Source organism: Littorina saxatilis, unplaced genomic scaffold (assembly GCF_037325665.1).
Source record: "Littorina saxatilis isolate snail1 unplaced genomic scaffold, US_GU_Lsax_2.0 scaffold_306, whole genome shotgun sequence".
Lineage (NCBI taxonomy): Eukaryota > Metazoa > Mollusca > Gastropoda > Littorinimorpha > Littorinidae > Littorina > Littorina saxatilis.
In genome coordinates, this window is record NW_027127772.1 from 2,569 (window position 1) to 74,657 (window position 72,089).

At 40.7% G+C, this 72,089-nt stretch overlaps 1 protein-coding gene and 1 pseudogene across 2 annotated transcripts in view; one reads left to right on the forward strand and one right to left on the reverse strand.

The window, feature by feature from the left end:
* Positions 1-34,916: 34,916 nt before the first annotated feature.
* LOC138956145 (uncharacterized) lies at positions 34,917-37,803 on the forward strand (annotated as a pseudogene).
* A 20,310-nt stretch (positions 37,804-58,113) lies between these two features.
* LOC138956146 (scavenger receptor class F member 1-like) overlaps positions 58,114-72,089 on the reverse strand; it is a 16,671-nt gene continuing 2,695 nt past the window's right edge. The window contains exons 2-11 of one of the 2 annotated variants that reach the window (XM_070327589.1): positions 70,892-71,074; positions 70,447-70,575; positions 69,781-69,816; positions 67,832-67,963; positions 67,224-67,355; positions 66,845-66,988; positions 63,467-63,604; positions 59,844-59,943; positions 59,549-59,601; positions 58,114-59,278 (exon numbers count right to left, since the gene is read on the reverse strand). In XM_070327589.1, the coding sequence (XP_070183690.1) occupies positions 59,004-59,278; positions 59,549-59,601; positions 59,844-59,943; positions 63,467-63,604; positions 66,845-66,988; positions 67,224-67,355; positions 67,832-67,963; positions 69,781-69,816; positions 70,447-70,575; positions 70,892-71,074 (1,322 nt within the window). In that variant the 3' untranslated portion in view covers positions 58,114-59,003. The remainder of the gene's footprint in view (positions 59,279-59,548; positions 59,602-59,843; positions 59,944-63,466; positions 63,605-66,844; positions 66,989-67,223; positions 67,356-67,831; positions 67,964-69,780; positions 69,817-70,446; positions 70,576-70,891; positions 71,075-72,089) is intronic. The other variant, XM_070327590.1, reaches the window with a different exon arrangement.

Genomic DNA, 72,089 nt, shown 5'->3' on the forward strand with positions numbered 1-72,089 from the left:
CAGCGCGCTACCAACTGAGCTACCTCCCCGCCGCGCTATCAGTGTCAAGTTACCAAAGGCGGAGGGGAAGTGTTTAACAAACCGTATCAAGCTTGTCGTGCATTCCGAACGCGTGTACTGGAGTGACTGACAGGGGCTTGTCTGGACTTGACTGCGCCTGAACTGATGCGTTGTTTCATCGAACTATTGACAGTTAAAAAGAGAAGTACGCCTTCTTTTGGTTTAAATACATATTTATCCAACAGTCCGAATTACAATAGAAAGGGCAAGATGAAGAAACACAAAAGCACGAGGCTCAAATAAGTGCTACCAAAATTAAACAGAAACGTCTCTGGCGAACGTTTTAAACAGTATATTAAGACAGTATAAGCATTTTACTTCACAGTTATTTTTCAAGTCAGTAATATCAGTATAAATATCACACACTTGAATGTTGTCCAAGAGCTTCAAGGCATAGTCACTGATGTCATTATTTCAGTTATTGTCAAGATTGTGGGTCATGAGAACTTAATTGTAATATTAATGGTTTTATGATAATACTAAAAATAAACAGCAAGAAAAAAATATGAAAAAAGTTATAAGTGTATAGTACTTGTCTTAATTATAATAGTCCTGATTTTGTGATCAAGTGCTCTACACAAGGCTAGATGTTATCAGAGGTCAAGGATGTCAAATATCACGTAAAGTTGAAGCAACCAGAGCATCGGTGGCTAGCAGAGGAACCTCCGATTGGGCCACCAGAAGTAGACATGTAGAGGTGAAAGGAGAGGCTGGTGCAGCGGGGTGCCCGAGCCTCAGAAGGGTAGTTGGCGATGCAGCAAGGCCATTGATATCAGCGTGAACTTGTTATCAGCCGGTGCCGTTATCGGGTTACAGCCGTAGCCCTTTCGCCGTGGCTTCGCCGAGCTAGCACTGTAACTCAGATGCTGACCATCGGTTACGGGTTAGCGGCGCCACAGGACCATGGTTTCAGCGTTCCTTTTCGTGTTGGTATCAAGTTACCGTGCCCTGGCCAAGAACGCTAGCATTGAAGAAGGGAGAGAAAAGTTCTACCTCCCCATCTTCGGTTTATGTAAACGACTAGGGCTCCTTGCATTAGGAAGTATTCGGATTCTAAATGTTTATTATTATTATCACTAGCAATACTCGTGCTCCTCACGGGATGTAACAAATGTTTTATGATTTTCATTAATCACTGATGGTGTGGATATTAAAGTGTCTATGCGAATCCATACCATTATCAATTGCTATTATTGTTGCAATGGTCGACTTATCTTGTCTGAATCATGACTGATTTATTATTGTATTCATAGCTTCAAAGCGATGGTGATTCAGTGGAGTAGATTAGCTCCCCTGATCAGCGAAGCCTTATAACTATCAGTCATATGATTACCACAAATATGATGGTTAAAACCCTTATAACTTTGGAACCAGCCAACCATTTTTTTTAAATGAAATTAAACATGAAGACGCAGCACATTAGTCCCTTCAACTTAAGGGGGAAAAAAAGAAGAAAAAATTCAACTCGATTTTCTGAGAAAAACATTTTTGCTGTGATTATGTAATTTTTAACTGCTATTTTGTAGACCCGTCCTCAGAGTATGTAATGAAAAAAAGTTTCATTGAAATATTCCCAGAACTTTGGGAGACATGGCTGATTATGTATTTTGACCATCGGGCCCCGTAATAACCTTGACCTTTGACCTATCCAATATAAATGTTGCACGCAATAGGCTATCGTGTGTCTACATCTACCTACAAAGTTTGGTTGAAAAATACTTAGCCGTTCAGGATTTATCGCAGTTCCTATATTGTGACATACATACATACTTACGGAATGGAACAATCGCAAACGTCCCCGCTGGATGACGAATTAAATTATAAAAAACGTATCAGTAAAATAAAATAACAATGAACAGCACACATTCCCTGAAAAGTAATGTAGCGTAGGGGAAAGGGAGAAAAAAAAGTGACACCGCGTGGATTCGAACGTGCGTGATTAGAACGTGATGAAGCAAGAGTGTCCTAACCAACTGGCCTACTAATAATTTGCAAAAGTTTCAGGGAGAAATACAGCTATGACATTACAAAAACCATAGGCAATGGATGTTCCGTTTGCCATTCCAATAAGTAACAACAATAATAACTTGATAGGTTTGAGAGTGAACTTGATTTGACATGATACTGTGTTGTCTAAAGTGTTTATTGGATTCTCGGGCAGTTTTATCCCGGACGGCTGCATGTCGAGCTTCAGGGGTGCCTAAGGGCATCCGGCGGTAGGTAAAAATATTTAATGTTCAAATAAACCCACTTAATTAAAAAAAATAAACACATTAGTCCCAGCCAGTCCTGATTGAGGTGGCCTCCACTATGCCCATGCAAAAGGAATAACGTGAAAGTTGCCCAGTACCACAGAAATTAGCAATTTCGTGTGACTGAGGCTACCAGTACCTGTATTAATATATGAATTATGATTGGCAACGGTAAGCGATTTCACACAGATTAGCGCGGGACAAATATTGACAGAATTTTTTTTATCATAACTGCAATGTTCTTCTCCCCCAAAAAACAACCCCTAAGAAGAACAGGTCCGACAAACCCCTGCGTCACCCAGTGAGCTTTTTTTTAAATTAACGACGCCAATGGGATTCGATCTCCTGCCTCAGACACTTTCGTTTTGTCACGTTAGGAGAGCAATTTACCAACTTATCTATTTTGCGTCTTGACAGTTCGCGTGAGTGATATTTTAGTGACTTGTGTGACATATAGACTGACCGGAACAAACGCAAACGTCCACCCTCTGGGGGACAAACAACACATTTGCATTCAAACAAAGTAGTTTGTTGATCATAGTGCAATTATCCCGTTTGACTTGTGTCTGTTCTCAATATGACTAACATATATATGTACTCATTTCTCCCAAATAGGTAAAGCTATTGAAACTCATTTTGGCTATGAGCTCGAGGTCCATGGGAATAAACGCTCATAATTATGTCCTGCGGATCGATGACCCTGGTGTCACTCAAAATTATCCCGTCAGGAAATGCTATTTCGTATACATGTACTCAATTGTCTAACCGGCACGGTTGGCCTAGTGGTAAGGCGTCCGCCCAGTGAGCGGGAGGTCGTGGGTTCGAACCCCGGCCGGGTCATACCTAAGACTTTAAAATTGGCAATCTAGTGGCTGCTCCGCCTGGCGTCTGGCATTATGGGGTTAGTGCTAGGATTGGTTGGTCAGGTGTCAAAATAATGTGACTGGGTGAGACATGAAGCCTGTGCTGCGACTTCTGTCTTGTGTGTGGCGCACGTTCTATGTCAAAGCAGCACCGCCCTGATATGGCCCTTCGTGGTCGGCTGGGCGTTAAGCAAACAAACAAACAAACTCAATTGTCTCCAGTAAGGACACAGTTATTTTCTCCGAAATTAAGGCCCCAGTTTGTGGTGATTGATATTGATTTGCTCTGTAGTTTGATGATCCTAGTGCCAACATTATCCCGTCAGGCATGGTTTAAATGTTTTCGTTTGCACCCACTTTTCTCCAAAACTGATAAAACTGGTGACACCACTATTCGGAAGCATGCTCATCGGAGTCGATGCCGAGAAGCTCTGAACTTTGGTGACCCTAGGTACCATATTATCCGGCCAGGAAGGGTTTTAATATATGCTCACTTTACACCCGTTAGGGTCTATATGTTCTATCAGCCCCAGATACTTTACTTGATATTTGCTTTCGGTCCAGCCGACTCTTTTGAGCCATATCAGGACCAATCAGCCCGAGATGTCTTATCATTTCGATGAAGAAGACTTTAAATAATAAAACAACAACCACAGCACGAGATGATAAACGGAAAGTATTAGGATCCTTATGGTCACTTGTTAATTATTATTTTGTTACCCCTTTATCACATGCCGGCTATTGATACATGCCATATCATTATTTTTGTTATCAAAACGAATACGTTGTGTGTGTGTGTGTATTGTTAGGAAAACTCCAATCTTTTAGATTAGTTAACAATGTATCAAGAAAAATCACATATTTGAGCGAGTTTCTAGGTGACCGTCTTCGTGATTAGGGACCTAATGTACATCCTATATGATCTTCCATGAATGGGTTCGGTTGCTATTTGAATTTTCTGTAAAAGGGGTCGCTCAGATAATCGTCAAAATGTAACTGACAAGTCCAGTGGCTAACGAAGGAAAGCACCGATCACCATCAAGACTAAATCACTACCAGATGTCAGTAGGAATGTTGGTAACTGATCCACTGACCGCTATCATGTTTCACTACTCGCGTACAGAACTGACTGGGCTTGCTAATAAGCAAGCGTTAGTTTGTAACACATTCCCTGGCCCGTCCCAAGAGAACATGAAAGATATATATTTATGCTACACGGAAGCGTTCTGCTTTAAGCAGACTACATGTATAGACCGAAACAGTTCAAAATAATGATACTGGATTCAGACTTCAACATTATTGTTTTCATATTAGGCCTACGAAAAATGACTTACATAACTTATTTTATACTCGTTAAGAGAAATAATACATGCATCGAGGGACATTGCTTTTATTCTAGGCTACATCTCTTATGGAGGCATCTTACACACTCTCTCTCTCTTTCTTCACCCTCCCATCTCTCTCTCCTTCTCTCCCCCTCTATCTTTCTAATATTGACAACACCCCTCATATGATCACTCAACCTCTCCCCATCGCCCTCTGTCTCTCACCTTCTTACACACACTCTCTCTTTTCCCAACTCTCCTCTCTCTCCATCTCTCTCTCTCTTCAATAATGACACCCTCCACTCTCGAATCTCCAAACATTCGGTTAAACGTGATTAACTGGTATCGTACCCCTATGACAGCTAATATTCCATATTCTCTGCATTCTCTGCTTGTTGCATTACGTTAAAGGTTTTAATGCTCTTTTTTTTCAAGCCACATTTCACGTCAACCAACTTTTATCAAGACGTTATTCAAAGCGTCATTGTAGAAATGACATTCGGAAATATTAGGGGAATCTCTGTCATAACATTTTTTTCTATTTGTTTCCTATCAGGCATTTTTTGTTTTAATCACAAGTAATATGATACAGACACACAAAGAGAGACACCTATAGTGACAGCCGCTCTATCATGCTAGGACTGGTGTCAGTATACTGTGACTATATGAGGATGTCAATCAATCAATCAATATGAGGCTTATATCGCGCGTATTCCGTGGGTACAGTTCTAAGCGCAGGGATTTATTTATTTTATTTTAATTTTATGCAATTTATATCGCGCACATATTCAAGGCGCAGGGATTTATTTATGCCGTGTGAGATGGAATTTTTATTACACAATACATCACGCATTCACATCGGCCAGCAGATCGCAGCCATTTCGGCGCATATCCTACTTTTCACGGCCTATTATTCCAAGTCACACGGGTATTTTGGTGGACATTTTTATCTATGCCTATACAATTTTGCCAGGAAAGACCCTTTTGTCAATCGTGGGATCTTTAACGTGCACACCCCAATGTAGTGTACACGAAGGGACCTCGGTTTTTCGTCTCATCCGAAAGACTAGCACTTGAACCCACCACCTAGGTTAGGAAAGGGTGGAGAAAATTGCTAACGCCCTGACCCAGGGTCGAACTCGCAACCTCTCGCTTCCGAGCGCAACTGCGTTACCACTCGGCCACCCAGTCCGATGTAACCCTCTGCGACTTCAATCTCAGTGTGGCAGTACATTAATCTGCTGACCATAAACAAGGAATGCGTCCAGCTGTCTCTCTAGCTCTCCAGTAGGTTTCTCAGCGGGTTACCTGCTTGACGACGTGCTAATTGATGGCACGCGAACCGTGTAATGTATAGCCACTGCGCGAGTCGAACCGCTCTACGACTAGCTGCTCCTCTCCACGCCCCCCCCCCCCCCCCCCCCAACCCCCACCGCCAGCCCCACGCATCCCTCTCTCTCGCCCTGCCTCTCTTCCGCCGTTCCTCTCCCCCCCCCTCCCTCTCTCCCCCTCCTTCTTTCTCCCCCCCCTCTCTCTTTACCCTTAATTGTCAATCCGTTTTTCATTGCTAAATTCATACGAATAAATAAAAGCTTGATGTTTAGCAAGAATCACCTCTGATTTGTTATTTGCATTGTCACTGAAGACTAAACCGTCAGTGAAACTTAACAGTTCGCCACCTGTTTACCTCTTTTTATATTTTAATCCAGACAGCATTATCCACCACCACCCATTATATAAACATTCTATTTTGTGTAGTCCCGATATCAATGTTGCACACCTTTTGATGCAGCTTTTAATAATATAAGAGATTTGATTTATACGTATTCCCTGTTTCACTCAATGAATATATATATATTCCCTAAAATATCCAGGTAATATACATATTTCCTGGAATTTGGAGGCCATTTTTAGACGTATTCCCTGACTTATATTTAGCATTCAAAAGGAGATACTTTGATGGAGTGAAAAATCTCTCTCTCTCTCTCTCTCTCTCTCTCTCTCTCTCTCTCTCTCTCTCTCTCTCTCTCTCTCTCTCTCTCTCTCTCTCTCTCTCTTATGCTTACAAATATAACAACAATCGCATAACAATAGAATTTACAACACAATATTACACTGTTTGCACCAATGAAGTGAGAAAAAATGACTTTTGTATTGGCAAAATCAACAAGCCGTAATAACTCTAGTTGGCGAGATATATTTTGTTTGTTTGTTTGTTTGTTTGCTTAACGCCCAGCCGACCACGAAGGGCCATATCAGGGCGGTGCTGCTTTGACATTTAACGTGCGCCACACACAAGACAGAAGTCGCAGCACAGGCTTCATGTCTCACCCAGTCACATTATTCTGACACCGGACCAACCAGTCCTAGCACTAACCCCATAATGCCAGACGCCAGGCGGAGCAGCCACTAGATTGCCAATTTTAAAGTCTTAGGTATGACCCGGCCGGGGTTCGAACCCACGACCTCCCGCTCACTGGGCGGACGCCTTACCACTAGGCCACCGTGTTGCGGTTTGGCGGGATATAGTGATCCTTACATTCGTTCGAAAAAAAGACCAATAAAGCTACCCTTTCAAACCATGTTCTGAGTTTTTTTGCTTATTTGCTATTGTGTTTGGTTGTAATATGTTATATAGAATTGTGCATGTGAAGTGATATTATATTTTTTAAATATGGAAAAAGTGAAAGCTGATTGAAAATTTATGGACAGATTAATAGATGAAAATGGCTCTCAATAACGACGCAAAAAGGAATTTTACAGGAGCAAGTGAGATTTTACAATAACGTGTTTGATAAAAATGGGAATTTTGTTGAGGAGGATGCTGAAAGTAAAGTTCTTAATTTAAATATTCCTCAGTTAAATGACGAACGAAAATATGGTTTGGAAACTGATTTTACCGTGTTAGAAATCGGCAGGGCGCTGTCTTTATTAAAAAATGGTTCGTCACCAGGTTTAGACGGATTGACTACAAGTTTCATGAAAAAATGTTGGCCTAAAGTAAAAATGATGGTGGTTAATTCCCTTCAAAGTGCATTTAGAGTCGGTGAATTGTCAGATACTCAGAAAAGAGCAGTTATCACGTTGATCCATAAGGATAAAGATTTGCCGAGAGATAGCCTTAAGAATTGGAAACCCTATATCTGTAACCAATACAGATTATAAAATGCTGGCAACATGTTTATCGCAGCGCGTTTCTGGTGTTATTTCTGACCTCGTGTCAGAAGATCAGACAGGATGTATTAAGGGAAGAAAGGCAAGTAACTTGATTAGATTAATTGATGATGTCATTAATTACGCTAATGAAAGAAATCAAGCAGGTATATTACTTGCCCTTGACTACGCCCGAGCCTACGATTCCATCTCAAAAGACTATGTGGTCTGGTCCTTTAAAAAAATTGGTTTTGGCGAAACATTTGTTAAATGGATTAAAGTTTTAAGAGAAGTTAAAAGGGCAATAACCAACCTGGCTCTTCCACGGTCTCAAATAGCATTACATATTGGTTTAATGACAAACACCACGAGCTGCATAAATTATATGGGTTGGATTTCGGAAGAAATAAGTGTAGAATTATTAGCAATACAAATCCGAAGTCACCCCAATATTAAAGGATTTGCCTTACCAGATGTAGGTTTTGCAGAACAAACATCGCGTATCTTGAAACTGGCTATGTACGCCGATGACATAACTGTTTTACTTCAAGATAAAAACGACATGGAAACGGTTTTGAAAATTATTGATGATTTTTCCAATATATCTCGCTTAAAATTAAATAAAAGTGAAACGGAAGCAATGTGGTAGGGATCGCGTAAAAACTGTCAAGAGAAATATTGCGATATTAAATGGAATACCCAGGTTAAAATCATGGGAATTAGTCAGTTTTAAAAATGACATCCCGGCCTCTGAAATTATGGAAAATTGGTCCAAAAAGACTTGAAAAAGTTGAACAAATCATTTGCAGATGGTCAAGAAGAAATTTAAGTATAAGCGGCAAATTATGTATTATTAAGTCCTTCTTAGTTTCACAATTTGTTTACGTTATGCAGGCGCTTCTTGCCCCTGTTAAAGTTCTCGATAAGTTGAATACTATTTTGTTCAGGTTTCTCTGGAAAAGGAAGTATTCAAATACAAAAGCCTTTGAAAAAGTTAAACGAAATGTATTGTGTAATGTGGTGGAAGAAGGTGGTATTAACATGATAAACGTCCACGATATGCAGACTTCTTTTTTACTGACATGGGCAGCAAAACTTCAACAACAAAAACATGAACCGTGGACAACGATTCCGTTAAGTCTTTATCAGGTATTGGGAAGAAATTTACTTTGTTTTAAAGCCACAACACTACTAAAACCAAGGTATTGAATGCATTCGATCAAACTTTTTGACAGAAGTTCTCTTAAAATGAATCCATAATAAAGCATTGATTTATGAGAGAGAAGATCGCTTTGGCGATCAATGTTTGTGGGACAATATAAAAGTGGTTTATAAAAATAAAAGCTTATATTTAAACAAATGGATAGAAGCGCATTTAGATATGGTGAAAGATATTTGGGTTAACGGAGATATGATTCCTTTTAACCAACTGTGCACAAAGAAAGGATACAGTCCCTCTAGATTTTTTGAGTACCGCGCAGTGAAGACTGCTGTGCGAGCGCTTGCACTTCGCAAAAACACAGCCAGCCCGCGAGCAGGCGAACACAATAATGACCTTGACACACGGAACCCTGTGATCATTAACCCCTCCGCGAGAAAGATTCGCATGCTGATAGTCCAGTCTAAACCGAGCGAGCCTTGCGCTGCTACATTTTGGTTACATAAATATCAGGTTAAACTAGATCACAGTCATTGGCTGTTAGCAAGCAAATGTACAAAAGAAGAAAGATTGCGATTGTTACAATGAAAAATATTACATAATATTTATCCCACGAATATATTATTAAATAAAATGAAAATTAGAGAAACAAAATTATGTACATTTTGTAAACACATTGATTATGTTGAACACTTTTTTTGTCAATGTGAGAAGTTGACGAGCTTTTGGGAAAATGTTGTCCATTATATTTTTAGAAATACAGGATCAAATGTGCACCTCTCAGAACACGATGTCTTGTTTGGTTATCAACCTAGTAATATATGCCAAAATAATAAGGTACTTAATCACATTATTTTGATTGCAAAAATGTGTATTAGTAAATATTAGTATGGTGATAGATACGATTTGAATAGTATCATTATTGGAAAATAAAATGTACATTAGAAGATTGTGAGTAATGTATAAGTCGAGATGAGGTGAAGTGATATATGACGTTTGTGAATATTATGAGGGGGGTGGGAGGGAGCGGATGGACGAGAATAAGAAAAACAAAAAAAGAAAAAAAAGGAGAAAAAAAAGTAACCATCTATGGCTCCTCAATTGCTTTTTGTATAAACAACCATGCAAACCACACAAAAAAAACCAACAAAAAAAGAAACCGGTTTTCTCCAATTAAAAAAAAAACCCAAAAAACAAGTCGCGTAAGGCGAAATTACTACATTTTAGTCAAGCTGTGGAACTCACAGAATGAAACTGAACGCACTGCATTTTTTCACAGTGACCGTAGTCCGCCGCTCGCGCAAAACCAAGTGAAACTGACGAGACTGTTTAGCGCGGTGATGGTTTCGCTGTGCTGCATAGCACGCTTTTCTGTACCTCTCTTCGTTTTAACTTTCTGAGCGTGTTTTTAATCCAAACATATCATATCTATATGTTTTTGGAATCAGGAACCGACAAGGAATAAGATGAAATTGTTTTTTAATCGATTTCGGAAATTTGATTTTGATCAGAATTTTTTATATTTTTAATTTTGAGAGCTTGTTTTTAATCCGAATATAACATATTTATATGTTTTTGGAATCAGAAAATAATGAAGAATAAGATGAACGTAAATTTGGATCGTTTTATAAAAAAACAATTATTTACAATTTTCAGATTTGTAATGACCAAAGTCATTAATACATTTTTAAGCCACCAAGCTTAAATACAAAACCGAAGTCCGACCTTTGTCGAAGATTGCTTGGCCAAAATTTCAATCAATTTGATTCAAAAATGAGGGTGTGACAGTGCCGCTTCAACTTTTACAAAAAGCCGGTTATGACGTCATCAAAGACATTTATCGAAAAAAAGAAAAAAAAATCCGGGGATATCATACCCAGGAACTCTCATGTCAAATTTCATAAAGATCGGTCCAGTAGTTTACTCTGAATCGCTCTACACACGCGCACGCACACCGGCACAAACAAAACTTGACTAAATGTAAAAAAAGAGAGAGAGAGAGAGAGAGAGAGAGAGAGAGAGAGAGAGAGAGAGAGAGAGAGAGAGAGAGAGAGATATGATAATGATGATGATGGAACTTTATTTTTCAAGGATAGAGGTTTAAGGTGACGCCTTTTCTTACAACCGGTCCTTACTTCTAATAAAAATGTCTAATAAATGATAAACAAGTAAAGCAACATGACAAATAAACAAAGTAAACGAACGAACCAGCAAACAATCGACAAGTAAGCAAACAAGCAAATAAACATAAACAACAAAATGACAAAGTAAGGAACATACAAATCAAAAGCAAAACATGCAACATATTAATTGAGGTTATACATGTAAAGGGATCGACGGTTAAAGTTCCATCCTCACCTATTCACACTTTACTGACACTATACACAACCATCAGTGTGTATAGGAAACAGGTACTTAACGCCTTCGTCCGTACGGGTTACACACTGTGTATAGCCAAACGGTACCTAATGTGGATTTCGTACGTACAGAAGTCACACAGATCCGTCTGCGTATGACCGGTACCTAAGGTGCTCCTCGTCCGTATGTGTGTGTGTGTGTGTGTGTGTGTGTGTGTGTGTGTGTTCTTGAACCGCAAAACGAGGCGGCGAGTCTCCATGAGCCGTACGCCGGCTTCGCCGGGTCCGAACAATGGACCCGCCAAGCTTAGGTCCCTCCCAGATTCGTGGAATGGGAACAGCACGAAAATGATTCAGTGGCCATAATGCCATTCCTGACCATATCGAGTCCCATCCTTGTCGACGAATGTAACCGTGTTAATCACCTTTGGAGGCGAACTCCACTCAAACAGGACTGAGCAAGTTATGGCTTCTCAAAGGAAGGCCAGTACATAAAATTACACAAAAGCCGCCAGACCACATCACAAACAGAACTGAACAATGCACAGGTGTTGCTTACATAGAGACACACACACTCACACACACACACACACAAAAACACAGAGAAGCCGTATCTATAGAGAGATAGATGACAGTGTATTTTTCGCGTGGCTATAAATTGATTCGACCTTTGCACTTTTACAGTGAGGATAATTTACGGGTCCAATTTACGTTCTGTACACTGCGTTGACCTTCTAAAAATAGTAACAGTAACAGAACGCCGGGAATATCTGAAGACGATCAGCGCAGTGGACAGCGCAGTGTAGTAACTTACAACTGAACGGGAAAGCCACACGAAGGAAGGGAGATAAACGCCAAACACTGGAGAAGATAAGGAAGAGTTACTTATAATGGTGAAATGAACACAAAAACGAAAATGAGTTCAGCGCTGCGCGCTGAGAGCACGTGTTGAAATATCTCATCGATGATATTGTGTCCGGGGTGTAGCTGAATACGGTGTCCAAATTTGAAAAAGATCCACCGAGAACTTTGGCGTTGTGATGTGGTGTAGCGGCTATGGTGTGTCGGTATGGGGGCCCGGGTAAGCTGAGGTGGAACCAAAATAGCTGAGGTGGAACCAAAATCGGTTCCGCGCTGCGCGCTGAGAGCACGTGTTGAAATATCGACCAGGTTGTGTCGTGTCCCGGGTCTACCTGAATATGCCCACCAAATTTGAAGCAGATCCATCGAGAACTTTGGCCGTGCATGGCGAATACACAAATACACAAACACACAGATACACAAACACACAGACACACAGACACAAGTCGTATATATATATAGATATATATATATATATATATATATATATATATATATATATATATATATATATATATATATATATATACGACTTCTCTCTGTGTGTGTGTGTGTGTGTGTTTGTGTGTGTGTGTGGAAAACATCTGTGGATTCTAGAGTTCTGTTTGTGATGTGGTCTGGCTGCTTTTGCTGTGTCGGTATGTTCTGACCTTCATCTGAGAAGCCATAACAGATCTAAAAGGGCTTAGAGATAAGTTCTAAATATCTCAAACCTGTTTGAGTGGACTTCGCCTCCAAAGGTGATTGTGGAGTTTCAGGTTACATTCGTCGTCGACAATGATGGAACACGACATGATATGATCAGGAATGGCAATATGGCCTCTGAATCCTGCTGTTCCCATTCCACGAATCTGGGTAGGACCTAAGCTTGGCGGGTTCATGGTTCGGACCCGGCGAAGCCGGCGTACGGTGCGCGCCACTCAAGCCGGGTATTCGGCTCTACTTCTTCCCGGCGAAGCCGGCTACCCGGCGAAGCGGGTATTCATCTAGTTTTGTTTATATGTGTAAGAAACTCGACTGCTGCTGTCTCACTTCGGCTACGCCGTCGTGAGACATCTACAGTCTCGTGTGCAAGAAAACTCTATGTCACACGCATTCCTTCTTTGCCACTACCAAAGCAAACGTGTGCAAGATTGTATGTTACACGCTTTGATGCCGAAATCAATTATTTTGATTATGTATTTATTTCTGAAAATGTTTACCTTTACATACATTCAGTCACTACCTTAAACACTTATGTTTTCAGTATTCATTTCAAGTGATCACGAACGTAGAAAAATGAGTATCAAAGCGTTGTTACATTTTGTTGTGCATTCTGAATAGTGTGCCAACAGGCCTTGGTCAGTCAATCACGTTTTATCTGTGTACTAAGTGTTTGACGGTAAAAGAATAACACCAACCCCGTTCTCCTGTATATAACTGAAAGCCACATTTTCTTCTTCATTCAATTTCTGTTTTCAAAAGCTTCGTCAACTTTCCACTTACACGACACGGTCCCTTTACCAAGCTTCAATGAAGAACCCTGAATACGAAAGGTCAAAACAAAACAATAGGTACTACTTTCACTATCGTCGTCTGCAACGAAAACCGAAAATGGTGAAACGCTTTGCTACGTACACAGAGGACGAAATTGCAAAGAAAAGATCGAACCTTACACCTGTGACTAGGAAAAGTTGCATAGACAGTTCCGTGCGGATCTTACCACGTATCAACGTACATCCGATGCTCAGAACCTACAGATGGGTGACGCTTTGGCGATTGAGGCTTCGTCTTCAGCTCTAACACGCACGCAGACAGTCAGGCAGGTCTAATCTGCACCAGCGGTGATGGAAGGTTTGGATTTAGAAACACTCGAATGTTACTTCGACGAGATAAACGGACCAAAAGACGAAAGTGTGCCCCAAATGCCGAAAATAGTCTTTCAAAACGGCACTGTAATTGTAAACAACATCAACATCTCTGTGAGAAAATAAACAATCCAAACACAACCAGTTCCCCTGTGGAACATTTCGGGTTGACTTTCCCACAACCTGACTTACACATATTCTCCGTGTTCGTCACGTTCGCGCTTTGCATTCAATCTGTGTTAGTGCGCGCGTGTGTTTGTGTGTTTAGCTTTCGTTGGTTTGTGCTGTTTGGTTCAAAAAAAGTTTATTTTTTTCATTGAAAGATTCAGAAACGTTGGTTGATACTTTGTTAAATGCATTCAACCAGAAAAAGACACGAAACGAATTGGATCTATCTTCTGCGCGCATGCGTGTGTACGGTATGTGTGAAAAGGCAATTGTGTTGTCAGTCTGGTTTTGTGCCTGTTATTTCGTCCCCAAAAACTCATTTATATCTTTCTATGCCTATGCTGTGAGACATAATCGCCATTACGAGCTAGTCGTGTGACAGAGAGTTTTCTTGCACACTCGACTGCTGCTGTTTCACTCCGGCTAAAGCCGTCGTGAAACATCTACGGTCTCGTGTGCAAGAAAACTCTCTGTCACACGACTAGCTCGTAATAGCGGGAACTGTCACACGACTAACTCGTAATAGCGGTTACTGCAAGACGGATACATTTAGAAATGGCGAGACGAGAAGTCTTGAACTGTTTGTTTGTATGTGTGTGTTTGTTATGGTATGTATCCCTTTTTCTTTAAAAAGTACATTAATCAGTAGGTTTGTATTTCTCCTCAGACTAAACCTTAACCGAATTAGGCATCTTAAGGAAACAAATCAGAGCTATATCAATCAATTGTGTATGTCAGATAATAAATGATTATTAAGCAAAATAAAACCACATTGATCACTCACCTTGTCCCCACACGACAGGCAGCGTACAGCACAACCCCAGCACTAACACAACCAGGTAACGCCCCTCCATGAACAGGCACGTACTAACACACGTTCAGTGTCTGTCTAAGGTTAGTGCTGACTACTTCACACGAGACAATTTATCATTAAGTGCCAATGACATAAGCCTAAGGTGTAGCCAGATTACACCCGTCATGTGAAAGATAAATTGCCGTGTGTCAAGGGCTAAAAATCATCGAGAAAAAACATGTTCCCATCTTCACAGATCTTGACTCATAACTCTAATAGTACAGAGTTCTAGACGCACGAATTGTAGCCAAGATGTGTACCGGTACGTGTTGCTATGACTGCTGTGTTTTGTGCATGCGCAACACGTATGTATCAAGCTGCCTTAGAATTACTACTATTTGGACAGTTGCCCTACCGGGTATTCTCTATTGACCTCGAGGTGTGCGGGAATGCTTTTTTTCTCGGTGAGATTAATTCCACCGACATTCGACTTTCATTTCCCGGAGACAGCACATACAATTCCGATATTGCTTACCCTACCCTACGTTATATATAGGCACATTCATTGTGCACATGTACATGGTATAAAGACAGGTAGACAAGACAGAGCAAAATCACAACATGGCGACAAGCCGATAGACATAACATTCATCTACAAATACACGCATGTACATAAGTACAGTACTGAACAAGAACAGAAATATTGAGGAGATAGTGAAGCAAAGATAGGAGTTAGGAGAGAGAGAGAGGGAGAGAGAGAGGGAGAGAGAGAGCGAGAAAGAGAGAGAGAGAGAGAGAGAGACAGAGAGAGACAGACAGAGAGAGAGAGAGAGAGACGCAGATAATTTATTCAATAGGCCATAGCCCCTTATGAAGGAGTGTGAACAAACGGTTAACGTTGCAAATAATTTAACTCATCAGGTGCAAAAAAGGTACAACATAATAATCGCACAACACTACTGATTAAAACATACATTACACGGTATTTAACTAAGAGGTTACAACATCTCTTAATTTAAAGGCTTTATACAAATACAGGGATACATTTCTAACAACAGTTTCTTGAGGTGAAGCCAGGAGCAAGCTGAGTCTAAAAGTGCTTCGGTTTTTATGATATTTAAATGGGATAAATTTTTCTCTTAATCTGTTTAAGTATGGACAACACAAAACAAAATGGACTTCATCTTCTTGCTTTTCTTTACAAAGGGGACACATCAACTGAACGGCATTATGGTTTTTACTGGTCATAATAAACTTTAGATGTCTATCCACATTCAACAAAAGATAGGGTTTAATGTCATGTACAGTACAAAATGTCCGATAAACAGCAAATCTATCACTATTTTGTATATGATAATCCCACTCTTGCCATCTGCAATCGACCAACCTTTCCCTAAAAACACGCAAACACTATTTTTCATTAGCAATGTCCTGATTCAACCACACAAAACCAAAACCGTACTCATACAATTTACAACGGACACTTGAGGCCCAGTACTTTTTACCACTCTCATCCATTTTATACAACATTTCATGTGATTTACGAGGAAGTCTGTGCGCCTCCATCTTTAACAATTTCATCCAGTAGCTAACACATCTTAAAATAGAATTCAAATATATCGGATATCTGTTGGTCTCACCATTAACCAGGTCATTAGGTGTTCGCATTCGAACTCCTAAGAACTTCTTCAATGTAAATAAATTGACCTTTTCACACCGAAGAGCAGCCTTATCCAGTCCCCATATTTCAGCACCATACTGTACTATTGGTTGTACTTGGGAATCAAACAACTTCAAAAGACCATTCAAACTATTATTATTAAGCACAGATATTTTTTTTTTATAATACACATCAGAGCATTTTTGGCCCGGCTTGAGAGATCGCTACAGGCAGCAGTGAAATTGAGTCGAGTTGAAAACAATATTCCTAAATACTTATACACGTTTACAACAGGTAAGATATCACCCCCACCTAAAGAGTTTCCCTTTTATACCATTTTTTTAACAGAATTGGCCAGAGCAAAGCTCTGTTGATGGAATCAAACGCCTTCTCAAAATCTATAAAGGCAACATACAGCTTACGATTCAAAGAAAATTGTTTCTGTACAAAGGCCAACAGTGTAAATATATGATCAATAGTGGAATAATTCTTTTTAAAACCAGCTTGATATTCACCCGTACTGTTATTACATTCAATCCATTCTTGTAACCTGTAATTAATCACAGTACTATAGACCTTGCTACTAACATTACACAGCGAGATTCCACGATAATTATTTGGATCATTCACATCGCCTTACTTAAACAAAGGGATAACAATGGACTCTGTCCAACTTTCTGGAAATACACCCTTGGAAAACAAAATTAAACAAGTGTTCCAAAAAGTCAATCCCTGGAGAAAAAACATTTTTCAAAAGTTCTCCTATTATAATTATTCCATCAGGCCCAGCAGATTTTTGAGGTTTTAACTTTCTCATTGCAATCAACACTTCTTCTTTTGAAATAGGACGATTCAAAATACCTTCATCGTCTTCATATTCAATTTCTTTAGCCTCAATTGCATCTTTTTCCAATAATACTTTGAAATGCTGAACAAGTATCAACTGGATGCCACGAACATGGACGTTCTTTCCAGGTCCTCCAGTGCTCCCCACATTTTGGTCCTCAGATCTGTTGGGCCAGGCCATGTCTGGATCCGCAGTTGGTTAAAAGAGTAATCATTTTGTATGAATATCTCTTGGCTTTTGCCAAAGTCGATGTGCACATATCAAGTCAAACATTTCAATTGGTATCTAAAAGAGTAGTTATTTTGTGTGAATATCTCCAGTTTGTTTTTGCCAAAGTCGATGTGCACATAATTATCAAGTCAAACATTTCAATTGGTATCTTTGTGTTTGTTTGTTCGTTCATGGGCTGAAACTCCCACGGCTTTTACGTGTATGACCGTTTTTACCCCGCCATTTAGGCAGCCATACGCCGCTTTCGGAGGAAGCATGCTGGGTATTTTCGTGTTTCTATAACCCACCGAACTCTGACATGGATTACAGGATCTTTTTCGTGCGCACTTGGTCTTGTGCTTGCGTGTACACACGGGGGTGTTCGGACACCGAGGAGAGTCTGCACACAAAGTTGACCCTGAGAAATAAATCTCTCGCCGAACGTGGGGACGAACTCACGCTGACAGCGGCCAACTGGATACAAATCCAGCGCGCTACCGACTGAGCTACATCCCCGCCCCATTGGTATCTAAAAGAGTAGTTAATGTTTATGAATATCTCATAGGTTTTGCCAAAGTCGATGTGCAAGCTTGAAAACCAGTGGCTGTGTTTGTATCGTAAACATTGTCAGATTTTTACTGGCCTTGATCGTTACAACATAGACCAGTGTTTGTGTTGATTTAAGCTTCTGAACCTTTACAGGGCGCTCAAACAAGTGAGCTTTTCTTTCTTGTCCAATTTGATTTGATTGTTGTGGTGGTGTTTGATTTATAATCATACATATTTACGAGTTCTTCTAAATGCAAAGTCATAACTTGTGCTTCAACGACTGACAAGAACCTTAGTTTTGCCGCAATTATTCTGATTGTCTTCATGTTTAATAGCGTTGTGGATACCGCTTTATCTTCTTATCTCGTGCCATCATTAGTGTTTATGCAATGGAAAGATGCAATATACTTATCTTTAAACAAATGTATAATTCTGTTCATTAAGAAAAGTATTCTTTCTCATACAAATTGCCATACAAGGCATCTTTCCAGACAAGACATGACATATCTCTCAAATAATTAATCACAACGGAATCTGTGCACTATGTGTGTGTGTATGTGTGTGTGTGTGTGTGTGTGTGTGTGTGTGTGTGTGTGTGTGTGTGTGTGTGTGTGTGTGTGTGTGTGTGTGTGTGTGTGTGTGTGTGAGAGTTTTCGTGTCATGCTGACCTAGCTCGCTTCTTGTTATACTAAGCTCAGAATCTTCTACCAAGGTACATTCACACAATACTAGCTGTTTGCTGTTCTCGCTAATTGTTTACATTGGATCCAGCTCTCTTGCTTAACATCAAACATTTACTCGTAATAGAAATGCGTAGGTGCCTGTTGTGTTCTTGAAGTTTCTCTAAAGTAGATGGCCTTTTAGTCTCCTCTTTTTTTTGAAAAACTTCAAAGTGATTTGATCTTTAAGACCGAAGCAATTAGTGAATAGTGTTCTTGAGTGCTAATTGCCCAAATCAGAACCCCTCAGTCCAACACAGTAAAATATCTTATTGACGTGTTTGTGTGTGCGTGTGTGTATGTGTGTGTGTGTGTATGTGTGTGTGTGTGTGTGTGTGTGTGTGTGTGTGTGTGTGTGTGTGTTTGCATGCTTGTTTGCTTGTCTGTGCTAATAGCAAACATTCTGGGTTTGTAAATCATTGGTTTTTTTATAAGAAAGAATATATAGTGTCCGAATGACCACATAAGCTGCTGTCCCTTTATGGGTTTATCCGTCCAATTGTGTAATTTTGTTTCTTCTTCGTGTTTTTCCAGTGATCATTTTATGTAAATAGTTATGCTGTCCTGAACGATGACATGATAGAACCAGTTGATTGTACAAGGAGTGTGGTGATTTTTTGAGTCAATAAAGTCGCTAGCGTTTAATTGTGTTATTGATATTTTGCCAGTTATTCACACGTAATTGTTATAAGTGTGCCGTATTAAACAGCCGTCGCCGGAAATTGGCAAAATCGAAAGGCACTATAGTTGTGGGGAGATAATCGTTACAATACAATACAATACAATAACTTTATTAATCTCTAAAAGAGAAATTGCATTGCTGAGCGTTTGTGTCCGTAATAATAACATACATAAAACATTCAAAATAAACATTTGTTCTTTGTCCTGAGAAAATACAATTGGTTATCACATAAGAAAGTATATTAAAAATAAATTAACATGCATTCACCATCAACAATGCACAAACGAAAGTCAGCACCTTGCCGGTTATCACATATTGTCTCTTGAATAAAAAAAAAATAAAAAAAAATAAAAAAATAAAAAAAAACTGGTATGTTGTTCTTTATTTGTTTTCGTTTTGAGGATAATTTATGCATTATATTCCAAAATTCTTGTTGATCATTAACAGATTCAATAAGTTTGTGTAATGCCAAATCATTACACAATCTTTTCTTTCTTTCTAACATGCTTTTATATTCCCGTCTGGCTAAACAATAAACATTGCGAGCGTGAATGTCTTCAGGCTGATTACATCTGCTTAACAACTTCCACACATTTTTTCGAGTTATTCTACAGTCTTGATCGAACCAATCATCCGATTGATTTTTTGACATCAAATAAATTATATTCTTCATGCAGTCAGCACTTTCTTTAACACAAGTGTTAAATAATTCCAAAGCTCCATTCATATCACATTCAATCATATTTTGGACAGACTCTAACCTTGCACACATATCATCTACACACATCAAATTCACATACGTTCCTGCCTTCCTGCTATCCCACACATACTTTTCAATAAAGCAGTCTGCATAGAGATAGAGAGAGAGAGAGAGAGAGAGAGAGAAAGAGAGAGAGAGAGAGAGAGAGAGAGAGAGAGAGAGAGAGAGAGAGAGAGAGAGAGTGGGTGGGTGGGTGTGTGTATGTGCGTGTGCGTAAGTGTATCTGTGTGTGTTTATGTGTGTTTGTTTGTAAAAGTGTGTATGTCCGCCTGTCTATATGTGCGTATGGGGGGGTGTTTTGTGTGTGTGTTCGTGTGTGCGTGTTTGAGAGAAAGAGAGAGAGAGAGAGAGAGAGATAGAGAGAAAGAGAGAGAGAAAGAGAGAGAGATAGATAGAGAGAGAGAGAGAGAGAAAGAGAAAGAGAGTAACAGAGAGAGAGAAAGAGAAAGAGAGTAACAGAGAGAGAGAAAGAGAAAGAGAGTAACAGAGAGGTTTGTCGCTGGGGTATGCAGTATCTTGGCATTGCACTTCTACTTTATTGTTATTTTTTTATCATTTCAGCCAATCAGTGAAAAAGACCTTAGATCCATTATTCTGAAGTCCAAACCAACAACTTGTCCACTCGATGCCATACCCGCACCACTGCTTTTTGATAATCTTGATGTGTTGTTGCCAACTCTTACTCAAATTGTCAATGATAGCCTGTTATCTGATGTTTTTTCATCATTGTTCAAAACTGCACTTGTCAAACCACTGTTCAAAAAACCTAGCCTCGATGTCAATATTTTGAAGAATTATCGTCTTGTATCTAATTTATTATTCTTGTCCAAAGTTTTTGAAAAGGTAGTTTTGAAGCAGCTGTTGTCATAATATTTGAACACCCATGATTTGATCTCGCATTCTCAGTCCGCTTATCGCCCTTCTCACTGTACTGAAACAGCCCTACTTAAGTAATCAGTGACATTCTGTCTCCTCTGGATGGTGGTGATGTGTCAGTGCTTACCTTACTTGACCTTTCTGCAGCGTTCGACACGATTGACCATGACACGCTTCTCCATAGACTTCAGACTCTGAACGGCATCTCCGGTCCACCGCTAGCATGGCTTGAGTCCTATCTCATTGGCAGGACTCAGGCTGTGCTGTAATAATAATTATAATAATAATTGTCAGTAAGCACTGGGGTCACATGACCAATGTGAAGAAACCGATTGGCCAATGGTGTTACGCATTATAGTAACATTGGATTTTATTTCCATGGGTGACACCCTTAAGTCATTTCCTTGCGAGACGGAACGCCGTAAAGAGAAATGACGTCAAAAGCGTGACGTCAAAAAGGAAGAATGACACAGAGGAAAACACGAGGTTGGAAATGGTTATGATAGATCTCTACGCCTACACCGTATGAAAGATTATTAGATTTGCAAATTCATACGATGATTCTATCAATAAAGACTTGAGATATTTGTCTTTTGTACTTCGCGTTAAAAGATGTATGGAAGAGTTGTTTTATTGAATTGTTTTGAGACACGTGCGAAGGCCTATATTCGTAGCGTAGAGTTTTACTTTGAGTCCATTCACCAAGATCAGTTGATTCTCGTTCCATTTTGGAGAACAATTCAAGCTTTTTTTTCTCGGGAGTTATATTTCATCACAAACCTGAATTATGCAGGTAAGAAACTGCTAAAGTAGGAAAAAGGGAAGTAATAATATCGTTCTTCATTTCAGAAGTAGAGCGGCACATTTTCATCCCTACGTTCATCTGTTTTGTGTGTTTCAAAGGCGAAGCAGTTGGACGAAATCCAAAATTCCATTGGTTGTAAGTAACGGTCAGAATGATTAGATAGATGTTAGGCTCATAAAGCTGATGATAACATGTTGTTTTCACTTTGATCGACAGGTTTAGATGCTGTTTAGATGCTGGTTAGACGCTCGTGTAGATGCAAGCTGGAGATGAATCGGACGCCAACTGAGAGAGAGATGGAACCGTGTTAAAGAACTGATATCACCGTTCACCCCATCGCCGAGATATCCAGGGCATCATCATCGTCATTCACCTCATCGTCGAAGACATCAAGGGCATCCTCAACATCGTTCGTCACATCATCAAGGACATCATCATCATCGTTGAACTCATCGTCAAGACATTAAACTTTAAAGACATCATCTTCATCACCGACGCCGTGTATAAACACTCCGAGAGCTTACAGTCGCTCATTCGGCAAGATCAAACCTCTCACACCTGATCCTTGACCTGTAGTGCCGAGTACGTCGATGCATGAAGATGAGTAACCAAAATTAAAGCCGTTTTTCACTCATTGTAGTGGTGTTCGTCCAGTTGCTTCCAGTGTTTATTCTTTCTGTCGATACTTTTGAGTCTGTCTATCGTTCAATTAAGTTAAAAGGAACCACGCATATCACTAACTATAAAAGCGAACAGCCGCCAAATAATCATACCCTAGACAACATTAACAAAATTCGAGATTCAATCTTGAAAGAGCCGGACACGTGAAAATCCTCCCATCGGATTGTGACATATTGGTTGCCTCGTCCGGGATAGGCTATTTCGTTTAGATACATGTGAAGAAATTGTCTTGTGTGGTTTGTGTGTATTCATTGATCATTCATTAGTTAAGTAATTAGTATATGGTTTATTTGTGTATTTATTTAAAGGAAAACTATAGTGTAGTATGGGTAAAAACTCACTGTAGATCACATCCTTAATGAAGGTAAACTAAATAACACAACCTTACTGAAGGTAAAAACAAAATGTAACTCTCGAGGAAAAAAACAAAACTGGGAAGTGAAAGTTAGATCACTTTCATCTATCTGTAGATCTAGTTCTAGCAGGTAGGATTAGTTGGCAACATTCTGTTGGGGAACGGCTCAAATTCCTTTCTAAGTAGAACCAACGAAACAAAAAGGAAGTCGAAATGGAGATATTTCGCAAAAACATTTTGAACTAGTTTATTTACGTTCACGCACATGGGAAAAGTCATTTGACTATTTGTGGTGACAGATTCAATGGACAGAGTCTGAGTATCTAGCTAATAAACTATTCATAATATTGAAGATCACGGATACTTTCTTAGTGTTGAAATTAGCTACTTCAATTAGTTCTAAGAAATTTTCTAGATAGAAACCGTGGGATCTTTATATACGTTGGATTACGTATGGTGATAGACTAGAGTGATAATACTGGGAGTCGAGCCGCAGTTGTATTGACCACTCTAGGTCACAGAACGAATGTTTACGAGTTGACAGTAACATTGTTCAGTTACAGTTTGTAATAACTGATTTTTTCCATAAATGCGAAGTAGGTTCGAGATAGTCTGTGATGAGATAAATTCCAAGCACAGTACCCGATATAGAAACTTCGCACGTCCTTAAATTTGGAGTGAAGGCGTGTGGTGAGACTGACGTAGAAAGCCAGACAGGTAAGATGGCTACTTCAGTGGATGCAGCCCTGGAAGCGACGAGGATTTTGATGGATAAAGGGAAGTTACTTGGTTTGGAGGGATCTGAGTTGCGTGATTTTGTTCTGGAATGTGAGCGTGAGAATGGTGAGCGTGCGGAACGTGCACGTGAACGTGCTGAACGTGCGGAAATTGCTGAACGTGAACGTGCCGACGCTGAACGTGAACGTGAACGTGCTGAACGTGCGGAAATTGCTGAACGTGAACGTGCCGACGCTGAACGTGAACGTGAACGTGCCGACCGTGTTGAACGTGAAAGAGAAGAACGCGAGCAACAAACTCGACTCGAGGAGTTGAGGATTCAGGTCGAATTAGCTCGCGCAACAAACTCACGCGATCGCGGAGGCGATGAAGAAGAAGGAAATCAGAACAATAACAATCACAGAAATCATAGACCTCGCGATACCGATAACTACCAACCGAAGTTACCATTCCTCGAAGACAAAGACGATGTAGAAGCGTTCCTTCTGCAATTTGAACGTCATGCTGAAGCATCACACTGGGACCCTAACACTTGGTCTGTACGTTTGTCCGCACTGCTAAAAGGTAAAGCACGCACTGCTTACACCAAGATGAAAGTCGCTGATGCACGCGACTACGCCTTGCTCAGGAAGACTTTGCTGGAAAGATTTCAGATTACTGCGGAAACATACAGACAAAGATTCAGAAACACACGGAAAGAAAACGCTGACTCGTACAAAGAGTTCATTACTCAGATTTCCTTGTTCCTCGATCGCTGGGTTGAAATGTCCAATATCGGAGAAAGTTTCGATGATTTCAAAGACCTCATACTGACGGAACAAGTGTATGAAAGCATGCCTACTGAACTCGTCACGTACGTGAAGGATAGAAAACCAAACAGCATTGATGACGTGATCGACACCGTAACTCTCTACGAAGAAAACCGACCCAAAGAAAACCGTAGACATGGGAAGAAACCTGAAGAGAGAGGACACAAGGCAGCACACGGGACGAATTCCACAAACAAGGACAAGGACGAAGGAAATAAAAGCAGAACCAGCGTCAAATGTTTCAGATGTGGAAAATTGGGCCATTTCAAGAAGGATTGTCGCCAGCATCCGAAAGATGAATCAGCCAGTGCCGCATTTCAAGACGAGAATGACGTCGAGGGGAATGCGACACATGATCAACTGTGCGACAAATGTGTTCACAAGAAATTCACCAAACTGTCCCAAATCGTGGTTGAAGGCCAGGTAGTCACTGCTTTCCGCGACACCGGAAGCACCTCTACGATTGTTGATTCCAAACTAGTACCAGCTAGCAAGATTACTACGCGCACAAAAGAAACGTCTTTGGCGAAGAAATCAGTGAAAGAGAAACTATCGGTCGCACACGTTTACATGGACACGCCGTACTTCGTGGGAGAAACCGAAGTTAGCGTCATGGAGAATCCTGTCCATCCTGTGTTGATTGGAAACTCGATGGGTGTAGGATCGGAGAAAATCGAGACACCTTTTTTTTTTTTTTTTTTTTTTTTTTTTTTTTTTTTTTTTCTTTTCTTTTCTTTTTTTTGTTGACCTCAGTTGCATGCAGGATGCTTCAACCCATATTTTTTGCCCGATTTTTGTAATTTTTTTTTTTTTTTTTTTTTTTTTCAAGGCGGGGAGCATCCTTCTTCCTTGGTCTCTTTCTGTATAACATAATCAACTTTATATTATACAAAACATAAATTTCTGTCTAATGTTTAACTCTAATTCCAATAAAATACGTAAGTCTAACTTCTTCCCATACTTAAATTTTCCTATGGTCATTTTTGTTATCAAAATACAATAATTTATAAAGTAAATTTGATCGTTTTTTAAATTTTCATTCCAAAAACCAAATAATATATCTGTTTCATTCAAAGTTATATTATAATAAATTTGCTTAAAAATAAAGTCTTTACATAGTTTCCAAACGTTCCTCACCTCTTGACAATGAAAAAAGAAGTGCTCAAGTGTATCCAGTTCATTACAAACTTCACAATTATTAGTTTGACATAAACCCATCTTGTTTAGTAAAATATTCGTTGGGTAAATTCTGTGTAAAATTTTCCAATGAAGCAGACGCAGTCGTTCTTCTTTTGTACAATTAACAGCTAACAGCCAGTGTCTTGATTCCAGAACAATATTATGCTTTCTTTGCCAAAAAGAACAGGCGCTCGGAGTTTGTACCTCGAAATTAACCAAAACAGTTCTTATTTCCCTTGGTGTAATATTACCAATACGAGTCAAACCCTGCAACAGGACATATCGGTATGGCAATGCGTTAATCAGTTTTGTTTTAAGTGCTGTACATAACGCATTATACTCAAATTGTCTGGCTGGTTTATAAGCAACCTTTTGACATAATTCTTCAAATGAAATCATGTCACCGATTTCATTCATGACATCCTTTACATGATAAATATGACATTTAATAAAATCTTTGAAAAAGAGGCATTTATGTTTATATTGTATATTCATGTTGTTCCATATACATTGATTCATCAATGGAACAGGTGTGGCATCATACTTTTCATACAAAATGTGTTTGTTGTCTAGCCAGGTTAACAATACTTGTCTCCAAAAGACCGATCTGCAGTTAACAATGCCAACCAGCTTCTTGGAGGATGCATTAGAGTCAAAACAGGACAAACCATTACCCAAACTTGAAAAAACATATCTAGGAGTGACAGACCAGTAATTGTCTGTAGAGTTCTGCAGACCAATAGCCCACGACATCATAAATGAGTTGTGCATATCCACAACATTTATCATATTTAATCCACCATCATCTTTTAATTTACACATAATTGTTCGTTTTACTTTTTCAAACGCCCGTGTATTTGAATATTTTTTCTTCCAAATAAACCTGAACAAAATGGAATTAATTTGATGTAAAACATGATAAGGAACTGCTAGAGACTGGAAGATATAAACGAACTGAGATATAAGAAAGGTTTTAACAATGCAAATTTTACCTTGTATACTTAAGTTTCTTTTGGACCAATTAAAAATTATTTGTTGCATACGTTGAATTTTCTTAGACCAGTTGTCTTCAATTGATGACGCAGGTATATTGTTTGAAAAAACAATTCCAACGATTTTTACTTTCCGTTTCCATTTAAGACCAAAATATTGGTCATTACAGTATTTGTTTGACCCAATCCACATGGCTTCAGTTTTATTTACATTCACTTCTAAATTGGAAACAGCTTTAAACATGTTTAAAATATGTAAAGCTCTTTCCAGATCTCTTTGATCATGTAAAAAAAGGGTGACATCATCGGCATATAAGAGCAGTTTTAGGACCCTCATTGGTGATACCTCAAAAGGTGACATGGGTAGCCGGATACCCTCAACATCTTCATCTGAACGAATCTTAATTGCTAACAATTCAAGGGCTATAATAAATGCCATCGGCGAGAATGGGCATCCTTGACGGATGCCTGATTCCACAGGGAAATGCTCAGATATCCACCCTGTATAATTGATACAACTTTGACTGTTATTCATGATAACCGAAGCCCATTTCTTAAAATTGTCTCCAAAACCAAACTTATCAAAAGCAAACAAAATAAAGTCTTTGGATATGCTATCAAAAGCGCGTCGAAAATCAACTGCCAATAAAACTCCAGGTTTATCCATTGTATTCATAATATCTATGGTGTCATCAATAAGTCTAATCATTGTGCTAATTTTCCTACCTTTCATAAAACCAACCTGATTTTCATGAATAATATCACCAATTACAGTTGAAAGTCTCCTTGCCAGACATTTTGCGAGGATCTTGTAATCTGTGTTAGTCAGAGATATGGGTCTCCAATTCCCGAGATCATCTCTGGGCAATTCTTTCCCTTTATGGATTAATGTCAAGACAGCTTGTTTTTGAGTGGTCGATAACTCGCCATTAGCAAAGGATGATATAAAGGAGGCATGAACTACATCCCTAATCTTCAGCCAAAATACTTTATAAAAACAGGTAGTGAGGCCATCTAGACCTGGGGCTGAATCGTTATTTAATAGTTTTAGAGCAACTGTTAATTCCTCTTTGGTAATATCAGAATCTAGATTGCCTTTTTGGTCATTGGAGAGAAACGGTATATTCAAATCTTGTACAAATTCCTGTGCGCTCACTTCGTTAAATTCAGATTGTTTTTCATATGCATCTTTAAAGAAACGTACCTGCTCTTTCATAATTTCTTGCTGTGTATTTACTACCCTTCCATCTTTTGTTTGCAACCGGTCCATAATTTTCATATTGGCTTTACTTTTTTCCAAGTTCAAAAAATATTTGGTGTTCTTCTCCCCTTCTTCAATAAACTGGACACGGGAACGAACTTGGGCACTTTTGGCTTTTTCCAGTGACAGTACCTCAAGCTCTGATTTAATATTTTCTCTCTTTATCAAAAGTGTCTCATCCTGTGGTTTATTGGCTAATAGTGTATCAGATTCATCTAATTCCCTCTGAAGAGAAACACAATAATTAGTTTGTTTTCGTTTCCTTCCTGCTGCATAGGCTGTACACAAATCACGCATTCGTACTTTCAATAATTCCCATTTTAAGTGAGCATTCGTATCCATATTTTCTAATAAAAAGGCATCAATCAAATCATTCATCAGATCAACAAAAAATTTATCACTCAGTAATTGGTTATTGAATTTCCAATAAGAGGGACCACGTTTGATATTTACAAACTGAATTTTGAGTTCAAGCAAACGATGATCTGTGTGTGGTACTGACAAAATATTACAAAAAAGGGTTTCATCAAATAAATTATCAGAAACGAAAATATAATCGAGACGACGGGCTATAAAGGGGTTCTTCCTACTCCAGGAAAACTCCCTTTCATCTGTGTGAAACAGGCGCCATACATCATTTAAGACATTATTATTTAAGAATTGCTGGAAATTTACCACATCAACCGTTTTATGCTTTTCTCCACTTACAATATCTAAATCGTTATTCAAAACACAATTAAAATCACCACAAATTATTTTCTCACCATCTAAATTTTCTAAATACTCATTTACTTGTTTCCACAATTGACTTTTTTCCAAAGAATTATTAGGAAAATAAACGTTCACCACGTAAAAACAATTGTTATCCGAAATAATTTTCACACATAATATTCTTTCTGTTTTAAACATTATTTCCACATCACAACTGTAACTCTTTTTCATTAGGATCATTTGTCCCATTCTTTGACATGTAAGTGATGAGTGATACACTTTTCCACCCCATTCTCTCTCCCACTGGTCTTTTACATCGTCAGTAATGTACGATTCTTGCAAACATATTAAATCATACTTTCTTTTTTTAAATAAATCAAATAATGATCTTCTTTTTCTTTTGTTGCGCAATCCTCTCACATTAAGAGAACATATTGAAACGCCATTCATTACACACGTCTATCATAATGTCGCAAAAACCATCTCGTTGTCCTTTAACATAGCCAAGTCGCGAGGCACGTGAAAGCACACGTAAACACGGGGGCGCGGTCACGGATTACGGGTCAGCATAGGGAACTGTCCGCATCCTGTGAGTTGCTGAGTTCGTTTTCAGGCCTGATGCACGTGTCATTGTTTGTATCGCTTGTGTTGTCGGATGTGCGTGACACTGATAGCCTCGCTTGTTTCGTGTTCTGCGTTGTCGGGCTCATGTTTTGTTGCGGAGATCCGGAGCGTGATCGTTGTCGCTTCGCTGAGCTGCCGTCTCTTTTACTAAATCCGTGCAGGGTGCGCTGCCCAGAGATATGTTTAGGCTTCGTCGTCCTAGAGCGACCTCTGTCTCTGCTGGGAGAGGTACTGGGACTTCGTTGTCTCTGTCTCTCTGGCGCCTTGGGCTGTGTGCTAGTGTTGGACGGGGGAGGGGGAGGAGGATGGGGAGGGGGCATGTTGTTGACAGGGGTCATGTCACAGTCAGGGTCACCTGCTTTGTGGTTGTCTTTTAGACACTGCTTGCATTTAACGGGGTTGGGGCACTGTGCTGTGGAGTGAGACTGTTCAAAGCAGCGCCCACATTCTGCGTGCAGTTGCCGGACTCTCTTTGCCTGTTCTCTATGGTAGAGGGTAGCTTTAAAGGGGCCTATGCTAACTGTACGGGGGAGGGGTTCGGGGGGAGTGGTAATGTAGAGAAACCGCCTGCCTGTTTTCCATCTGGTGAGTTTGCCGTTGCTGTCTCTATCCCTTTCTAGAATGATCTTGGAGCGAAGTTCAACTCCCAGAGAATGCACAGCTTTGGAGATTTCCAGATCAGAAAAAGAAAGTGGAATGTTACTCACAGTGACTTTAGTCGAAGGGCTCTCATCCTGCCTACCATCCGCTGCTAGCACAATGAAGGGATTTTTGTCAGTGACAGAGACTTGTACCCCCCGCACAACAAAACCACCGATAAGTAAGGTGTGTCTACCTTCTTTGGTAGCAGGGTACACACGCCTGTATATCCAGTCCGTGAGACCGTAATCCCTGAAACCACTGCAACAGCCGTTACCCGAGGACAAGAAAAACGTGAAGAGGAGGGGAATGCGTCAATTCCCAGTTTTCCTATGGAAGGAAAGATCTTCACCGTTGCTGATCTAAAGAGAGAACAACAAGACGACAAAAGCCTTGAGAAATTACATGTGTTGGCACGAACGAATGTAACTCGAGGGCGAGTTCAGTTCATCTATGACAAGGACGTGTTATATCGCCAATACAGTGACAAGCAAGGAAAGGACCACCGACAAGTAGTAGTACCTCACAAGATGCGAGCGAAGGTATTGTCCACCGGACACGATACGGCGATGTCGGGCCATCTCGGACAGAAGAAATCAAGAGAACGGATTTGGCAAGATTTTTTTTGGCCGGGGATCGTGGGTGACATCAAACGCTACTGCAGTTCTTGTGACGTATGCCAACGTACTATGCCAAAAGGACGGACGAGGAAGGTACCTCTGGGAAAGATGCCTCTGATTGAAACTCCGTTCAAGCGTGTAGCCGTTGACATAGTAGGACCAATCAAACCCATGTCTGAGACAAAGAAGCAGTATATCCTAGTGATGGTGGATTTCGCGACCAGATATCCTGAAGCTGTTGCTCTCAAAGACATAAAGGCAGAAACCGTGGCTGACGCGCTATGGACATTCTGGACAAGATTGGGACTTCCAGAAGAAGTATTGACCGACAACGGAACGCAGTTCACCAGCGAGTTGATGACTCAAGTCAACCAACTGCTCGCAATCAAGGGATTGACAACTTCACCTTGGCATCCTCAATGCAATGGTGTTGTAGAACGTTTCAATGGAACTTTGAAAGCGATGCTCAAGAAGATGACTTTTGAACAACCGACCAAGTGGGACCAGTACTTGCCAGCACTACTGTTCGCATACCGAGAAGTTCCCCAAGATTCACTTGGATTTTCTCCTTTCGAACTTCTGTATGGGCGGACAGTGCGTGGACCAATGCAAGTATTGCGTCAACTGTGGACGGAAGAAGAAAGCAACGACGAGATACGCACGACGGCTGAACATGTTATTGATCTGCGAAATCGCATTGAAGAAACGTGCAAGATCGCCCGCGACCATCTCGCCAAGTCAGCAATACGACAAGCTCACTTCTACGACAAGAAGACGAAGAAGAGAGAACTCATTGTCGGCACCAGAGTTTTGCTTCTACTGCCAACGAAACACAACAAGCTAGAACTTGCATGGAAGGGACCATACGTGATCGAGGAGCAGATCAACTCATTTGATTACAAGATCAAAGTGGGTCGCCAAACTCGTGTCTATCACATCAACCTTTTGCGAGAGTACCATGAACGAGAAATGATCGCTGAACCAGAGAAACTTACAGAAGAAGTGGTGGAACAGAGCGCGATAGTCGTCGAAGATCTGGAAGAACAAGATGACGAAATATTCGCCAACATGGGACCTGATCCCAGCATACTCATTCCGTCTACAAAACGTACCGAGAATGAGAAAGATGTACATGTAGCTGACACATTGACGGCAAGACAACAACGTGAAGTCAGAGACGCATGTACAGAATTCAGCGCATCGTTGACTGATGTACCAAAAGCTACGACTCTAGAAATCTGCAACATCAAGATGACTGATGATCGACCTGTGTACGTGAAACCACGACCCATACCTCATGCGTTAGTGGACGTGGTGGAACGTGAAGTGAAGGAGATGTTGGATTTGAAGGTTATCGAACCAGCCACTTCACCCTACAACGCTCCGATAGTGATCGTGAAGAAAGCACAGGGTAAAGCAGTGCGTTTCTGCAATGATTTCAGAGAAGCAAATAAAGTCATCGAGAACGACGCTGAACCAATCACAGATGTGGAACATCTATTCTCTGAACTCGCCGATGCACGATACTTCAGCAAGTTGGACTTGACCAAAGGATATTGGGCGATTCCCATCAAAGAGGAAGACCGAGACAAGACAGCGTTTACGACCTCATTAGGGCAAATGAGGTGGATCAACATGCCATTTGGATTGAAGACCGCGGGCAGCGTTTTCAACCGGATGATGCGGAAGCTCCTGGGTCCTCTCAATCGCAAAGATGTCTACCATTTCATGGATGACATCCTGATCGCGACTGCAACATGGGAACAACACATTGAAGCGATCAAGGCCGTCCTGAAAGCCCTGAAAGACGCCAACCTTGCAGCGAAACCCTCCAAGTGCTACTTCGGTTATGAACAACTGCAGTATCTGGGACATGAGATCGGAAGAGGGAAGAGATGGCCTGTCGACGACAAGGTCGACAAGATACAAAAGGCTCAACCTCCTACCACCAAGAAGGAACTGAGAGCTTTTTTAGGTCTGACCGGTTTTTATAGGATTTACGTCCCGGCGTATTCCTCGATCGCAGCACCACTGACAGACAAGACCAAAAAGCAAGAACCGGAAAAGGTCAAGTGGACTCCTGCCTGTCAGGTGGCGTTCGACACGCTGAAAGCCAAGCTAGCTGAACAACCGATCATCCAGATGCCAGACCATACACTCCCATACATCCTCAGAACTGATGCTTCAGACAAAGGAATGGGAGCTGTTCTACTTCAAGACAAGGGAGAAGGTCTGCAGCCGATCGCGTATGCCAGCAAGAAGCTGTCAGAGACAGAACAGAAATATGCCACCGTAGAGAAAGAATGCTTAGCGACCGTCTGGGGAATCCAGAAATTTGAGCGTTATCTCTACGGAAGACATTTCATACTGGAGACGGACCATCAACCTCTTCAGTATCTACAGCGGATGAAACCAACCAATGCCAGACTGATGCGCTGGGCACTGCAACTTCAACCGTACGTCTTCACCGTGAAGATCATTCCCGGCAAAGACAACATTGGAGCAGACTACCTCAGCCGTGCTACCATGAACTGAGGGAGACCATGGCAATGGTCGTCACAACTCAGAGATACTACCTGATTGTGAAGGGAATTCTGATCATAGATCCACGGAAACAATTAGTAGAATGTTATACACATATAGTATTAATGTAACTATTATGCATGTTCATAGATTATATAAAATCTTCCTTTCCAAGGGCGTGTGTTACGCATTATAGTAACATTGGATTTTATTTCCATGGGTGACACCCTTAAGTCATTTCCTTGCGAGACGGAACGCCGTAAAGAGAAATGAAGTCAAAAGCGTGACGTCAAAAAGGAAGAATGACACAGAGGAAAACACGAGGTTGGAAATGGTTATGATAGATCTCTACGCCTACACCGTATGAAAGATTATTAGATTTGCAAATTCATACGATGATTCTATCAATAAAGACTTGAGATATTTGTCTTTTGTACTTCGCGTTAAAAGATGTATGGAAGAGTTGTTTTATTGAATTGTTTTGAGACACGTGCGAAGGCCTATATTCGTAGCGTAGAGTTTTACTTTGAGTCCATTCACCAAGATCAGTTGATTCTCGTTCCATTTTGGAGAACAATTCAAGCTTTTTTTTCTCGGGAGTTATATTTCATCACAAACCTGAATTATGCAGGTAAGAAACTGCTAAAGTAGGAAAAAGGGAAGTAATAATATCGTTCTTCATTTCAGAAGTAGAGCGGCACATTTTCATCCCTACGTTCATCTGTTTTGTGTGTTTCAAAGGCGAAGCAGTTGGACGAAATCCAAAATTCCATTGGTTGTAAGTAACGGTCAGAATGATTAGATAGATGTTAGGCTCATAAAGCTGATGATAACATGTTGTTTTCACTTTGATCGACAGGTTTAGATGCTGTTTAGATGCTGGTTAGACGCTCGTGTAGATGCAAGCTGGAGATGAATCGGACGCCAACTGAGAGAGAGATGGAACCGTGTTAAAGAACTGATATCACCGTTCACCCCATCGCCGAGATATCCAGGGCATCATCATCGTCATTCACCTCATCGTCGAAGACATCAAGGGCATCCTCAACATCGTTCGTCACATCATCAAGGACATCATCATCATCGTTGAACTCATCGTCAAGACATTAAACTTTAAAGACATCATCTTCATCACCGACGCCGTGTATAAACACTCCGAGAGCTTACAGTCGCTCATTCGGCAAGATCAAACCTCTCACACCTGATCCTTGACCTGTAGTGCCGAGTACGTCGATGCATGAAGATGAGTAACCAAAATTAAAGCCGTTTTTCACTCATTGTAGTGGTGTTCGTCCAGTTGCTTCCAGTGTTTATTCTTTCTGTCGATACTTTTGAGTCTGTCTATCGTTCAATTAAGTTAAAAGGAACCACGCATATCACTAACTATAAAAGCGAACAGCCGCCAAATAATCATACCCTAGACAACATTAACAAAATTCGAGATTCAATCTTGAAAGAGCCGGACACGTGAAAATCCTCCCATCGGATTGTGACAAATGGCGATGCGCTAAAACTGTTAGCGTAACTAATACAGACAACGTAATCAGTTTTGCGCCTGTGGTTTGAGTACCAAAACACCCCAAATAATTCAAGTAAATCTGTCTGATTACTTGGAGAATCATAAAGTGCACACTTTTAAAAACATTATTAAATCACCACTGCAACAGTGAAGTTGCAACTAAATCAGTCAAATGAAAAAAATGCAGAAACAATGTTTAGTTACAGCGGGAGTAAAATGTAACAGCCAAAAAACAAGGTAAAGGGAAAGCACTGCGCTTACTGAAGCAGACGTCAGTGGACAGTTGTTTTCCAACCATCAGAACAATCATCCAAAAGAGATGGCCAAGAGATTTGCACACCTGACTGACGCTGAAGTTGATGAAAAGAGACTGAAGCTGACAGCAGAGAATACAAAGGTAAGTGTCGAGTCAAGAGTATCAATCCATTTGACTGAAATCCTAACAACATTCATGCAGTTCCTTGAAACTAGTACTAAAAACTGCATGCATCCAGTATATACATCAAATTTATAAGGAAACATTCCTTATTGCTGACAGAAATCACGCAACGTAATACTAAAGAAAAGAATTGATAAGAGTACACCCCTACAAATCATTGATGCAAAGACTTTTAGTGCATGTCCGTGTGTGAAGGTGTTTCCTGCAAGCTTAAATAGATGTTTGCCCCTGGGTGCCACTCTCTGTGTATACATAATTTATAAATGTAAGTTTATAAGTATAATGCATGCTTTTTGATATAATCACAAAAATGTGTAATGCTTGTTATGTGATACATAATTTAAGTTTTTGAGACATCACAGTGCACTTAGAAGACTAACACAGAAAGGGAAATTTATAGAGCAAATCAAGAAAATTCATTATTGAACGAAGCGCTGAGCGCTGAGTTCAATAATTATTTTTCGAGAATTGCTCTATAAATCTTTTAGCGTAATGTCAGAAAATTCATTATTGAACGAAGCGCTTAGTTCAATATTGTTAACTTTTTTTAATTTTTTTTTTAGAGAATTGCTACTTAAAAGCAATAACAAATTCAATAGACATAAAACAAGACATAATTTCAATAAATCTAAGAGACAAAAGGCCATAATCTCAATAATCATTATCAAATAATAAGGAAACACTCAATTTGTATGTTACAGAGATCGAATTTGACTGCGGCAAATGCATTCAGAGACTATCTGAGAGAAAAAGATCTGAACACAACTTTCGAGGATTTTGCACCCGACGTCCTGGACAAAAACCTTGGACAATTCTACATGGAAGCCAGACGAGCAAACGGACAACTGTACCAAGGGAGCTCCCTGCATTGATTTCGCTATGCTATTAATCAATCAATCAATCAATATGAGGCTTATATCGCGCGTATTCCGTGGGTACAGTTCTAAGCGCAGGGATTTATTTTATTTTTTCAGTTTTTTTTATTCAAGGCGCAGGGATTTATTTATGCCGTGGGAGATGGAATTTTTTTTTTACACAGTACTTCACGCATTCACATCGGCCAGCAGATCGCAGCCATTTTGGCGCATATCCTACTTTTCACGGCCTATTATTCCAAGTCACACGGGTATTTTGGTGGACATTTTTATCTATGCCAATACATTTTTGCCAGGAAAGACCCTTTTGTCAATCGTGGGATCTTTAACGTGCACACCCCAATGTAGTGTACACGAAGGGACCTCGGTTTTTTGTCTCATCCGAAAGACTAGCAGGTATATGAAGGCCCCGCCCCACAAAAAGATGTACGACATTGTCAGGGATCCCGCCTTCACCCTTTCCAATGACATGTTCAAAGTTGCAATGAAAGAATTAAAAGCCGAAGGAAAGGGGGAGGTCCATCACCACCCGCCAATACCAGAGTCTGACCGCAAAAAGCTGTACTCATCCATGCACTTCAATCCCCACACTCCCTGTGGGTTGGCAAACAAAGTCCAATTTGATGTGAGACTATATTTTTTCCGACGCGGCATGGAGAATTTGGAATCCATGACAAAAGACACATTTACAGTCAAAGAAGAGCCAAACACAGGAAGGAAGTACGTGACATAACAAAAAGATGAACTCACCAAGAACCACCGTGCAGATGACAAAGAGGGCCTCACAGCTGTCATGATGGCGACAGGCACCGAATACTGTCCGGTGAGCAGCTTCGAATCGTATATCAGCAAGCTAAATCCCAAATGCCAGAGGTTGTGGCAGTACCCTAGTGCCGCCTTTGCCCCGGATGAATCTTGTTGGTTTGACAACAAACCGCTGGGTGCAAATGCTCTCCGGAAGTTTATGCCCAAAATGAGCAAGCTCTGCCATCTGTCCCAGATCTACACGAACCACAGCATCCGAGCGACTGGTGCGACCATACTTGCTGGGGCCAACTTTTCGCCCGTGGACATCATGGCTGTTACAGACCACAAGAGCGTGAATTCACTGGCAACATATCAGAAGACATCGACCGACAGGAAACTTGAGATGGCAGCAACGATCTCTCAGGGGATGGAACCACACACTGGCCAGCTGATTCGGTGCGCAACCGGAGCGAAGCAACAACATGGACGCCCAACTCAAAGTTCGTCGACTGTTTCTTCCCGCACAGCCACAGTCACTGCACACGTTGCGACAGAGGAGCTAAATTTGACGACTGAAGACATTGAACGGTTCTTTTCTTTGGAGAATGAACCGGAGGATGCCACACGGCGAGAAGGCCCTATCTTTTCGAATTGTTCCATCGGCACAGTGAACATCTTTTTCAAGAAATGACCGCCAGGATCACGTGACATGACTGGCTCTTCCGTCAATTGTTTTCGAACTTTTCCGAACTTTTTGTTTTGTTTTGTTCGATGTGCTTCTGATATTGTTTATTTTAAGAACTGGTTGACAATTTTAATTTCAAATGTTTCTCGACTGATTAAATGTTAAAGCATAAAACACAAGTGCGTTTTTATTTTCAAGTGTGGTGGAAATGAAGCGAGAAAGAGAAGTAACTCTGGCGACCGCTTCACTCAGCAGAATACAGGAGTGCCCTCCCGCAGTGCCAAAAAGTACCAGACGGAGTATCATTTGCAGGCTGGTTTAACTGACAATATCGTTATTGAAACAATCCCAGTGCGCTAAGGGATTTATAGAGCAAATCTCGAAAATAATTATTGAACTCAGCGCTATGCGCTTCGTTCAATAATGAGTTTTCTCGATTTGCTCTATAAATCCCTTAGCGCACTGGGATGTCTCAATAACTTAAATAATAATAATAATAATAATAATAATAATAATAATAATAATAATAATAATAATAATATACTGTTCAAAAAAAGAAACGCATAGTTCCTACTTGCCAAATTTGTTTTATTTTTCGAAAAAATTAACAGAAAATCCAATATTTAGATTATTTGTTTGAAATTTGGTATGGACACAGTTGAATGCACACACAGTTCATTTGCATCTTCAAATCAATCAGTCAATTAATACGATTGGGTGCCGAGGCTGTCAAGTCAGTAGGGGGTGTGACTGCCTTGAGCAGCAACAACTGCCCGGCACCTTCTGGGCATGGACTGGATCAGATGCCGGATATCTTGCTGTGGGATGGTGTCCCACTCCTCCTGAAGTGCCTGCAATAGATCGCGGTGATTTGCCGGCGCTTCTTCTCGCCTGCGCACACGTCTGTCTAATTCATCCCAGAGGTGTTCTATCGGGTTCATGTCTGGCGACATGGATGGCCAGGGAAGCACCTGGACATGGTGGTCGGTGAGGAACTGGGTGGTGAGTCGTGCTGTGTGCGGGCGAGCGTTGTCCTGCTGGAATATGGCATCCTGGTCAGCCAGAAGAGGAAGGGCGTGTGGGCGCAGAATATCCTCCACGTATCGCTGGGCAGTTATGCGCCCTTGGACGTGCACCAGGGTGCTCCTTCCAGCGGTATTGATCGCCCCCCACACCATGACGCCTCCACCACCATGAACGGGTGCCTCATCCACACAGTTGGGCGCGTAACGTTCGTTTACTCTCCGGTAGACCCTCCTCCGACCATCATGTCGCTGGAGCAGGAAGTAGGACTCGTCGCTGAACCACACGTGTCTCCAGTGATTCCGGACGGTCCAGCGAAGGTGCTGGTTGCCCCACTGCACTCTGTTCTGGCGATGGCGGCGGGTGAGGACAGCTCCTCTGTGAGGTCTGCGAGCTCTCAAACCAACTTCATGCAGGCGGTTCCGCACGGTCTGGTCCGATAATCGGTGTGGCCCGGGGAGAGCCTGGACAGAAGATGAGGCCGACAGGAAACGATTCCGGAGGTGGCGGAGCCGTATGAAGCGGTCGTGAGCAGCAGTTGTCGCCCTTGGTCTTCCCGCTCGTGGCAAGTCAGCAACGGAGCCAGTGGCTTGAAACCTGACCCACAGTCTACTGATGGTGCTCTGGGACACGTGGAAGTGCCTGGCGATTGCACTTTGACTTTGGCCTGCTTGTAAACGACCCAATGCAATTTGGCGGTCTTCTCTGCTCAATCGGGCCATCTTTCGTCGCTGAATTGTCGTCTGATTTCTTTGTGGCGAACAATCCGCTTTTATGGGTTTTGGAAGACATGGTGAGAGCTCAATATTCCCCGAGTTTCACGAGATTACACTGAAGCATGACGAGTGGTCATGCCAAATGAGCAATTTTGACATTGTAGCCACTGATAACGCATGCGTCACGTGCAGAGCTCACTTGTGGCAATGGACGAAAGGTCGACGACCAAATAAACATTTTCTGCAGTTTGGTGGATATCCTTGTAGCCATATAACTAAATTAACCAAATATTACAAGCTATGCGTTTCTTTTTTTGAACAGTATAGATAATAATAATAATAATAATAATTGTCAGTAAGTACTGGTGTCACATGACTGATGTGAACCAGTTGATTGGCTAATGGCGATGCGCTAAAACTGTTAGCGCACACTTGGAGTGCGCTAACTTTTTCACAGAGCGTATTCTTACCCCCTTTGCCTAAGCAAGACTGTGCTCTCATCCTCAGAATTAATTACTGACATGTAGCTTATATTCTCCACAACACCAAATGACCATAAATTCCCTGCTTCTCAATTAAAGCAGAAGTGGGGTTTTTTCTGACAGATTGCATGTGCCTGTGCCACAGTGCGGCTGCCACTGATCTAAAAATAGAAGCCGCTGTGTTTCATCTAATTTTCGCCGACTTGCATAGATTCTTCTCATATGCCGTGTTAGTGGCATGTAGCTTATCATCCACATTACCAAATGATGAGTTAGTATAAAATTCCCACCCGCTAGCAGAAAACACAAGTGTTATTCCGATAACGTACCAGCTAGACCAGTTTGGAAGACTGACTCGATCGACTCTGTCATACGTAGCACTGACTACACTGAAATACGACTGCATCAGTTCAGTAAATGAATGGTTTCCGAATTATTATTTCAAGGCAAGAACAATCGTAATCGAAAACGTGTAGGGTTCAGAACGTTCTTACCATATATAAGACTTATTACCAGCCTGCCTCGTGCGTGCAGACTCAGTGCAGACTGCATGCAGTGGTTTGATTGCCCTAGCAGACGACATAAACCCCGCTCAGCAAATTAACATGTTGGGCAAATGTGAACGAAAAAACGATGGGGATATAATACGTGTAGGGTTCAGAGCATTCTTACCGTTCATATGTAGTACCAGACTCCCCGATGAGTGAAGATACCACACGAGAAACATGCCACATTTATTTTGGAAATGTGCTTTCCGTCGACCGTGGCAAGGGGCAAAACTCTGCACAGTCAATCTGTCGAAGCTCGATGAAGGTTTCGAAACCAAGAGCACAGTCCTTTCTCCGAGTTTAAATGAGGTCTCTATGAAAGATCATCACTTTTTAGCTTAACGCTACACTGGAATTTACCAACACAAATTAAAACAAGAGTTTGCGTGTGACGAAAGCACGACACACTTGAGACAGCCCACACAAAAGTAGATCCAGTGACACAAACCTTACCACACAGTTACGCCTCAGTTGCATGCAGTCCGCTTCAAGCTGAAAAATAAATGAAAATAATAAAACCCTAAGTTTTTTTTGTTTTTTTGTTTTTTGTTTTTTGTTTTTCCTCTTCCTTTTCTCTTCTTTCTTTCTTTCTCTCTACAGCTGAGCGTCCTTCTTCATTGGCGTTTTATAAATTTATCAATTGTATGTGGTTTTCTACAATGGACAAAATCTTGCATCTTTAATGTTGGTTATTGTCTTACATATGTCTGTGTTTGGGTTGACTTAAGTGTTGTTTGTGGCGGTGTCATGATGGAGTTAACATAGTAACAATCACAATAAGTAAGAGGAAAAGCAAATTGTAAGCGTGCTAAAGTTTTCTTAGTAACAGTTCTCTTTTCATACAAGTGGTGTTAAGTGTAACAATGTAAGTTCCGCCTTTACCCCGGTACCGTTCTCCTTTTAGCGAAACGAAAGAAAGAGGGGGCGGTGAGGGAAGCCAGAAAAGAAGTATATATGATACACTATTCTACGTTTCGTATTTGTTTCTCTTTGTCAAACATTATTATAATATCAGTGGGAGTTCCGTATCTATATTTGCTTATGCACATCTTTCCTATCAAAATCAAGTGATTTATATATTTGCATTTTATTGAGTCAGCACCATTAATATAACCACACAAAATATGTTCTATTCCAAAGACTATTCTTATTTTATATTTCTCATAAATAATTTGTTCAACGTATCTCCATAGCACTTTTATTTTCTTACAATTAACAAAAAAATGTTCAACGTAATCTATTTCGGTTGGACAGAAGGGGCATCTCTCACTATCTCGTATTCCAATTTTATACAGAAGAACATTTGTTGGATAAATCGTGTGTAATATTTTCCAGTGCAGCTCTCTTAATCTGGATTCTTGGGTTACATTTTTGGCCAGGTTCCAATGTGACTGGTCGACATTAATGCCAAACATATCACGCCAGAAGTTGATAGATCTCGGGGTAGTGTACTTTTCTTCAACAATATATTCACGGAATTGCCTGGCACTTTTAATACTCGTTTTATTGAAAAGAAGATTGTTTTGTCTATTCAATACAGGTTGGTTAGGATCATAATTGCTTTTCTTAATATATTCAGATACTGCTGATCGAACTACAATATATTCCATGTAGAGGCCAGGTGAAGCGTCAACACTTGCTTGGATAGCGGGATAGGACTTGATACCGTGATTATCTAACATGTCTCCAACATACGTAATGCCTGACCGGGCCCAGTTCTCATAATACAGAACGTTATTTTGATAACTTATACTTGGATTGTTCCATAAGCAGTTGTCTTGCACGCAATCGTTCTGAGAAATTGTATTATGTTCTAACCATGTTCGAGCAACAGCTGTCCAAAATATCGATTTTATTCTTCCAATTCCCTTAAACTTAGACGGTCGAATAGCTGTAGTAAAGCAGGCAAAGCCACAACCGAACCCTTCAAAATATTTGTTTGGGATCCATGTCCATTTGCATGAAAGGTTGCCAGATGAGAGTTTGCTTAACCATTGACATAAGAAGGAGTTTTGCATCGTTTTGACGTCTATCATATCAATACCACCCTTTTCGGTACTGCTATTTAAAACAACTCTTTTTACTTTTTCAAATGCTTTTTTATTACAATCTTTTTTCCTCCACAAAAAACGATATAATATTGTGTTTATTTCCTGCAGCACTTTGTCAGGGATACAAATAGATTGCATTAAATAAACTAACTGCGAGAGCAGAAAAGTTTTGATAATGCAAATTTTTCCAGGAATGCCCAGATTCCTTTTTTCCCAAGTGAAGATGCTTTGCTTAATTTTATCAATTTTACTTGACCAGTTTAGTTCAATTTCGGATGCGCTTTTCTCGCTGTTAAAGTTTACTCCTAATATTTTAATCTGCCGAACACATTTTACCTCGAAATTGAAATTGATATTTTTACTTGATCCAATTCCCATTGCTTCAGACTTTAGCTTATTCAAGCACAAGCCTGACACCTCAGAAAATACGTCTATAATCTGTAGAACCATTGTAACGTCATCCGCGTCTCTCAAAAACAAAGTGATATCATCGGCGTATAATAGAATTTTAAAAATATTTCTACAAGTTACATTAAGGCCTTTTACTTCGTTGCTCTGCCTAAATCGTATAGCCAGAAATTCCAGACCAATAATAAATGCCATCGGTGAGAACGGACATCCTTGTCTAATGCCACATTTTACATCAAAGTTTTCCGACAGCCACCCATTGTACACAATACAACTTCTGGTTTCATTAAACAACACATTTACCCACTGTATAAAATCTTTTCCAAAGCCAAATTTACGAAATGCACAAATCATATATTTTTTGGATATACTGTCGAATGCCTTTTGAAAATCCAAGGCTAATAAAATCCCAGGTTTCCTATTGGTATTTTGTTGTGAGACACAGCCGTCAAGCCTTTAAATACCATATTTCTTAAAGTTCACCTACCCAGTGTAGTATTGTAATAAATGTTTTGGTTTTAAAATTATTAAGGATTTGTGATTTTAGTTATTGTCGTCATAACTGATGTCTGATACATATATAATTCTTACTGATACTTCTATACTGTTTATTTTACGCATGTTTACAATTGATGGTTAAATACGTTTTGTTAAGGAGGAGCATGCTTGTGCGTGTGTGCTGTTGTGGGTTTTGTGTGGGGATGTATGCGGGCGTGCGTGAGCGTGTGTGTGACTGAGATTGCAAGCGATGTTTGGAAGGGTGTGTATGGATTGATTGCTTGTACTCATGGCCAAAACATGTCCCTTGTATTCTGCACATGGTTGAAATAAAGTCTTATGTCTTATGTCTTATGTCTTATAAAAACCAAAACAAAAGAGTAGTCTCCCTTGCATCGTACCAGACGACTGTTTGTGAGAGTCGCGTTTGGCTTCGCTTCGTTATCAAACATCGGCTGTTTCAGGTATTTTGCGAGCAAGTCTACTCTTTTGCCTGGCTCTACAGTAAGTCCACATTGACGATGAAGGTATCCAAGAACTTAACATGTGTGTATTTTTCCGTAATCCAGTCATATTCCTTCAAAATGCAATCAATCGGCGGTGACAGACTTGGTGTCAGCAATTCGCGACTTCACCAACTTGGTCCCGTTTTCCTCATACCCATACCAGTTTTAGGTTCATCCATGCAAACACACTCGCAAAACAGTTTATCACGTAGATACATTTCAAATAATAGGGAGCAAATGGTTAAATCTAAACCTACATATTTGTTCCCTAAAATTTTCTTCTATGTCAATAAGCCTAATTGTATAATAATACGTTCCAGAAAAACAACGTGGAATCGATTCTGAATCGAGTAAACCAAATGGGTGCCAAACCGGTTTCGCCCGTTCTGCCGACCTGAAACGCAAAACAAAAGAATTGTGCGCTTCAACTAAATTGATTTCTGTGCGACTTCATTACTTTCTTGCAACTTATGAACCTTTACTTAAAGCTTTTAAATGGTCTGAAAGTAGTGTTACCGCGTACTTATCGATGCACTCATTCGTTTTATTTTTTCAGCGACGGTCACTTAGTTTAAGGTGGCAAAAGGGCCAAGTCTCGCTGGCACCACTGTTTTAACACTCCACAAATTGCAACAGTGACGCTAGTAGTCTACACTTTGTGTTTGATGGTAGAATGGGATATACAGATTACAACACTACTCGTGGTTTTTTATATGGCTTGTATTTCAGTCAAGACGGTGTTGGCGTACGGGAGACACGAGCCTCTGGCGAGTGGATCTCGATTGATATTCCCGCTGGGTCTTGACTGAAATACAAGCCATATAAAGAACCACTCGTGTTGTAACCTATACATATATACTACTCACAAAAAGTTTGGGAACACCCTTCATTTTCATGTGTTTTTGCAAATCGATGCTATTGTAAGAACGTTCTGAACCCTACAAGTTTTAGCGCATCGCCATTAGCCAATCAACTGGTTCACATCAGTCATGTGACACTAGTACTTACTGACAATTATTATTATTATTATTATTATTATTATTTAAGTTATTGAGACATCCCAGTGCACTAAGGGATTTATAGAGCAAATCGAGAAAATTCATTATTGAACGAAGCGCATAGCGCTGAGTTCAATAATTATTTTCGAGATTTGCTCTATAAATCCCTTAGTGCACTGGGATTGTTTCAATAACGATATTGTCAGTACCGCCAGAGAAAAAAGAAGATTCAAAACGCACATTTTGCAACGCGCATTTGGATAGGCGTAACCAGGACATAAACGTTAAGTAAAAGCTCAATTTTTACTAAGAACAGCAGTTAGAGGACTTAAGGAGCCAGGACACGCACTGCACTTGGATAAAAACTGTCTCTGAAACGCGTGGTGCGTGTCCTGATCGAGCGAAAACGCCTGCCCGAGGGTAGGGGCCGGAACAACTTGTAAGCAGGGTGCGAGTTGTCTGCCAGAATCTTTTTGACCTTCTGAGCGCTTCGGGATGTGTATATGGAGGCAATGGAGGGAAGCTCGCAACCCTTAATCTTGGAAGCTGTTCGTACAACTCTGCTTAGGTTGATCTGCTCTGCCTCAGTAGCCCTACTGAACCAGACAGTGATGTAAAAAGACAAGATGCTTTCAATCGTAGCCCTACAGAACTGGATTAAGATTTCTTGCTTCAAGCCGAATTTTTTTTACTGGCGTAGAAAGTAAATGCGCTGCTGGGCTTTTTTGATTATTTGTTTTGAGTTTAGCTCCCACGTGAGGGTATTAGAAAGAGTGGTGCCCAGAAATTTGAAGTGTTCGACAGTGTCGACATTTTGATTTTTGATTGATAGAGGAGTCAGAGGGGTCTTTTTTCTGAAATCTACAATCATTTCTTTAGTCTTTTGAACATTAAGTTGTAGGTTGTGAGCATCGCACCAGTCGACCATAGCCCTAATCTCTTCTCTATAAGCAGACTCGTCAGAGTTGCGAATTAGTCCCTCAATAGTTGTGTCATCAGAAAACTTTAAAAATACGACAGAATCATGGTTTGAAACGCAGTCATTAGTAAAAAGGGTGAACAAAAGAGGTGGCAGTGTTTCGTACTGTATGTAACAAAGTATGTTCTTTTAAACCGGTCTGGACACGGAGAAAACGTTCCAAACAGTATTGAGGGAGCACATTTTCTTTCTGTTGTGTTGCATATTCTTTTTTGGATTATTCCTATGGTAGCGATGCTTGTGGACACACGGATAGCAAACAGAGAGAATGAATAGGTTCGATCGTTCGCTAGCATCTGTGTATCTTGTAAGTTGAATGTTCGTTTTTTTCGACCTGCATTGCTTTCATAATGAAAGAAACGTTTGTTTATTGCATCCCATACATCAGATCAGTTCCGAGATTCATTTTTGCGTGCAACTGATATGGTTTTCTGAGCCGTGCGATACGATTTTGGAACTTCATACAAATGTGTCACATTGTTCGGCGCGAGGTCAAAGGTCGGGAGGAAAGTAGTTATTTGCCCAAATCGGAATCTGCACTATCATATATTTTTTGGAGTCCATGATGTATTTATTGAGCTATAAAAATACAACATATATACCCATACTTAAGTAACAGAGACAAAGAAGGGAGGTCATGGGACTCCAAACAATACATGATAGTGCAGATTCCGATTTGGGCAAAGAACTACTTTCCTCCCGACCTTTGACCTCGCGCCGAACAATGTGACACATTTGTATGAAGTTCCAAAATCGTATTGCACGGCTCAGAAAACCATATCAGTTGCACGCAAAAATGAATCTCAGAACTGATCTGATGTATGAGATGCAATAAGCAAACGTTTCTTTCATTATGAAAGCAATGCAGGTCGAAAAAAACGAACATTCAACTTACAAGATAACCAGATGCTAGCGAACCAAAACAAAAACACGAGTACCCTCCCTTGCATCGTTAGCAGACGACTTTTGAGAATCTGTCGGTAGTGTGTTTTGGTGTGCGTCTTCAGTTTCTCTGGCAGTGTCGGTGTGGGAACTGACAGAAGCTAGGGAGCACAGATAATAGAAGCCCTGTCACATAGACTAATCACACAATCAATACACATTTGGCTCATGTTTTAAATGACAGTTTCGAGTTTGTTAGTCAAACTCAAAGCAACAACACTGTCAGTGTCACTGGTGACATGCGCAGCGAGACCGAGAAGCGTCTTTTACCTGGCACGGTTGGGCTTCGCTATCACACATCGGCTGTTTCACGTGTTTTGCGAGCAAGTCTACTCTTTTGCCTGGCTCTGCAGTAAGTCCACATTGGCGATGAAGGTATCCAAGAACTTAACATGTGTGTATTTTTCCGTAATCCAGTCATATTCCTTCAAAATGCAATCAATCGGCGGTGACAGACGTGTCGGTCGCGTTTTCCTCACACCCATACCAGTTTAAGTTCATCCATGCAAACACACTCGCAAAACAGTTTATCACGTAGATACATTTCAAATAGGGAGCAAATGGTTAAATCTAAACCTACATATTTGTTCCCTAAAATTTGCTTCTCTGTCAATAAGTCTAATTACACACGTTCGAGAAAAACAACGTGGCATCGATTCTGAATCGAGTAAGCCAAATGGGTCCCAAACCCGTTTCGCCCGTTCTGCCGACCCGAAACGCAAAACAAAAGAATTGTGCGCTTCAACTAAATTAATTTCTATACGACTTCATTACTTTCTTGCAACTTATGAACCTTTACTCAAAGCTTTTAAATGGTCTGAAAGTAGTTTTACAGCGTACTTATCGATGCACTCATTCGTTTTATTTTTTCAGCGACGGTCACTTAGTTTAAGGTTGCAAAAGGGCTAAGTCTCGCTGGCAACACTGTTTTACCCTGCACAGATCGCAACAGTGCCGCTAGTAGTCTACACTTTGTGTTTGATGGTAGAATGGGATATACAGATTACAACACTCGTGGTTTTTTATATGGCTTGTATTTCAGTCAAGAACCAGCGGGAATATCAATATATATATATATATATATATATATATATATATGTGTGTGTGTGTGTGTGTTTGTTGTTTGCGTGCGTGCGTGTGTGTGTGTATATATGTGTGTGTGTGTGTGTGTGTGTGTGTGTGTGTGTGTGTGTGTGTGTGTATGTGTGTGTGTGTGTGTGTGTGTGTGTGTGTGTTTGTGTTGTGTATTTAGCGGGTAGGGCAGGGGAAGCGACAAGGTGAATTGAAGTGGCAGAGTTGGTAAAAACAATCTAACTTATTATCTAATCCAATTTGATCAAATCCCCTATCTGGTTTCCAGACACATTCAGAGGGGCCCATTCAAAGTGTCGGCCAGAAATCATTAAAATATCGTTCCATCGCCCAAAAAGGAAGTTAAATACAGGACTACAAGGTACATTTGCAATAACTTCAAGGTGAGAAGACTGTTTAAGAAATGACATGTGTATTAATGCGTTGAAAGCAACTACTGTTTGTGAAGTGTCAAAGGCAAAGTCTAACGCCGTCAATTTTCCTTTTGGGCATTCATACCAACACACGGCCCTTACAAGTTTTTTTCTCGTACATCCACTCTTCCAACAAAACCAAGCAGGAGAAATGCCAGATGAACTGAAACGTACATTGTGTTTAATGTTAACAACATACCTAACTCTAAACCGTGTTTACATTTTGGTACCTTCTGTTTACATAAGTGTCACATATATTTCTAATGCGCAAAACATAGGCTCTGACCTTGGCATAGTGTGGTGGAGGGGAGAGTGGCAGTAGAGTTTGCGGTAGGGGTGGGGGTGTTGGGGAATTGTGGTTGTTTAGGGTTGTTGTAGTTAAATCTATACGTAATGATTCGAAATAGAGGGGGTTGGGGTCTTTGGAGAAACAAAACAAAACACAACAAATTCATCTGCCTACTTTGTGTTTCTTTGAATAAAACAAATTATAATCATGCAGTCAGGGTGCCAGCTGTGTATCTGTATGCACTTAACCTTGTTTGGTATGTGTATGAGTCCAGACAATATACCCTGTGGACAGGTTTTGACCCAAAGTGGGTGTAGAACATTTACTAGGTACAATACCCTGTGCACAGGTTTTGACCCACAGTAGGGGGTAGGCGTTAACTCAATACTGGGCATATACAATATATTAAAGTGTTTAACACCACGATCCACAAAGATGTTCTGTACCTAGTAGCTTACAAAATACGTCTGTTATCACCAATATATACCGAGCAACAAAAGAAACGCGAAAAAAATCGTCATTGTTTGATTGACAAAATCTTCAACAATTATAGAGTTAGAATTATTAAACCACAAAAGTTTGATGAAGGCATGTTTGACCTTGCTTTTGTGTGATTATTTTGATGCTGTGACTGTTTTAACACACGGGACAAGCAAGTTTAACGTTAAACCCATAATGCGCGCTCGCAGCACGTGCACGTGGAGCAGGAGAAATCTGATGTGTGAGATGTGTTCACTAATGCATTAGCAACCAAAAGCAACCTGCTGCCAGTCTCACTTTTGAAACAGCCAGGATGCCAAGATTGGCACCACCAAAATGCCAGGTCGATATAAAGCTGGGGATGATCCAGAAGCGCTGGCATGTGCTTTAAACGTGCATATGTCAACAGTCTAATCACCTTCAGCAATGTTCTGTTGACATTGGAATCACTGCGGTTTTGCAACGCGGTGGATTTTTCGCATTACCCCAATAAGACAAGATCGCAATTTCCTGCCACAACGTCTTCGATATCGGTTCAATACAGCCACTGACACTACCAGAAACATCATTGGAAGCCGCCAGTGTCCGATCAGTGGCCAGGGAGCGCGATAAAGACTGACGGAGCGAGACCTCCAAAACTTCGTAAACGTTAAACCTGCTTGTCCCGTGTGTTAAAACAGTCGCAGCATCAAAATAATTACACAACAGCTGGGTCAAACATGCCTTCATCAAACTTTTGTGGTTTGATAATTCTAATTGTTTGAGATTTTGTCAATCAAACATTGCCGTATTGTTTCGCGTTTCTTTTGTTGCTCAGTATACATTCAGGCCCACAGAAATAAGCAATCACAATAAGTTCTAATAGCAAACACAAATCATTACCCGTTCTAGATTTGTCAGGTAGTATGTGGTAGGTACTCAACAGCGCTTGTAATCATGGCAAGCATAGAGACAAAGGGGCCCGGGTAGCTCAGGTGGCAGAGCACTGGACTTGTGATCCTAGGGTCGCGGCTTGGAATCGGGGCCGGGACGGACACGGGTAAACTTTATGTGCAGACCCAGAGACGGTTTTCATGTCACATCCCCGTGTCACCACAGTGGCACGTACACAATTTCAAACATTTAGCCACTTGTGTAAATGGGTGATACCACCTTAACACGCAAACACTTGTGTATCTCATCTAAAATCGGGGTCAAACCCGGGAACATGCCACTAATGGCCTTACCATGAGGGCGTACAACTTGAATTTCTCTCAAAAAAGGAGTCGGCTGCTCACGAGAACAACATTAATTTTTATTTGAATGAACAAGCTGTTTACATGAGTTAACTTGCTGCTTCACATTATTCACAGGACTGGGTGGCCGAGTGGTAACGCACTTGCGCTCGGAAGCGAGAGGTTGCGAGTTCGACCCTGGGTCAGGGCGTTAGCAATTTTCTCCCCCCTGTCCTAACCTAGGTGGTGGGTTCAAGTGCTAGTCTTTCGGATGAGACGAAAAACCGAGGTCCCTTCGTGTACACTACATTGGGGGGGTGTGCACGTTAAAGATCCCACGATTGTCAAAAGGGTCTTTCCTGGCAAAATTGTATAGGCATAGATAAAAATGTCCACCAAAATACCCGTGTGACTTGGAATAATAGGCCGTGAAAAGTAGGATATGCGCCGAAATGGCTGCGATCTGCTGGCCGATGTGAATGCGTGACGTATTGTGTAAACAATTCCACCTCACACGGCATAAATAAATCCCTGCGCCTTGAATCCGTATGTTGAAATATGCGCGCGATAACAAGCACGTTGTTTCCCTTTTTGTGTCAAAGTTGTACCCCAAATAAAAAGAAGAAAGTGTATGAAACATGCTTAAAATGCTACAAACCATAATGGAATAAAAGGCAACTGGGTACTTACAATAACAACTTTACAATTGACATTATACTAAAACATACGACTGACCTACAAATGTGCAGGGTTTACGTGTGTGTGTGTGTGTGGGTGTGTGTGTGGGTGTGTGTGTGTGTGTGTGTGTGTGTGTGTTTGTGTATATATATATATATATATATATACATTTATTCCCCCCTCTGCTTCTTTACCTCTGTAAACTTGTAGGGGTAGTTATTTTTCGATAATGACCCAGCAACCAAACAAATAACGACCCAGCAACAGCCTGAATCCTCGATAGTGCAATGGGTTGAGAAGCTGTTCTGTTTCGGTACTACTTTTTGCGACTGAAAAGTTCCGAACGCTCTAATGTACGAAGTATACATCTCTGGAGCAAACAATACAAACATACCGCATTTGAATTAACAACTACAGGCCTGAACACATGAATCTCCATATAAAATCCATGAGTTCGGTTGTTTTCTGAATCTAGATCAGACGTTCATCACAAGCAATTTCCCAAGGCAAGTAACTCATACTTTGTCTAGCGACAAGAGTAGTTCCCCTTCTTTTCACTCAGTTTCTTCGACAACAGACTGCAATCCGACGGTCAGTTTTCAACAATATTTCATTTAATAAACAGATCACACGCAACCAAATGCACACATCTCATCAATTTAAACAACATAAAGCGGTTTCATACACTATTTTCCCCAGAAAACTTAACTTCATACAGTTTTTAACGTTGGAACACGGGTGCAAAAGTTCGTCTGCTAGTCCCATTTGACGAAAGAACATTTTCCTAACCGATACCAAAACATATACAGAACACACAATATCTGCCTTTGCCGCCACAGCAGAATAACAGCATATCTGTGTACTTGATTTTAGTCCAAAATAGGAAAACTGACAAGAAGTGTTAACAGAATGGAATGATTTGCACGGAACTATACAACCGCGCATTAATCGATCGCCTGCGCAGGTTGACTGGTTGAGTGAATAGGATTCGATCAAACTTTCGCAAAAAACCTCCTCTTTTCTTTGAATAACTGAAGAAAGGAGGAATAAAGAGGTTACACACCTCGTCTCAGTGATTATCAAAAATAATGGTCTCAGTTCGCGGTCATGAAAAAGCTCGCTAAAGCTCGCATTTTTCATGATCCGCTAACTTCGACCATTATTTTTGATAATCACTGAGACTCGGCATGTAACCTCTACTTGTTAACCGTGTGTGTGTGTGTGTGTGTGTGTGTATGTGTGTGTGTGTGTGTGTGTGTGTGTGTGTGTGTGTGTGTGTGTGCGTGTGTGTGTTTTGTGTTGTTGTGTATTTAGCGTGTAGGGCAGGGGAAGCGACAAGGTAAGTTGTTAAAAAAAATCTAACTTATCTAATCCAACTTGACCAAATCCCCCATCTGGTTTCCAGACACATTCAGAGGGGCCCATTGAAAGTTTCGGTGAGAAATCATTAAAAAATCGTTCCACCGCCCAAAAAGGAAGTTAAATACAGGACTACTAGGGACATTTGCAATAACTTCAAGGTGAGAAGACTGTTTAAGAAATGGCATGTATATTAATGCGTTGAAAGCAACTACTGTTTGTGAAGTGTCAAAGGCAAAGTCTGACGCCGTCAATTTTTCTTTTGGGCATTCATACCAACACACGGCCCTTACAATTCTTTTTCTCGTACATCCACTCTTCCAACAAAACCAAGCAGGAGAAATGCCAGATGAACTGAAATGTACATTGTGTTTAGTGTTAAGAACATACCCAACTCTTTAAACCGTGTTTACATTTTGGTACCTTCTGTTTACATAAGTGTCACATATATTTCTAATGCGCAAAACATAGGCTCTGACCTTGGCATAGTGTGGTGGAGGGGAGAGTGGCAGTAGAGTTTGCGGTAGGGGTGGGGGTGTTGGGGAATTGTGGTTGTTTAGGGTTGTTGTAGTTAAACCTATACGTAATGATTCGAAATAGAGGGGGTATTGGGGTCTTTGGAGAAACAAAACAAAACACAACACATTCATCTGCCTACTTTGTGTTTCTTTGAATATCACAAATTATAATCATGCAGTCAGGGTGCCAGCTGTGTATCTGTATGCACTTAACCTTGTTTGGTATGTGTATGAGTCCAGACAATATACCCTGTGGACAGGTTTTGACCCAAAGTGGGTGTAGAACATTTACTAGGTACAATACCCTGTGCACAGGTTTTGACCCACAGTAGGGGGTAGGCGTTAACTCAATACTGAGCATATACAATATACTAAAGTGTTTAACACCACGATCCACAAAGATGTTCTGTACCTAGTAGCTTACAAAATACGTCTGTTATCACCAATGTATACCGAGCAACAAAAGAAACGCGAAAAAATTCGTCATTGTTTGATTGACAAAATCTCCAACAATTATAGAGTTAGAATTATTAAACCACAAAAGTTTGATGAAGGAATGCATCACCTGGCTTTTGTGTGATTATGTTGATGCTGTGACTGTTTTAACACACGGGACAAGCAGATTTAACGTTAAACACATAATGCGCGCTCGCAGCACGTGCAAGTGGAGCAGGAGAAATCTGATGTGTGAGATGTGTTCACTAATGCATTAGCAACCAAAAGCAACCTGCTGCCAGTCTCACTTTTGAAACAGCCAGGATGCCAAGATTGGCACCACCAAAATGCCAGGTCGATTTCAAGCTGGGAATGATCCAGAAGCGCTGGCATGTGCTTTAAACGTGCATATGTCAACAGTCTAATCACCTTCAGCAATGTTCTGTTGACATTGGAATCACTGCGGTTTTGCAACGCGGTGGATTTTTCGCATTACCCCAATAAGACAAGATCGCAATTTCCTGCCACAACGTCTTCAATATCGGTTCAATACAGCCACTGACACTACCAGAAACATCATTGGAAGCCGCCAGTGTTCGATCAGTGGCCAGGGAGTGCGATGAAGACTGACTGAGCTAGACCTCCAAAACTTCGTAAACGTTAAACCTGCTTGTCCCGTGTGTTGAAACAGTCGCAGCATCAAAATAATCACACAACAGCTAGGTCAAACATGCCTTCATCAAACTTTTGTGGTTTGATAATTCTAACTATAATTGTTCGAGATTTTGTCAATCAAACATTGCATAATTTTATTCGCGTTTCTTTTTTTGATCGGTATACATTCAGGCCCACAGAAATAAGCAATCACAATAAGTTCTAATAGCAAACACAAATCATTACCCGTTCTAGATTTGTCAGGTAGTATGTGGTAGGTACTCAACAGCGCTTGTAATCATGGCAAGCATAGAGACAAAGGGGCCCGGGTAGCTCAGGTGGCAGAGCACTGGACTTGTGATCCTAGGGTCGCGGCTTGGAATCGGGGCCGGGACGGACACGGGTCAACTTTATGTGGAGACCCAGAGACGGTTTTCATGTCACATCCTCGTGTCACCACAGTGGCACGTACACAATTTCAAACATTTAGCCACTTGTGTAAATGGGTGATACCACCTTAACACGCAAACACTTGTGTATCTCATCTAAAAATCGGGGTCAAACCCGGGAACATGCCACTAATGGCCTTACCATGAGGGCGTACAACTTTAATTTCTCTCCAAAAAGGAGTCGGCTGCTCACGAGAACAACAGTAATTTTTATTTGAATGAACAAGCTGTTTGCATGAGTTAACTTGCTGCTTCACATTATTCACAGGACTGGGTGGCCGAGTGGTAACGCACTTGCGCTCGGAAGCGAGAGGTTGCAAACATTGTATGAAACCGCTTTATTTTCTTTAAATTGATGGGATGTGTGCATTAGTTTGTGTGTGATATGTTTATATAATTACATACTGTTGAAAAGTGACCGTCTTTTGGTCGAAGCAGGTCATGCTCAGTACATAGAAATGTGAAAGGATTAGTGAGTCCATTGATATCATAAATATATGGCTTCTTTACGGTTCTGTTATTGTCCAACATTTGTGCTCTTACAGCAACCTGATGCTTTAGCTGTCGTTGTTGTTGTTGTTGTGTTGGTGGTGGTGGTGGTGGTTTAGGTGGTGGTGGTGGTGCTGTTGCTGCTGCCGCTGGTGTTGGTGTTTGTGATGTTTCTGAAAGCACATTTATATTTTGAAGTGTAGGTGCATTATGCTCTTTTCTTACGGGCAGACCACTGTTTTGCACACCTTTGTTTCACATTCCTTAATAATTTACTCCCTTCACAACATGTGTTCAGAATGCAAAGAAGATTAATGATGCCCTTCAAATTGTTTACACATATCGTGGGGTAAGAGTTTAGGCCTACAACTTTAAGGGCATAGAAATCTCCACCCATGACTGACTGTGTTAAAGATAAGTTGCATGCACTTGCATTGAACAGCGAACTTCCTTTTTAACAGAATGCGTTATAAAGAAACTGTTTATCCTGGATCTGCACACACGATCTTGTCACAGATCTGTCACGGTGTTTGCACGGAATAATAGCATCCTTCAATTGGGACATCCACCACAATCATACACTCTGAACAGAAGTGTTCCAATGCAAATATCGTTTATAATGGGTGCTAGATTTGAATGTTGTGTTTTGGGTTTCAATTCGTGGATTAAAATAATAGTTATACGTTTCCGAATATTGTGTACCGCTTTTTTTGTATTATTTGCATGTAAATAATGTGTATATATCTCCCTTTTTACATTTAGTCAAGATATGACTCAATGTTTTAACGTTGACTGGGAATCGAGATGAGAGTGTGGCATATGTGTGTATGTGTGTGTGTGTGTGTGTGTGTGTGTGTGTGTGTGTGTGTGTATGTGTGTGTGTGTTTGTGTGTGTCTTGTTTATTGTGATAATTGTGTGTGTAGGTCAGTTCCGATAAAACTTCTGGAACGATCTTCATCAAACTTCACATGAGAGTTCCTGGGTATGATATCCCCACACACATTTTTCTTTTTCCCGATAAATGTCTTCGATGACGTCATATCCGGCATTTAGTGAAATTTGAGGCGGCACTGTCACGCCCTCATTTGTGAACCAAATTGGTTGAAATTTTGGTCAAGTAAAACCCGGACTTTGGTTTTGTATTTCAGCGTGGAGGCTTGAAAATAATTAATGAGTTTGCTCATTAAAGTTGTCATTACAATTAAATTGTCGCAAACAGATTCAAAATTAATTGCATCGTATTCTTCATCAAATTCTGAATCTAAAAATGTATACATATGTTATGTTTACTCTTAAAATGGGATCATAATTAACGAAAGTAGGTTAATTAGTGCTACGATTAAAATGTAAGAAATCGATCCAAAAATGGTTTCATCTTATTCTTTATCATTTCCTGATTCCAAAAACATAGAGATATAATATGTTTTATTCAAATAAAGTTCAGAAAGTTAAACATAATACAGAAAAGCGCGATTTCCTGCTTACCGCAGTACGCTATTGCGCTATTCTGCCTCGTCAATTTCATTTCGTGTTGCACGGGAAAACTGCCGCGGGGATTGAGTTTCATTCTGTGGTTTCGACACCAACAGCTTGACTACATGTAGTAATGTCGCCTTACGCGACTTGTTGATGAAAAATGGCTTGCCGAGTCCCATAAGGTTGATGGTAATGTGAGCTTCAAAGAATAACTTCCTGGCTTTCAAATTCAGAAAGTGCTTGAATGGAGAGAGAGAGAGAGAGAGAGAGAGAGAGAGAGAGAGAGAGAGAGAGAGAGAGAGAGAGAGAGAGAGAGAGAGAGAGAGAGAAAGAGAGAGACAGACAGACACACAGAGACAAAGAAGGGGGGGGGGGAGATACAAAGACAAAGACAGAGACAATGAAACGGATGGGAGGGGAACAGAGTATTTGAGCATTTCAAAAACTAAATTTCGCAAGCAAGGGACGCAAAGATGGCAGATAACAACGATGATGAATATATCCATTCTTTCTTTCTTTATTTGGTGTTCAACGTCGTTTTCAACCACGAAGGTTATATCGCGACGGGGAAAGGGGGGAGATGGGATAGAGCCACTTGTTAATTGTTTCCTGTTCACAAAAGCACTAATCAAAAAATTGCTCCAGGGGCTTGCAACGCAGTACAATATACTACCTTACTGGGAGAATGCAAGTTTCCAGCACAAAGGACCCAACATCCCCTACACACTGCTTGACTAAACTCTTTTCAAACATTGACTATATCCTATACAAGAAACACTTAACAAGGGTAAAAGGAGAAACAGAATCCGTTAGTCGCCTCTTACGACATGCTGGGGAGCATCGGGTAAATTCTTCCCCCCTAACCCGCGGGGGGTTAATATATATACATTGTACATACATTGCTCACTGCGTTTAGAAATCAACAAACACATCACATATCACATATCACATATCACATAAGCCTATTAAGACTGAACAGAATCCACAAAACCTAACGACCACCTCCTGTAGGAAACAAAACTACGCTGTGATCACACAACTCATGACAGAAACGCTACTACTACGATAATACACACTACACATATAGCAGTACACGTATGTAATGCTAGAAACAGAACAAGCCAAGACGTATGTACCATTTAATCTCAACGTAGGGCCTACTATACAAATAGTATAGGTCCAATCATCCTATGGCTCGGATCTTTGTATTAAAGAAGGTGTACACGCTGCGCATTTCCTTGCAACAATTATATGAATCCAGCCACTAACGCGATTCTTTTCGTCTTTGTAACATTCATCAATTAGAAATACATGTGTTTCTGTCATTCAAACTAGAGATAGAGAGCTAGCTATGTCAATGCATCTGTTACACAGAGTAAGTCAAACACAAATCAAGGGGAAAAAACTCTCGTTGTTAAAGCTCCTTTGGTAAGCTCACGGACATGCGTTCAGCACATTTCAAGTCGACCCAAGACAATCGCGTTTGTTCAAGTCCTGATGGCAAGAGAGACGACTGCTCTTGAACACCCTACGATGGTGGGGAAATATCACAGCTAATCCGGAAGTGTATAACCAATAGTTACTTGCGGTCCATGTGTGTGCTATCATGACGATTCTCGACTTTATCTGCGTAAGGATTTTACGCACGCATATTGTTAGGTTGACCATACGCATTATTCAATTTCAAGTAACACATTTAAAAATATCGACTTCAAGACTTGTTAGATGAGTTCAATGTTTTGTAATCTGCAACAATTACAGTTAACGATGTATCTAAGAGATATAAGACGGGATGAAAGATAAACATCACAGACTGCGTATATTAGCATACAGTCTTCTAGAAAGAGATATTCAGGAACATGTTTAGCAACCAATTGTTTGAAAACACAGAGGTATGTTCAAGTCATCTCGACAAGTCAAGCAGACACATGAAATGAGAAAATATATGTATTTCTTATTTACATAAGCTTATGTCACGAAGATACTATTTACAAAACGAGAGACGACAAAAAAAGCTCTTCTGTTACTGTACTAATGTTATTAACGGAGAGAAAGAATTATGATTTATATTAAAACAGGTTGTTTATAGATATCAATTGTTCATCAAAATATGTCCCCTTTCTCTAGAAAACCACCACCACCACAACAACAACAACAACAACAACAACAGCAACAACAACAACAAATACGTACGAATCATCTGTCTTTGCAAATGGGAAATACGTACCCACTTACTTCGAATCTTAAAATCATGTTATGTTACATATGACTCGATGTTACAAAATTCAACAAACAAATTGGAAAATGCCTTTGCAAAAACGTGTTATGGATGTTTTATAAGAATGGAGCTGTACAAATGTCACTTCACGTAGCAAGTGAATAGAATATGCATGGCCACACATCGAGGACACTTTGTGTAAGATGTTTGTTTGTTTGTTTGTTTGTTTGTTTGCTTAACGCCCAGCCGACCACGAAGGGCCATATCAGGGCGGTGCTGCTTTGACATATAACGTGCGCCACACACAAGACAGAAGTCGCAGCACAGGCTTCATGTCTCACCCAGTCACATTATTCTGACACCGGACCAACCAGTCCTAGCACTAACCCCATAATGCCAGACGCCAGGCGGAGCAGGCACTAGATTGCCAATTTTAAAGTCTTAGGTATGACCCGGCCGGGGTTCGAACCCACGACCTCCCGATCACGGGGCGGACGCCTTACCACTAGGCCAACCGTGCCGGTTTTGTAAGATGTCAAAATCATGAAAATACTATCAGTGTCTATTATGTAAGTTGTCTAACTTAACTGCTTACCCCAACACGTTTTGTTAAAGTTATTTACTTATTATTAGTTAACTTATTTTATTCATTATGTATTTACTTATATTTTCATTTATTTATGTAATAATTCACTTGGTTTCAAAACATGACCTCTGACCATGCCGGTTTTATTTCGCTTATCTTCACAAACATGCAGTGTTTGCATAAGCAGTGTTTCCTGATGACTTGTTGACATCAGCCGCGTGTGACGTTAATTGCGCGTATGGCTGCCTGTCTGTGTCATCGTTGGAGTAGGGGTTAAGCACGTCATAGTTATTCTGCACTTCACGCATCTCATGAGTGTTGGCTGTGTCGGAGATCTCGTAGTATGTCGTGTCTTCCTGTGGGGATAGTGATGATGGGGGTCGGTGGTCTGAACTATCCATGGTCTTGTTGGCACTGCGAGTGCGTCCAGGTTCTGTAAACGTCAGCTAATATATATACATGGCCTCACGCTTGTAGTTAAACTACACCAATGATGTAAACATAAAATCAGATAATTGAACTGATTTATTCTGCTTCTTCTTAATCGATTTTTCTTGGACCATTACACATTACAAGTGGTATTTACACCTCTTTTCTTTCGCAGATAAAACTTGTTGACAAATTCCTACGTGCTAGGCATAAAGGTACATTTGTTGCATTTGTCTTAACAAACATAATTATTAGAGTCAAGGACATATCTTACCCTGCAAGGCGGCGCGTTTCTCCGTGGGTCCTCCTCTAGAACGACGATACCAGCTGAAATAAAGTATGCACTTCTATTGAATTAGGTATAAGAGCATCTCATAATTATTGTTATGCTTATTGTTAATGTGTTGTTCTCTAATTCTGAAAACGGATACAAAATGGGATTAAGTGCCTGTGGCTTGTGTGTGTGTGTGTGTGAGTGTATGTGTGTGTGTGTGTGTGTGTGTGTGTGTGTGTGTGTGTGTGTGTGTGTGTGTGTGTGTGTGTGTGTGTGTGTGTGTGTGTGCTCTCACCAAACAGCAGCGACAACACCAACGACAATGATGACAGCAGCGCCAATGACAGAACCAACCACAGAGGCAACCAGGCTGTCTTTGCTGGCGTCTTCTTTCACTATATGAATTACACACAAATGTAAAACACTGTTTTGACTGACTTTCGTACTCTTTAACGATTGCTTTTTGTTTGTAATATTCATGAATTTGTAACAATCTTAAACCTGCCATTTGCCTTGGTCTAGGGAGTGCTGATATGCAATGTTAGGGGCCCGGTAGCTCAGTTGGTAGAGCACTGGACTTGTGATCGGAAGGTCGCAGGTTCGAATTCGGGCCGGGACGGACACGGGTCAACTTTATGTGCAGACCCAGAGACGGAAGCCATGTCCCACCCCCGTGTCATCACAATGGCACGTAAAAGACCTTGGTCATTCTGCCATAAGTGCAGGTGGCTGAATACACCTAAACACGCAGACACCTGGGTAGCGCGACTCCGTTGCTGCTAGCTTTCCACTGGGAGGAAGCGACCCGAATTTCCCAGCGATGGGACAATAAAGTAATGAAAATGAAAATGAAATATGTGTTGTTGTTTTCTTTACTTTGTCTGTTATAGTTCTTGTTCTATGTACACAGCTTTTTTTTTAATTAAGCTGTGCGACGTTTAACAATGGTGGACAGTTTAACATGTCCCTTTAATCTCTTTGAATATTCAGGATCGATTTAGTTGGTTTCTCAGTTCACATAGCGGTCTACGTGTTTAAACTATTTATAGTAACCTTCAGATCTCGCACGGTGATTTATCAAAGGTGCATAGCTTACAGCACTTGGCACTTCAAATGTTAATACAAATCAGTATTTCCTTTAGAACAAAAGATAACATATTGGGGGTTGGTGGCGAGCGTCCCGAACCTGTTTGTGTGTGTGTGTGTGTGTGTGTGTGTGTGTGTGTGTGTGTGTGTGTGTGTGTATGTGTGTGTGTGTGTGTGGGTGTGTGTGTGTGTGTGTGTGTGTGTGTGTGTGTGTGTGTGTGTGTGTGAGTGGTGTGGAGCATTCTTCGTCATTTGTTATACTAACATTTGTTCATTACACATAATGATATCACCAACAAATCTTACAACAATATACTTTAAATCATTCTTTCTATATCTCAATTCCCTCTCAAAAATGCACAAAGTGTGCAGGGGGAACCAAACGTATAAATACAAATACACATGTTCTACAATCGTAATCAAATAATTAACATAACTAGTTATCACCATGGACATGTCTGATTTTTCAAACACACCAAACAAAACTTTCTAACCAGTAATTTTCATATTCATATTCTATTTACAATTCACTTTATCTTCCGCGTTTTTACAAATCAACAAAATGTTAGGGCACAAGTAAAACAAAAAAAGTTCAATGTATCCATTTTGTGTTCACAATAAATACAATAATACCTTTGTTGGAGGTAAATATCATGCACACTTTTACATTGTTATACTCACAATCTTGTTTCCGTGGTTACTTTATTAACTATTAACCACTGCTCTTTTTCCCAGCTTGAAATCAAATTTAGTTTCCCAAAATGTAACTGTAAAAGGCTCTACATCGTTTTTCTTTATATTTAATTAACGAAACTGACAAAACCTGCTCAAATTATTCAAACAATTAAATCCACAAACATATCCATTTGCAGTGCGTAGTGCCGCTGCTTTAACTGCTGTACAAATGGCACTATATTCAAAATAGCATGTAGCCTTGCATCCAACCTTCTGTTGCACAACATTCATGGACAAACCCTCATTAACAAATATATCCTTAACCCGACAAATGCTGGCTGCAATCCAATTGCTAAAAAAAAAAAAAACAGCGTTTGGTCGCTATACACTATATCACTGCTGTTCCTTTCTCGATCGCTCTCTCTTTCTCGCTTTATTTCTCCCTTTCAATCTCTCGCTCTTTCTCGCTCTCTCTCTATTCTCTCTCTCTCTATTATCTCTCTCTCTCTCTCTCTCTCTCTCTCTCTCTCTCTCTCTCTCTCTCTCTCTCTCTCTCTCTCTCTCTCTCTCTCTCTCTCTCTCTCTCTCTCTCTCTCTCTCTCTCTCTCTCTCTCTCTCTCTGGGTCGGCTTCCGGTGGTCGCTGTGGCAAGACACGAACACATTTGCTGTGACAAAAGTTCAACATTTTCAGCCACTAAGATGTCAGTTTTAGGATTACCTAAAACTGTGGAGTCTATTCTGACCACCATTATCGCGGACCACGCTCTTATCTCCTGGAAGGTGACAGGCGAAGGCGACAAACCTGTCGTCGTGCTTCGCTTCAACTCCGCAGATCAACAAGATGGCGAGCCGACATTACCAGTGGGCGCGTGGAGACGCAAACCCCCGTCACAGATACGCCGCGACAAGAAAAGGGCAGAAGACAGGCGTGCTACTTCACGGACTGACGAAACAAGAACAGAAAACATTGTGACACAGTGCTCCACAGAAACAAACAAAAGACAGGAACAAGAAAATAAGGCAAGTGATAACATTGTTGACAGTAGGCATACTTCGCCATGCGGTCTATTTTTAGCCACCCCTGAGTTCATGCCTCCGTCACAACATGACAGTACACATTCCTGTGTTGACACACCACGCTCTGCACGTGAGACAGACCCACCGCCTGCCACTTACAATAGGCGCAGTGGAGAGGAACATGTAAACAATAGAGACGACACCATGTGTTTGGGCGCAAGTGGTTGGCAGACCAAAGACTGTTCGCATGATAGTGCGGTAAATCAGACAGACGACAACAGTCTGGAACACATGGAAAAGATAACGTCTGAAAGAGGTATTGACATCAGACACATCAAGCTGCTGGCTAGTGAACTGAGAGACCGCCGTAAACAAAGACTTCTCCGCGATAGAAGAAGAAATGAATCTTTTGATACTGTTGTATTTGAACAACATATTGGCACCCAGAGTTTGTACTGCAAAAGTGATGATGTTGTGCTCATGTATGATTTCAACACAGATCGTAAACGCTGGTTCTTCGATCAGTCAGACAGCATGACCAAGATTCAGAAACATGCCATGTCGTGTCTTCGGACATTGCCCCCGATCAGCAAAGATCAGTACGCTGAGTTGTACAAAGAAGAACTGGAAGAAGATCTGAGAATAGTGTCTCGCGTAGTCCGCTTTTACTTAGGATGAACAGTTTCAAACACCGTGATGTTTTCATTCTTGGAATGTCTAATGCTGAAAAGGGCCGTCACACAATATCTGTCACCACAGGGAAGAAAACAAAAGACTGAAGGACTGATCAAATCATGATGTTATGATGAATGGTATTGGTGTGAAGTGTGAGTCAAGGTATCCCTGACTCTGATAAATGCAGTGGACTCTCTATCGGACTTCCAGTAGCGAGAACTTTGCGCGATCGTGCATGCTTCGGTATATATAGAAAGCTCTTGTTTTTTTTGTGTCACCAGTCTTGTTATGGGCCGGAGGCCTAACAAATAAATTTTCCGACTCCGACTCCGACTCTCTCTCTCTCTCTCTCTCTCTCTCTCTCTCTCTCTCTCTCTCTCTCTCTCTCTCTCTCTCTCTCTCTCTCTCTCTCTCTCTCTCTCTCTCTCTCTCTCTCTCTCTCTCTCTCTCTCTCTCTCTCTCACCTTGCAAGCAGAACGGTTCAGTGAATCCTGACACACACCCCTCCGGACAGCGACCGTCCTGATGATGACACGTGGTGTTGACCCGACAGTATCCACACCGTGTGTTGCACCCATCTCCGTACAGTCCCGCCTGGCAGTCTGACACAGGGAACAGAGGGAATGGCTGTAGATGTGGCGATGTGCACAGTTTAATGAAACCAAATATAACAACTGACACCAATGTACAATTATTATAGGGTCTAGGATTGTTTTCATAGAGCCATTCTGACGGCATCATATTTCTGAATCCTACAACAATCTTAATGTTTCAGGTGAATCAGAAGTCAGGCAGTAAAAAAAACCCCACCAATCCGGTTGTTTAAGACAGCTAGCCTGTGGTACGCCTGTGACTGTCGCACGGTTGTCCCCCTTTACACCATCATGTGACAACTACATTGGGTGTGTACGTTGAAGATCCCACGATTGACAAAAGGGTCTTTTCTGGCAAAATTGTATAGGCATAGGTAAAAAAAAATGTCCACCACAATACCCGTGTGACTTGGAATAATAGGCCGTGAAAAGTAGGATATATGGGACTTTTTCAAAAAATGCACAGATTTCAGACGGACAAAACGAAAATATCCAACATCAAAAATTTCAAAATTGTATCAGGCAAAGTTATTAAACATCCTTTCGTCTATCTTGTGCCAACATTTGCGAGCTTAATAACAACTGCAAATGTATCTAAAAATAACAAAATATCCACTACATTTATAAAAATGGCTGCATGTGCAGTTACCATGAACAAGTTTTATTTTTCCTACATAATTGTTTTCCAAAAGGCAAGTTTTCATATAGCAAATGCTATGCAAACCCAGTGCTAAAGAATGGATACCAAAATGTATGATTATTAATGCAATTATTTAATCCAAATTAAAACAAAATTGTAATAGTGCAAAATTGTCATTATCAAATGCATGTAAATGAAGTAATGTCCAAACTGATCTGTTTGCTGCCAAAATATACATATGATCATTTGAAAGTTGTTGAAACCTTTCAACTTATACCACAATTGACTGAATTTGATAAATTATTTTAAATATAGCTTTACTTTTATGCTTGGTAACAACAGGGACATTCGGTAACTGCACGGACCCTTTGTTTTCGCATCAACCCCATTCGAGCAAAAAACACAGACATACGTTTAAAACTATCATTTTATATGTCTTAACTATATTTGTTGCTGTTTTCAAAGCACTGTATATTGTTTTGTGGTCTTGACTTAACAGATTGTTTTTTTTAATTGCATTTTCTTCAATCATAGGAAACTGCATGGACATCTGGTAACAGCACAGACATTTTCTAGTAAAAGACACTGTGTTACTAGAAAACAAAGGGTTATTTTTGTTATGGAAATGAATTTTATATATCAGTAAAATGTTTTCGATAATTAGCCTGGTATGTAAAACGATTTTTTTATATTGTTGTGCTTGTGTGAAACAGAACCAATAGCATACCATATATTATGCATAATTTCTTCCACATGAAGATAAACATACGAGTCAACAGTTAACGCTCAATCGACAAGATTTTATTGAACCAAATTGGAGTTGAGGAGAATGGTGGTGGCAGGGAGGGGAGGGGAAGGCTGTGGCAGGATAATGGGGAAACAGAACAAAAAAGTATAGGCTCTTTCTTTGGCCCATTTTGTCTAGCGTATTTAATTAACTGAGTCAGTTGTAAAAAAAACATGAAATGGAACAACTGATTCTTTAACATTAAATCAAGTGTCTTTTCACTTAGAACATAAAATAATTCACCACTCTATTTAGAAACCTTCATTGGAACATAAAATGAGTCATCACTGTCTTTGAAAATCTTCATTGCCACTGTCTTTGTAAAACCTTTATTGAAAAATATGATTCACCACTGTCTTTTCACTTGGAACATCACCACCATATTAATATGGCACCGTATCCTTACAACAACAAGGGTGTATTTTTTGTCACTTGAAAAAAAAGTAAAATAAATAAATAACATATTTTGACAAATTCTCTGCAGTTACTAAAATAGATCTGTACAGTTACCTGACTCGTCAGTGCAGTTACCAGGAAACTTGTAGCAGTTCCTGAGTAAAGTAAATTACTTTATTTTGAATAAGACTCTATATAATACCTATATTTATGCTGGTTGGTTTTCCATCCCTTTTGTATAATTGGCTGTCCATAATACAGAATATAGAATAAAAATGGTATGCAATCTACAAGCATTTCAGTGCAGTTACCATGATGTCTCAGTGCAGTTACTAAATAGGTCCATGCAGTTACTTCTCTGGCAGGTAACTGCACAGAAAGTAACTGCACAGACGAATTCGTTATTTTCAAATAATAATCACTCCCTGTCATCAAAAAAACATGGCGTCCTTGACGCCATGTGAAAGTAAATCTATGGGCGATTAAAATGCAAATTATTCAAAATGTTTTTGTTAATTAGTGTAATGGAAAACCCCAGTAACTGCACATAACTGTTAAGCTAAACATCCTTCACCTTGACCTGATGAAAATCATATTTCATTGCCTAAAAGTGATCCAATGTACCCACCTGATTGCACACAGCTTTCCGCGTCTTGGAACTCTTTTGTAAAGAAAACCACATTTGAAAAGCAGGGAGCATTCCGTTTTTATTGCGTATTTTGGTTCCTGGTAACTGCAAGGACCAAAACCTCTTGGACATGCAATTTTTACTTTTCAAAAATTGGGAGAACAAAACTACTGATTGTATCGATATTTTGTTTTTGTTATCTTGAGATAATGACGGGATAAACATAAACCAACAAACAAAATGACAAAAAAAAATTGTCTGTGTGTTTTACAGAGGTGTGAAATTTTGCTAATGTAGAAGGGACATGCATTTTGACCCCCCCTTACACATGATAACTTACTATAATTAACAGAAAAATACAATAAAACGGGAAAATGAGTATACTTTAAGGTCCGGAGGACATTGAACTTAAGCACTTCCAATTTTCAGATAAGTAGGATGAACATTTTTGAATTTATAAAATTTTAAAGTCAAAAGACAGGTTTTTTATGCATTTTTTGAAAAAAGTCCCATATGCGCCGAAATGGCTGCGATCTGCTGGTCGATGTGAATGCGTGATGTATTGTGTAAAAAAATTCCATCTCACACGGCATACATAGATCCCTGCGCCTTGAGTCCGAGTCTGGATATACGCGCGCGATATAAGACTTCATAAATCAAATCAAACAAGAAGCACTGAGAGAAGTGTGCACAGTGAGACTGAGAGTTGTGGTCAGTGCCAAAATGCGTTGTGATGATTTATTTCCACAACACTCGTTTAGTACATTGCTTTGAATCGTAAAAAGGTTGATGAAATACCTTGATCGCAAATGTCTCCTGTTTTCCCAGGTGGACACTGCTGACAGTGCCCGGTGGTCTTGTCACACGGTGTGTTGTTGTCACATGTCCCGGGACACTGGATGCAGGAAGAGGCAGTCTGCTTGTAGTACCCGTCTTCACACTCTGTGAAATATGACGGACTGGTTAAAAGGTAACTGTTTCTCTCACCTTGACACTTTAACATAATGTATTTGAACGTGGCAGTTGTGGAAAACACGTGGTGATTTCTGTTTCTGAATGATTAATTGCCTGAAGTACGAAGTACCAGTGCTGATGAGAGAAAGGACGGTATGCACCGAATTTTACGCTGCTCCGCACACATCAAGCAACGAGGTGCACAATTTGACGCTTCATTTACCTGTACACCCAGGCAGCGCCAGGTGGCTGTTAGTGGTACATGCTGTACAGACACCAGAGCGCTGGTCACAGCGTGCACAGCCTATGAAGCAAAACCTCTCGCACTGATTGCCGAAGCGTCCGTCGGGGCAGGCTGAAATAAAACAAAAAATCAACAGGCGCATTGTATCAGGTTTACATTGGGGTACCGCGGTGGGTATTTAAACGTATGATTCTCAATTAAAAAAATTAAAAACACCTCCATTGTACGACTTATCTTTCTGGACATGTGGCAGAGTAAGCGTCCCAGACATCAAGGCAGTTGCCAAAGTGTTGCCAAGTAAAACACTCGCTGCTTGCTGGCTTAGACCTGCTATTTGTTAAAAGAGAGAGAGAGAGAGAGACAGAGACAGAGAGACAGACAGACAGACAGACAGACAGACATACAGACAGACAGACAGAGATAGAGACAGACAGACAGGCAGGCAAGCAGGATAAGAAAAAAACAGAGACAGTGCCAGAAAAGGACAGATACAGGCAACAGACAGAGTGAGAGATACGGAAGAAGATGAGACAGGAAGAGAGGAAGACTATGAGAGGAGGGAGGGACGGATAAAGATATGTTCTTACAAGTACAGTCAGGCGTCATAAATTGCCCAGTGCAAGCTGTACACGTCCCGTCCTGGCTACACTGTGTACACCGGGAACTCAGGGATGAGCATGGTGACGTGCACTGGTCTCCGTGATAGCCTGGCTGGCAAACTTAAAACATGAACATACTATTAGTTATTTCTAATACCCAGACTGTTAGCAAGTGGTAACAGACATTTCAAGGAAATGTACATCAATATGAGCCGGCAGATTTGTCCGTTGTCATGTGCTAGCGGTTTTATTACCAGCTATATCATATGAATCATAGTTATTTCGATGCAACAATGTGTATACAATAAAAGGGAAACCCATAATGGAAACGGGATTGAATCCAGGCTGACCCGCCCTATTTCGCGTGACCTTATGCAGCCAATCACTCACCTGACCCCAGGATAATATATAAACAGCTCGCACACAGCAATCTCACAGGTTGAACATGCCTATCGCTCGCTTTATCTTGTCCAACACAAAGGGACAGATTCACAATCAACATCTGACAGTAAGAAAATGACTTAAACCGAGTTAGGTAATTTCAGCTGATTCCTCAAAACTTTAACCATGCAACGTTCCAGCGAACTGAGCACAGCAAGGCATTCTGAGAAGATGGGTATCGCCTTGCCATTCTATTCAGACATTTGTTTGTTTGTTTGTTTGTTTGTTTGTTTGCTTAACGCCCAGCCGACCACGAAGGGCCATATCAGGGCGGTGCTGCTTTGACATATAACGTGCGCCACACACAAGACAGAAGTCGCAGCACAGGCTTCATGTCTCACCCAGTCACATTATTCTGACACCGGACCAACCAGTCCTAGTACTAACCCCATAATGCCAGACGCCAGGCGGAGCAGCCACTAGATTGCCAATTTTAAAGTCTTAGGTATGACCCGGCCGGGGTTCGAACCAACGACCTCCCGATCACGGGGCGGACGCCTTACCACTAGGCCAACCGTGCCGGTCTATTCAGACATACCCACAGACAAAGTTGGCTTTTTGCTATTGTATGGGTTGGAGGGGGGGGGGGTGTATTTAAAGGGAGGTTCAACTGTAGTCACGCTATGTAACATTCTAGTCTTTCCGTGTATGACTGAGGATAACAAGAATGTGGGCAGTGTTATACAGTGCCTGTGTATGGCTGCAGAGGGTTAATATTGAGTTACACATTTGAGAAAAAGGTAAGAGAATGAAAGTTGTGAAGTCAAATTCTAAAACAATGCTAAAGTTTACAGAGCTAAAGCATGCACTGTGTTAGTGTCCCACAACAATGTAGTCATGCAGACCTGTCTATAACGACCAACCAAGGGACTGACCAAAACTGGTCGTTATAGAGAGGTTGTCGTTATGCAAAAGGTGAATTTTATTGAACAACAGTTTGTAGGGGGAGGGGGAGGGGTCGTTGAAGAGGCATTGAGAAGATTATTTAATCATGCGGTTCTTGTTTTCTTTGATGCACTGCAGTGAGCGACCTTTTTTTGCTAGCAAAGTTATGGACAGCAGACCGTAAGTCTTGTGAAATGGTGAAATCTGAATCTGCAGTTTCCAATGTTTCCCCCTGCTGATTCACACAGACAACTTCGATCAGCAGTACCTGCAGCGCGGCCACTGTCCGATATTGTGCAAAGAAGTGTCATGTGTTAGCATAAGTAATCCTGATATTATGTTTAAATCAACTGTGTTCTATGTCTCATATTGTCTTTGGCCGCGAAAACAATGAGTGGGTCTCCTAGAATCAGTACTGATTTGTCAAATAGTCACATGGTACACTTTTAAGACAAACAAGCCTGTCAACACGATTATACCCGAGCACACAATTGTACAAGTCGCAGGTCCCTTCTGTAAGTAGAGACTTTCGTTATCATCATGACATCATCAAGAAAACGGAAAAGGCATTGTGGGATATCAGGCGGTAAATGCATGCATTGGGTGCTTACCTGTGCAGAAGTCACCTGCAACATTTCCATTGCAGCCTGCAAACAGATGCAATGTTTATAATTGAAGCACAAATGACATCGTCGACAGAAGTTAAGTAATTAACATAAACAAAGACAACTTTATGTTTAATGCATGCTATAGAATACGGTCAAACACTTTGGCAAGCCAAATACAGATCAACAACTATTGTTGACATTCAAAACGGGATCTTTCTAGAAGTCTACTAAATGGCAAGATTATTTGTTTGCTGTGTGATTTTATATTGGACAAAGTAAGAAACATTGCTAGTTAAAGTACAGCAATCTATATCAAAAGCGTGTTCAACATTGTCTTTCGTTTGTTTCTTTCAGAGAAAAAAATAATCCGCTGTTCTATTGTAAGAGTTTAATCAGAAAATGTACGAGTAGATGTAAATCATATAATTATTAATGCCAATGCATGTGTTGTTGTTTTCTTTGAACAAAAATATAGTTATTACTATAGTGATTTATGATACGTGCGCAACGTTTTTAGTGATTTTCTCGCTAATATACACAAACCATAGTATTATAACTAAAATAATTGGAGTAATAAAGCCATAACTCTATCCTTATGTCTTGATTGCCTGTCTCTGTGTATCTAAAAAAAACAATGACAAATTCAAATAAGTAAGTTACTGTACTTACCATCGTAGCAAACTCCTGTATCCTGATAACAGAAGTTTCTACCAGATCCCCCGCCACAGTTTTTGCCACATTCAAGTTGGCAATCTCTTCCATAACGACCTGCTTTACATTGGCTGACTTCACCTGGCACTGCACACACACACACACACACACACACACACACACACACACACACACACACACACACACACACACGCACACACACACACACACACACACACACATACACACACACATACACACACACACACACACACACACACACACACACACACACACGCACACACACACACATGTAGACACACACGAGCTCATGTCTGTATTTCCACTATTAAAAAAAAAGGCCACATACAATAAAGTTTCAAAATAAAATAAAAACAATTCCTTTCAGTTTCATGATGGTGTTTATTCAAACATAAGTGCAAACGATGTAAAATCAACTCACCAAATATTTGCAGTTCACACAGGTTCAGTGTTTCGGTTTTTTTCATCAAGGTGAGACGCACCAGCTGTCCGTACATGACTGCAGTACACGTCACTGAGTGGCTCCTGGTGCCCGGGTCTGACGTCACGTTGACACAGGTCTGGTTGTCCACTGTGATGGTGAACGGGTACAGGCGGTCGCTGTCTGTTTGATAAAACAAACCAACAGTATATATGTTGCAGCTAGGTGTTCTGGTTGTTGTTGGTGTGTTGACAAAGAGAGACATATTAATAATTGTATATCATTCTACCCTTGTATTACGGTTTACCACTCATGCGTTGCAAAAAAATGCCGTTAAAACTTGCCTTTATTGTGCAAACACGTTTCACAGAATCGCTGTACATGTTATAACACCGCCATGCTGCACGACATTCGCGCCATCGCTGCGATGTCTCTATTTACAACATGCACGACATTCGCGCCATCGCTGCCATGTCTCTATTTACAACATGCACGACATTCGCGCCATCGCTGCCATGTCTCTATTTACAACATGCACGACATTCGCGCCATCGCTGCGATGTCTCTATTTACAACATGCACGACATTCGCGCCATCGCTGCGATGTCTCTATTTACAACATGCACGACATTCGCGCCATCGCTGCCATGTCTCTATTTACAACATGCACGACATTCGCGCCATCGCTGCGATGTCTCTATTTACAACATGCACGACATTCGCGCCATCGCTGCCATGTCTCTATTTACAACATGCACGACATTCGCGCCATCGCTGCCATGTCTCTATTTACAACATGCACGACATTCGCGCCATCGCTGCCATGTCTCTATTTACAACATGCACGACATTCGCGCCATCGCTGCCATGTCTCTATTTACAACATGCACGACATTCGCGCCATCGCTGCCATGTCTCTATTTACAACATGCACGACATTCGCGCCATCGCTGCCATGTCTCTATTTACAACATGCACGACATTCGCGCCATCGCTGCCATGTCTCTATTTACAACATGCACGACATTCGCGCCATCGCTGCCATGTCTCTATTTACAACATGCACGACATTCGCGCCATCGCTGCCATGTCTCTATTTACAACATGCACGACATTCGCGCCATCGCTGCCATGTCTCTATTTACAACATGCACGACATTCGCGCCATCGCTGCCATGTCTCTATTTACAACATGCAC